We start from the raw sequence: 69,264 nt of genomic DNA, 5'->3' as shown, positions 1-69,264 counted from the left end.
CCCGGCCAGGCCAGGCGTATTCATGAGGCCCGGGACCAAATACCACAACATCACGATCTGGCACTGGAACAAGAGATGTGGACAGTCACCACTTTTACCCCTCTGCTCTTAAAAAGTACAGAGGCTGTAGACACATGTGAAATAGTTAAACCTGTTGACAGTCAAGCAGGGGAAAAGGACACTGATGTACACAAAGACGGCCCCCAAAAAGTTAAGTTAGGTGTTCAAAACGTGATATACAAAAACACACCACCCACAAGGTCTGGACGGACTATGTAATAGTATACTATTCCCGTTTTATTTAACCAAAAACACATTTTTTATGTGACTGTATATTCATGTTTTTCATAAATGTGCTTCTCGTCTTGGGCTGAAACTTAACAACTGCATACGTTCCAAATTTAAATGACAAAGAATAACAATAACATTCACTTAAATAATTAATAGAAAAATAAAAAGAAGCAGGGGCTCTTATTCGTTTAATTAAAAGCAACATGGGTATTTTTCTCTCGTTGTCTTTGCTGTTTTTAAGTGAATGGGGCTACGGTACTTGGTTGAAGATACACGTCGAAATGAAAAATAAAAGACCATGTTTGACCCAAACAAACTCACAATGCACATTTGAATTGTTTCTAAATGAGCACATTTAAATGCCACATGGCCCACCAGAAATGAAAAACGACCACGTTAATCCTAAACCCCGCTCTTCCCTGCCGTAGCAGGCAAAGCAACTTGAACCATTTAACGTCACTCAACTTGGTTATTACTCCGGTAACAACACTAGAGTTATAATTTAGCTGCACACACGTGTAACAAACGCGTATTTATAAATGCATTTACCTGGATTTAGTTACACTGCATTCAAGCCGAAGGTAGGGCTGTTTGGAAAACGCAGAAAAACAAAGTTAAGGATAGGATCCTTCCTTTCCCCGTGCTCCGGAGTGAGGGCTTTTTGATGAAGATGAAGAAAAGCAAGTTCTACAATCCACCGTCGTCTCGTCACAGTATCTTACTAACAAAATTCAACTTGCGTCCTTTACACGTTTCATGACGTTCGAGGTACCCTGTCCCTTATACTTTAATTTGTAAGCATTTCATTTTCCAAGTAGACATTACCAGCCTCCACATTGTCGGTTCCAATGGAGTATCACTCCGCGGCACAGCCTACTGGAGGACATGAACGCTAAAACATCAGCGGTGTCCAATTTCACTCAAACTCGCATAACTTTAACCTAACTCATAACTGCGTCTCTTAACAATCCACAACAGGATAGTGCCTAAATAATGTCGCGGTTAATTCGACGAAAAGAGATGTGAACTAAACAAGTTTCGCATCAATGAACCTGATGAGGACTATATCGCTTCGCGGATGTTGACGTCGGAAAGCGCTGCAGAACAGCAGAAGATGGAATGATATATTAGAGGGAGGGCCAATTGGATACGACCAAATTTTGATTGGCACTGTGGCACATGAAACGCCCTAATAGGCTTTGAGCTTGCCTGCTTTTTAATTGTAGGTGAAGTTTGAAGAAAGTCGGCTGTCTTTAGGCATAATTTAATGGGTTTATGATCGTTTATCTAGTGATGTAACCTGATCCAAAGTATGGTAACACAGTTATCAACATATCTCGACTGAAAGAGAGATGAAATGTTATGTTTTGCAAAATGTACATGTTGCCATATATAGATGGTCTAATTGCAGTTATAGGAGTGCACACTATGGAGGGGGCTATGCTCATGGGCTTTTGTAGACTTGATTGACAAACGTTTTTTGTTTGTTTGTTTGTTTGTTTAATGAGATACCTCGGTGGTTTAGTAGACGACTTAAATTCATGTCATGCATTTGTGAGACTTTCAGGAGAAAACCTCAATTGGTTTTGAGGGGAAACAACCTAAATAACATCTGTGCTGGCCTTTACGAGAAAACTCAGCCATTCACTTTGTGGTTCACAAACACTCCACACACACATGCTCGCCATCACGCACATGCATCTGCACATACACCTGTTTGTCATTAAACACATGCAGGCCAGTTATTCTTTAATGTTTTTTTGTTTTGTTTTTCACAAAACGAGACACATTCTTACCATGTGAAATACTATTCATTTATTTCATAAATACCAAGGACAAGTAACTGTCTTTAACTGAATTCATGTGACATCTTCACGTGTACAGGGATTTACAATGGGTTATATAGGCTTTTAAAATAGAACAAATGCAAGCAAAAAGCAAAACAAAACAGAATAAAATCATCAAACAAAAACTGCAGCTATTTATAGAGTGGGACTCCTTTTTCCCTAACCCCAAAGAGTTCACCCTCCACTCCACCCACTCTTTCCTGGGCTCCCTCAGTTCTACACCAGCACTGCAGCATCTTAAATGGGTTACCCCCAAACAGCCACCCACGCATCAGGTACAGTATGAAAACCTTAGGCATCCTGTTATGACTGCTGGTTTCCTGTTTCCTGCAAAAATACCCCCCTCTCACCCTCCCTCTCCCCTCATACACACATGCAAGCACCAACACACTAGAGCACTAACCACTCATCATATAACAAACACCAAGACATCAGCTGCTGTTGCCCCCATTTCAAATAAATGAAAAAGGTTTATATATATATATTTCCTCCCACAAACACCAGACTTGGGAAAGTGACGTGCCCCAGTGCAGTGTGTGGTGTAATGGCATGTCATTGGGCAAAAGATGTCAAAAGCAGCTGTTCTTCCCCATTCATCCAAATAATTAATGGTTTTTCACATATAATGTGTTGTTTTCATATGCCAGAGAGGAAGATGTACAAGTGTCGAGGGACTACTAAAAATTGCAATAACACTGGAGGGAGCTCAAGTGTAAATGGTAGCTGCATTTCCCGAAATGAAATGAAAATAACTGTGTCACACTGCACCACCTGCCAAGATACCTGCACATTCCTCTCTACAGGGGTCAGCTCCATCACTCTTAATTACCCTAAATCATCCTGGCTTCATGCCGTGGTTCTGGCTCCATTCACACTAAATGCTTACTGATAATTCCGATAGTGCCTTTACATCAAATGCACATATGTTATGAATTTCTTTTGCTTACATGTCTTTATTGTGACTACACTACACAAAGCATCTGCCAAGTGTCATCCACATTTAAGGGAATCAAAGTATTTTTTGTTGACATAAATTAATTTGTTCTCTTTCTGTATAAGGAGCTCACTCATTTGCTCACTTTAGGAGCAGAGATGGGACAATATCCTGTTCTTCTTCCAAATTTTGAGCTCCTCATCCCATCCCCCCTTTTTCTTGCAGATTGGAATTCATCAGCAATCAAAGAGCCACTGACAAACGCCCAATCTTAATTACGCCCTAATTTGCATATTTGCATATTAATGACTGCAGAGTTTGCTGTTTTTCTGCTGCAGTAGACCCCCCTCCCCATCACCCCATCACCAGCGCTCAAACTGCCACCCACATTCAGAACACTACATCTTTCTTCCCATGGTCAAGGCCGAGCACTATCAGCCTGAAGTTGACAGACATTCGTGGGAGATATTTTATTTTGGTCCAAACAGTAGAATCCCTGTGCACTTATCTAAACACAGTTGGTTTGTCTTGTCTGGTTTTCTTCAACAAATACCCCCCCTAGTGGTAAAAACAAGGAAAGGGACGAGGTGAGAGTGAATTATATAAGGTAGAATAACAAAAAGGCATTTTCAGACTGATATTTCTTGTAGTTTAAGATCACGATGTCCTTCAGACCATGTTCCTTAAAACCTTAAACTAAATAATGCTAAAGTAGGTCTACTGCTAGGGTTATTGCATGATTACAAATTGTGATGTGCTCTTTCTTTTTCAGTTATTATTTACATTTTATAAAATATTTGAGAGAATGCAATAAAAAGGTATACACTATGGTTATTCATTATTAAGAATGCAGATATTAATTTCTTAATTTCTTAAGACAGTTAATAAAGTTGGGCAGTATTTTTCAGTATAATGGAAAAAAAAATGGTTACATGCACTTGAAATAAGAGAATTCTTCTAGCTGAATGTATTAGTACATTTAGTACCTGGCAAAACATATTCTGTATGGTGTATTACGCCCCCTAGTGGAAAAGACCTGTAATCTTCTACAAATTCTTTCTGATCGGTGTCGTTTGATAGTTGTCGCTAAAAAAATCACTGCTAGATATGCAAAGAAGCTCAATAGGGTGCTCATATGTTATACTGTCTATGTAAAGTAATTGTTATTTAGGTCAACACGAATAGTTCTGCTTAAGCAACACTTGGTATAGGCCTACATATTAAGTGTGATAAACAGTTCAAAATACAATTCTGCACACACCTCATCATATACATTACAATATTAGTCCTAAACCTTTAAAAACAAGAAAAACAGTAATTACCAAGGAAATGCTGCTGTTGTTTGTCAACAGAGGGAGCTCATCCCCACTTCTTCTGTTTTCAGATTGTGACTGTATGTGGATGTACACTTCTTTGGGCAGAAAGGTCTTTAAGACAAAAAGGGAAATTAAGAAAGAATAGTATGCCTAAAAGTCACACTTGCTTCATTTGACCACAGTTATGTGAAATTAAAGCTCAGTGTTGTGATCAGACAGTATTCAAAAAGGTGTTTAATAAATCAGTTCACATCAGTGCCAGCTAATGACAGTAGCTAATGACAATACTATGAAATAAAAACATAAACAAAAGGTATAGCCTACCTACGGACTGGTTGCATCTGGTTTATTAGGTCAGGTAGTTTGATGTCTCTAGTGTCTGGCAGAAACAACGTGAATATAGAAGCCATAACACTCATGGAGCCAAAGACAATGTATGGAGTGAGCTTGTTGTACATCCCTGTAAACACAACCACATTACATTATTTATGAATATAGGCCTCCAGTGAATTACTCTAACATGATATTCATTACCTAAGAAAATTATATATGGGCACAAAATACTGCTGATTCGTCCAGATGTAGAAAAAAATCCTAGTCCTGTGTTTCTGATAACGGTGGGCATCAGCTCAATAAAAAACACATTGGTGAAAGTGTAAGCAGCTGAAATCCCCATTCTTCCACTCAGGGCTAGTGCTTGGAACACAGCGTCCATTTCTGTTAAAAAGAAAACTCTGAAGATTTCTGTTGATTTGCAGTAGATATATTCATGCACAATACACACCGTCAGGAACAAGTTGGATTATTAGAAGCAAAATACCACAAAACATCAAGGAAGCAAAGAGGAAGATAGGCCTTGACACTCTACTGACCAGGAACCAAGTCAAAACATAAGCTGCAATGTCAGTCACAGCAGAGATGAAGCAGTTTAGATATTTGTTCCCATTTAAGTTACTTGTATTCAGAGATAGGCCAGAGAAGACCAAGATACACGTAAACCTGAAAAATAAAACAGTTTGAACTCATAAATCAGGTAACATTTGGTTTTAATATAATCCTGTAAAATTTGATTGATAAAATTACACTGAATAGCTGACAAGCAAAACAATAAAAGCAGCAATTGTTACCATATGAAAGTCCCCATTAGTGTAATGATTCTGATGTTTGATGTGCGTACTAGATCCAAACATGTGTATGAATCACTTTTGTCTTTATTTGATTTCTAAAACAGAACAACAAAGTAAGTCAACAACAAAATGCCTTTCTTCTGTGCAAAAACTCATAAAATTACATTACCATCTGATCCAAATGCTCTTTAGATGTAAATATGACATCAGGGGTAGGCACTCGGTTCATTTTGGCTACTTTGCAGATTATAGATTCAGCTTTTTTAAATCTGTTTTTCTGCAAAAGCCATCGTGGAGACTCTGGTACCACCCTGAAAAGTGAGAGTGGTGTTTTTTTCTGGAACAATGGTAGCTGTTCTATAAAAAATGTAAATTCTAACTGAACTCACCACCACAATGGCATAACTAAAAAACCAGGTATGGAACAAGCTACTAGCAGCATCCTCCAGTTCCTTATGAAGTATCCGAACAGTGGTAACACGGCATAACCTAGCCCAAAACCTACACTCAGAACCAGGGTGTAGGTCATACGAACCTTGGGTCTCAGTACCTCACTCCCTGAAGACACAGACGGAAAAAGAAGTAAAGATCAGAAATTATTTGCAGTGGTTGAAGAAGTACTCAACAGTACAGATACCAGAGCAAAAAAACAAAAAAAAACCCTCAAGTATAAGTAAAAGTATCACATATATATAAGGCTTCAAATATAGAGATTTTGATACAAATTTGTGCTGAATTGAATAAATTTGTTGACCCCCCCCCCAGTAATTTCAGCAGGTCCCAAAGTATACTTTTTCTTTTATTCACTTTGACACATTTCTCTATTGAAAACAGCTCACACAGAATCCCAAACAGGGTTATGGTTTTCCTAAACAAAATTTTATCTCAGCAAAATACAGTTTTACATTCAAAAGTGCTAAATCTCTAAAAAGCACTCCCAAACTTTGATCATGTTTGTATGTGCTCGTTATACACATCTACATGATTAACTCCTGAACAGAATTCATTAAATCAATCATTTAATACAGTATCCTGCGACCCATGGTCAACAAATGAGATATAAAAATGTATTCTTTACCCAGAATAAGGGCAGTAGTGAAGCTGGATGTCAGTCCAAATCCTCTCAAACAGCTCAACGTGGTAAACATGACCCAATTGACAGATGCAGCTTGGATCAAAGTAGTAACACATTGTATAGCCATAGTAAAAAACAACACAGGCTTCCTACCAAACCTGTGAAAAAGAACATTCATCAGTAGACAGGATACAGTGCACATGTTACAACATTTTAAATTAGATAGATAAATAAATAAATGTTAAATAAATGACAAATAAAGGCTATTTTATAAAAGTATACACCCTTAATACACTAGCTCTGTGTAACAGAACCTAAATGCATGTTTACCTGTCTGCCAGGTTCCCACAGACAAAAGACCCAGTCAAAACTCCAACAAAATATAATGAGGAGGAAAAGGGCACTTTCCATGCATTGTTACACACCAGCTCCCACTGCAATGGAACATGTTCACATTGTAAAAACAGCAAAACACCGACCCAAAAATCAACCCAAAAAACAATTGAAATGTTACCTCGGACACAATAGTGGTGGTGTAGATGTCTTTACTAAACTCCCATCCATCTTCACAAACCTCCGTGTCACTGCTCAGAGATGCTTTGGTCAAGTTGAGTCTCTCTTTGTATTTGCTGCAGCCATCAGGTCCTACAGAGCTGCTGCGCTCTGTGAATGTCACATAACTACTGTTCCATGTTTCATTCACTTTACAATGAAACTCTGGAGTATCAGATACAAAAACAAACACCACACCCATATACCCAGAGGGAATAATAAATATACTCAGCAGAAGCATTAATGCAATCTGAAAAGGACCATAGCTGCCGAGGAACAAAGTCGCGTCGTCAAAGTCTTTGTCTCTTTCATCCGGCATGTTGTAGTCTGAAGAGAAATTAGACCAATAGCAGTCACCCAACTTGTTCTGTGAAGTCTATGGGAGTGAATCATGTTGAGACAGTTTGTTTGCGTATTTAAAGATGCAGCTGAAGCCAAAAATTCTTGGCATTTGCACCATTATAGGCGTAGCTACTAGAGATCAGATCATAAAAAGGGCAACACTATAGGACTATAGACAGGTTATTGAATTAACCACACAATTATCTTTAGAAAAAACATGATAGACGAGTATTTCAGCATGGCAATGACCAAACAGAATACAGGATTAAGTTTTTTGGGGGGTTTTTTGGCAGTCACAATCTGGATTTGAATCCATGTGGTTGTGAAGAAATGAACAGAGAAATGCCAAGAACGTCTCAGTGATTATCAAGGAAAGGTTGGAAATCATTTTGGTTATCTTATATAAAAAAAAACAAAAAAAACTTTCCAGCATTATATATTTGAAATGTGGTTACTATAGAAACCCCCCTCTGTGCACTGTGATGATCTCTGACCCTTAGTGAGTGACCTTAGGCTGAATGGTCATTTGAGGTCATGGGTCGGGTCTCGTGAGAAGACTGTAAAAGCACTTTGCTGATTGGCTATCATCATCTGCCCTTTGCGTATAAGTGTATCTGGCCTTTTGGCACAACCATAAGAATCTGCTTTAGAGGTGCACCTGCTCTTGGGTCATGTGGTCAGTAACCTATAGTAAATAAATAGACAATTATAAAACATAAACATGAAAGTGCATGGAGATGAATTTGAAATGCTCATATTGTTTTTTTTTTTTAGTATAAATTAGTGCTTCAACTGGTGATTTTTGACTAAGTCAGTAAGGAAGCTAATCATGTAAAAAAATAAAGCCTCGCCAAGTGCAAATATTTACACTAAACAAACACAAAGTTAGACTGGTTCTACTGAAATGTTATTTAAGTTCAAATTAACATTTAAAACAAATAAGTATTATAGATGCACTGTGTAACCTTTCTAGTGGAGGGTCAAATGCCTTTCTCCATGGAAATGTTATTGTGTTATGTGGCGTATGGAATTAAACCTTTCTATCTTCATGAAGACCAAAACAGATCCGTGGAGAGGCGACCCCCCTCACAGTCAGAATGCATGATTTTGTAGGTATTCTGATCTATAAAACCACCTGTAATAACAGGTTAAACAGCTCTACCGTACATTTATTCATAGTATGGAACATTCCAGGCAGAGCAATATCATATCCAAAGAAACAAATAGGTGACGGAGCCCCAACCATAAAGTTACATAGTGCACCTTTAAATAAAGTCTTAGTACTAGTAGACCAGGTAGTAGACCTCCTGTGTTAGCCTTCCTCCTTCTCCTCATGATGTATGCCTCTCAGGTCCATCACATGTCAATATCCTACAGTCATTTGAGAGACTGTGGATGTGGGGGCAGGGTGGCATGGACAAGAGGGGGCTCATGGAGTGCTGTGCCACAAAACAAACAAGGGCATTAGAAGGGGAGAGTCTGCCCATAAAGGAGAAAATTAACTGAACATAAGGCAGCAGAAGCAGAGTCAAAATGCCATAAAAGGAGCCATTTGTTCAGCAGTCCTCCACATCACAGGACGCACTGAAAGCCCACTTCATTTGTCCCAATGAGGAGAGAAATCAGCGCTATCAGTAATGATAATGGCTGTTTGAGAGCTAGCTCTGATGCAAGGAGAATACATCATTCTCTGTCAACAGATTGCTGTAAGAGAGTTCAGTAGATGTATGAAGAATAGAGGAGGAGGCAAAATTAAAAAACATTGACATAAAAAGGAAAGAGTGATTTCTTTGCCTGTGCTAAGTTACGCAATATCAATTAGAAATGTTGACTTCAGTGTTTTTTATAGGTCTGTGCTAGATGGATATTCTTTAGGTAGACTAGTACAGCTCTAGGTAGATATTGAGCATTACCATCTACTGAAAAACTAGTAAGAAAAATCTAATATTTCCATAGGCAGGTTTAAGAACAGGCCTCACTGATTTGGTTCCCCTTGCCTTCCTGTACAGAGTTTGTGTTTCTCCAAGTGTCTGTCTGGGTTTCATTTGGGCAGTCTGGTTCCCCCCATCAATTGATAGCATGTACAACAGGTACATCCTCCAGCTAAAATAGTCCTGACCAAGTCTACCTCAAGATCTGAACATGGGTCCCTGATAGGTTGTCTCCGCATCATTGAAGGATGGGCCAAATGCAGAGGACAAATTTTCCTACAACAAAAAAAGCTAACCTAACAAATGCCTCCCAGACTATTATATTTAAGCTGTGCACACCTCACATGTATGTTCTTTTGTTTGGGACATTTTCAAGGTTGTGACCCTCCCTCCCTTTACAATGTCCCCATTGGTGCAGATTACACAGGGGAGTGTCACACCTTGTAACACTATGACCTCTTTTGTTGGCACACACGTATCAATAAACTGAATTTGCAAAGACAAGACGGCTGCTGGAGTGTCATAGTATTTGTTAGCACCATTCGAAGTCATTTTCTCAGTGTATATTAATTTTTCTCAGTTGGAAAGAGGCCCAGGGGACTGTATGCTTAATAGCCGTGTTTGTCACCACCTCATTATTTTCACTAGCTTTGTTTGCTCTTTAATCACTGAAGACACCTTACAGTTAAGACACCATCACACATTTATCTTTTCATTGCTGCGAGAAGTTATGTACAAAGCTTTGTTGGCATCAAATTTGTCATCCGATTTAACATAACCATTGTAGAGCATTTAAAAGGGCTTTTGGGGGGAATATTGAGTGGGACTTGCTCCAGTGAATATTTCAGCCTGGAGGAACTATTTGAAGTAATGGTCTGCTAAGTAACTTCTCTGCATCTGGCTCGATATATTTCTCCACACACCTTAACCCACCAAAATGATTTCTTTTTAACTTTCTTGCAGCCTTAAGTGAAAGATTTTTCACTTTACATTTTGCAAAACAAGGTAATATTTGACTTACAAAGAAACTATGCCCAAAAAGAATTTCCACATTTTCTTCACAATCTACTGAGTTATTTGTCATCCGCAGAGTAAAGGATTTTTAAAAGTCAAGCTAGAAGCGACTCCCTCCCTATCCTTCCCTTCACCCTCCCTCACTTTCCCACTACCCCCTTGACACTCGCAATGGGAGATCGATAGGCTATTGATCAACTCTCTCTATCGCCAACCCACCAGACTAATCACCTTAACACCAGCACCACTCTTTCTCTCCCTCTGCCTCCATCCTTCTCCACTATTCCCTGTTGCTCCACCTCTGTTGCTCTACGCCCTGCACTTTCCCCACATTGGAATCGCCCTTAACGCAAATTTAAATTAAACGCTCATTGTCCTGCTCTATCCAATAACTGAGCTGAATCTATGCCAGACGTTTACAAAAGCATATTCACCATTGGTTTCTTCCATCCAGGGTTCGTTTCCTTCGCTTGCCTCCATCTTTCTCTGTCCGTCTTTGTTCCGGGGCAAAATCAATGGAGTGTATGAAAGCAGCATATTTCTCCAGCTCTCGATGAAGGAGACCTGAGGGAGAAACACAGCCGACATGCAGGCAGAAGTTTAGGTGAAACTCTGCTTTTGTTACTTAAGTAATAACAGACCACTGCAAGCTTTGGTAACACACATTTCGTTTCATTTCATTCGCTGTCTGGCAGAAACAAATTACCCTTTCTCTCAATTTTCAGGGTAAAGGATACATATTTTGCATATTATTTTGCAACAATCAGAGAGTTTAAATAGTGTTTAATAGGAGTGTTCTGGCAACTCATGACACCAGAACAAATGTGTGCCATGCTTGTATTAAAAATAAAGTCATGATAACATATCAAACTCAAGATTCTTTTATTGTCATGAAAAAACAAACAAACAATGAAACAATGAACTTACACACGCTACTTAGAACATCAATGCACACACCATTTGAAACACATCTAAAGGCCCGGAATGTATGCCAGAGAACCTAGGATTAAAGAAGACTAACTTTTGTGTTTAAGTTTTGCACAGTGAGTACAGACTTTCTGAATATATTTTTCCAGAATTTGGTTTATTTAAAAACATAAAGTACCATTTTGTGGGAGGCAAAGGAAGTAAGGGACTGTTACATTTGGAGCACTTTAAAAATTTAAAATAAAAATATATTTTTCATCCTCATTTGATGTCAGACCTGCTAATATAGAAAAACAATACTTATGCGTTACCAAATAATACTGTTATGCTCATTTTGTCTAGTGTTGAAAGTTCAAGGGGTATTTTAGTCAGCATCTCAATGAAAATATACCCAGCCTTTACTTTCCAAAAATGAGTTTATGTATAGCCATATAACAATGCAATAGGAAGACAAACAGTCCCCACATATGCACACACAGCTCACAGGAGAATTGATTGACTATTCTATCTCAATACATCTCTCCTTCTGTTACTTAGCAACCTGAGCCAGAGAGAAGTTGGACCACTCTGCATTTTCACTTGATAAAGAGATATGATGAATGGAAATGTCACCATGTGTAAAACATATGGCCCACAATGACAAGGAAAAGTAGGAACTGGGCTTAGGTCCATAGAAGACAAGTGGTCATGTAAATACTTAAGAAAGTCAGAGTACATTCTTTAAATTCACCAAAAAACACAAAAGTCAATACATCAGAATAAAGTTTGTCAACTGGGTGGTCTAATTAAAACAATAAAACATTAATTCATTTATATTATTTTATTATATCTTTATATTTCAACATTTGTGACAATAGTGATAGGCTCATATTTCTTCTTCTGAAAGTTGTAAGATCCTTTCAGGTCAAGAGAAGACGACGATGTTTATGGAAAAAAGTAAATACTACCCTTTTATAAATAGTAGTACTGCTTTTGAAGGGATGAGTTTTAATAACCTAATTTGATTTTACCTGCTATAAATGGACTTTATAGACCAACGCTGGAATTAGGTAAAATTCAAACTTTAAATAAGTATAAAATATAAATATTTCATATTCTTCAAAATACTTCGAATGCTTTGATGCAGGCCTATTTTTTTCTTTTATAGAGTTATCAGGCATTCTTTTTGGTTTAACTATCAATTAGGCTAGGCTTCATCATCATCAATGTCTCTCTCACTCTCTCTCTCTCACACACACACACAGACACAAAACAAGCTAAGATCAATATATTAAAGTCTCCCATCTGCCTTTTATTTTTACTATTTGTCAAACATGCAAAGACTTCAATGTGCGCAGTTAGCGCACGTTATTCACTCAGGCGCTAATGACGCACGCCAAGTACTTCAGCATGCCACTTTGTGCCATCTCCGCTTTGTTGCATCATTCACCACGTTTTCTCTGCAGACGTAAATCGTTGCATTATTTTAATTTAAGTTTTAAATTTGCATTCAAGTTAAAGTAAACTGAGGAGATGTCAGTTTAATAATATAATTATATATAATATATATATATATATATATATATATATATATATATATATAATATATATATATATATATATATATATATATATATATATATTTATTAAACACAGTAGGACACAGTAGGAAATCTCTTTCTTACAGACGCCTGAACCCGAGGAGACACAACATGTTTTAGTATAATTTATTATAATTAATATATGAACAAATATATTATAAAATATAAAATATTAAGAAAAGGTAAGATTATTTATGCCCATAAACGCCTCAAAAATGTAGGCCTATAGACTATTTGTTATAAAAGGGAATATCCACACACACATACTACAGGTAAACAGTCGACCCAGGCTCACAAAATGACCATGCGGGTGATCGAGGTAAGAAACACCATCGAGTCACGTGATTTAAGCAATTGGAAATCAATATATCGATCACAGATACATTTGCTGAAGACCGTTTTGCGCAAAAGATGTTCTAGATAATTAAAATAGCCTATCGGCCTACCTCTAAAGTAGGCCTACAATTCTGTCGTATCGTATTTTACACCTTTAATAAAATTTTCTAAAACGTTAATGTTTAAAAAAAGGCCCATATCAAATAAGAATAAATAGGCTACAATAAAAACGCCCGTATGTTCCAACATTTTTTTTTTCTTTCACGCTTCCTTTTAATCCCATATTACACCGCAAATGTAAATGTTAGCTGCTTAAACCATAGCGTTAGGTCTACAGGCCTAAAGCCTATATTCTATTTAATCAAGTCGGAACTTTAAAATAGATCAAATGCAGGCTTGGAGACACGATTTATCACAATTGCAAGTTGATGATTGTGTTTGTATGACACCATTTCAGTGTTCAACATCAGTGAATAAATAGGATATAGCTTTTGAAGACGATCTTAACATCCACAGTTTTAGTTATAATAATAACTTATTAATAATAATAATAATAATAATAATAATAATAATAATAATAATAATTATTATTATTATTATTATTATTATTATTATTATTATTATTATTATTATTATTATTATTATTATTATTATTATTATTATTAAGATTGATAATCATATTTTTGCCAAGAAAAAATCTCGTATGTGTAATCCAAGTTGAAATCAAGGGCACTTTGCTTTGTGAATTATGAAGTGATGTGACCATAAAACGGCAGAAGAAACAGGCTTAAGTTTGAAGGACTGTAATAATAATAAAAAAGAAAGGTCAAAATTAATCATATAAGAAACTGACAGACATACTTTCGTGAACTTTGCGCAGGTCTTGATATAAAGGGATCCTAACTTTGTGACCTGCCTCATCCCTCGCACCCAGCCCCCTCAGGCACGCGCCATGTCATTAATCTCTGTCACTCAATACTTCGATCCGGTTTATCACTAAGCGCATAAATGCAAAACCATACAGTCCGTGGGAAAACAAAGTTTAGATAAAGCACTTCACATGCAGCTCGGACCCTCATGGTTTCCACACGGTTCCAGGATTGACTTGATTTAACCGGCACACGTCAGGAGAAATAAAGCATGATAGTAACAAGGAGGCCCGCAGAGTGAAAGGGGCATCCAAAAAGCGCTTTTAGTGCAGCGTTAAAAGGCGTTATATGCTAAGACACAGGGACGTATGCGGCAGCATGGTTGTAGGGTAAATGCTCGCCAAAGCATGCCTAAAATATGTAATATAGGCTACTGTTCAGAAATGCAAACGTTGGTTTGCTCAAAAATGACAGCGCACTAAATAGCTGGCTCACGTGCATTAAAAGCTGACCAATAACAACAGTTTAAGAACAAATAGCTATTTCACGACTTTGGCTCAAATCTCAGTTTGACCCGCCCCATATGTTTAATACATGGATGCGCGCCCCCATCTCTCTGCCACGCGCTCGATCAGCTCAGAGGGGAAGCGCTACAGGAGTAGAGATGAGACCCAGCCCTGGACAGAGCACGTTCACAGGAGCGCGTAGAGCGGAGGACAAAGCGCGCTGATACAGTTTGGAGCCACAGCACTGGAGTGAATTCGGATTGATCCGGACTTCTGTGATCGATGGATTGGTGCCAAACCTGCGTGGTGGTTTTCGGCTGAATAAAAAATCGTACGAGGAGAAACCGGGGAGCGGGCTGGGAGGGCAGGCCGGGGCTAACTTGTAGATGCTCTCCACGATGGAGCTCACCATGGACAGTCTCCACCCGCAGCAAACGGGGGACCTCATGAGTTCCCCGCACTCACGCCCGTCGCCGCCTCCTCGGAGCCTGGTGTCCCACAGTGCGCGCTCTTCGGCCATGGTGTCTGGAATGGCTTCGCTGTTGGATGCTGGGGGTTCCAGCGGCGACTACAGGACTGACCCCTCCGCACTGCCCGCACACATTCACGGGCCGTCCATCAGCATGTGCGACTCGGGAATGAGCCTGAGCAACACATACACCACACTTACCCCGCTCCAGCACCTGCCCCCGATCTCCACGGTGTCCGAGAAGTTTCATCACCCGCATCACCATCATCACCAACGGCTGTCCAGCAACGTGAGCGGCAGTTTTACTCTTATGCGGGATGACCACCGAGGACTGGCTTCCATGGGCAACCTTTACAGTCACTATCCCAAAGACATGTCCGGCATGGGCCACAGCTCGCTGTCGCCTCTGTCCAGCGGCTTAGGTTCTTTGCACAATGCCCAGCAGCCTCTCTCGGCATATGGCCCGAGCACGCACCTTTCCACGGAGGCGAAGATGCTTCCTCCAAGCTTTGAGTCCCACGCGTCTTTGCTCTCTCGAAGTGACCAAGAGCATCTCGCTCGGAGTTTAGGCGGCCACAGCCACGGCATGATCTCCAACTTGAACGGCATGCACCATCACCCGCACAGCCACCTCCATTCGCAGTCTAATGGACCGGTGATGGAGAGGCACCACCACACGCACGGAGGCGGGCAGGGAACAGCCGGGTCGGGGATCCAAGCCGAAGAGATCAATACGAAGGAAGTAGCGCAGCGGATAACGGCAGAGCTGAAGAGATACTCCATCCCACAGGCCATTTTTGCCCAGAGGATCCTGAGTCGCTCACAGGGGACACTCTCCGATCTGCTGCGAAACCCCAAGCCGTGGAGTAAACTCAAGTCTGGCAGAGAGACATTTAGAAGAATGTGGAAGTGGCTACAGGAGCCCGAGTTTCAACGGATGTCTGCTCTCCGTTTAGCAGGTAAGACTTTGATAAGAATAATAATTTAAATAAATGTATAGCCTTTCGAAACTTCAACAACAATAAAACAACAATAAAATGAAAATAAAATGAAAAAGGTAGGCAAGAAAGGTTAAATAATACCTCTGTTAAACTGCATTATTTTCACTTCAAATTTTGAAGTACGGCAGTCAGAAAGGGAACAGAAAAAGGTGATAGACCTGTAGCTCGCTTATGACCCCTGCTTCAGAAAGAAGCGGAAAAAATATTATTTTTCATTTCAACAATAAACGTCTGAACTTTATTGAGAGGGCTATGCATGTATCATACAAGTATTTTCACATAAACACGAGCGCGTAAAAGCTGATAATGAACTTTACGCAGGCCTCACAGTTTCAGTACCAAGGACAGTTCTACGCACATTCTAACGGCGTGGCGGACAACGACGGATTGTCCCAAAAATATTTACTATAATTAAATATATGACATTAATATACAGCTGAACAATATACAACATACAGAAACATACAAGTATAGTTATTTTATAGCCTACAAGATTGGAAAGGATCTGAGCATTTTATTCAGTGAATAAAACGGCGGGAGTATTTTTGAGCGACACACCATAAATCGCCATTGATTTACAATAAAAACAGTTTCCTTCCGTCCTTCTGACACCTTTCTTTCTCACGATTTCCCATTATAAACAGTAGTGGCCTCGGTGCGTGCTGCTGCTGTGTGTGGGGCGGTAGACAGTTTCGCGCTGGAGAAGCGGGTGACCCCAGGCTGCCTAATCAATACGCCAGTTCCCACTCTCCCTTTTAAATGTGGCGCACGGATCGATTCTCGTATCGGGAGCTGAAAGACGCAATAACCACACGCGCACTCTGGCTTTTCATTTGGTATAGTAAAAGCTCTAAATTTAGCACTTGCACCGGTATGACTGATGAGCGCTTTTTACAGAAGACGTGCGTTTGCTGGTTTGATTTAGGCGTAAAAATGTGACCTCAAAGTGCATCATAATAATCTGAAGCACCATAGCATTGTCTACATACAGACACCTACCAGTCCAGTTTAAATGAGCTCTGGGTGCTGAGTGAACTGCTCTGATGAAATATTGATTGTAACTGGGACCTGTGGAATTAGTAATATAATGCAACTAATAAACAAGAAAAAAATGTTAATATAATAATAAGAATGAACTGAGTCCAGCAGGTAGTAGGTCATAAAGCAAGGATTAGTAGCTGAGGCTGCCAGTATCGTTAATAGTGTTCTGTCTTCCCAATGTTTGCCTGGCTTTGCACATAAAGATCAATACAACTCTTTCCTCTCCCCAACCCCCTTTGCTCCATCCTCTCCTTTCTTATTTCTTCTCTCCTTGTAAGAGTATATGGCTGTATATTTTTGGTTAACCTGGCAACAGCTTGGTCTGATTATTACAGGGAGAGAGTAGAGTGGTTTCATAAAGCCAAGCAATGCATGCAGCCATTTTCCATTCTCTTCCCTTAGCCATCTTTAAATGCCCATCAAACTTGCCTGCCCCATTAAAGATTCATACCAGTGTGCTACATCTCATATTTTCTAAAGAACATAGGCAAAATTGCCATGAACAAAACTTCAGTCGACCCTGCTTAAGTGCAAAAGCGAGAAAGCAGAACTGACACGTGGAAAAAGGAGTTGGAAGAACTGGGAGATGCCATTGATTGAGAGAGGGCAAGGCAGGTTTTGGCTTTGTGTGAACAGCCAGATAGAGGCAGTAGTGAAAGGATCAATATCTACCTTAATAATTGATAAGTCCAAGAGAGACGGAGGGAAGAGGGCCGGAGGCAGAGCAGAGCTAGCTGCTTGTAACAGCATCTCCTAGGTAAGCAAAGTCTGATCATGTGGTTAACGGCTGAGGACCACACACCGCCTCACCGCCTTAAAACAACCCACAGCGCATGGTGTGTTAGCAGTTTTGGAAGCACACTGTTTACACCCCAAACATCCAAGGAAACGTCAATAACACCCAACCAAGAGCCACAAGGAAGGTGTAGATTTTCCCACAAGCATCCAAAAACGTACATCAGAACATATAGGAGAGGTTAAAAAAGCCAGAATATTGAGAAGCAGACAGTGCAGAGAAAAAAAAAATCTAAGTTTGTTCTGAATAAATATTGAGTCCTTCAAGAATGAGCAACACAAAGAAGCTCAACATGCATAGAATTCACAGCTTCATTAATTGCTTTAATAGAAGAATACATGCATATTAAATTTTTAAAATAATTTATAGCACATCCTCAAATTATATGTGGAGGAACCACTGGCAAAATATACGTGGTATTGTGGTGAAAAAACATCTTTCACACAAAGCAGAGATCATGGCATTCTATTGAGTAGTAGTAATGAGTGGTTTCTGCCCATGTCAGCGAATCCTCAAAGCAATCCAAGGTTGTGATGTCATTTGATTTTAGAGGTTGCTATGCTTTATGGGGTTTGTAATGCATCTTTATAGAGGCGTGTGGGCATCTGCGTGCGCGTGCAGCTTCACATGCACATGTGTGTGACTGTGTTATATAGTGTGTCTGCACTATACATTGTTCAGGCTTATCTGACTTGCTCTGAATCGGTATTGATTTCCTCTCTCCTGCTCTCCTTTGCTCCCTTCTTCTCTCCTTCCTTCCTCCCCCTTTTCTCCTCCTTCGTTCACTCATGGCGTTGCATCAGCAAAGCACAGCCACTGCCTCCCAGCCTGATTTCAGCTCTGCTTCTTTCTCATTGAAACTGAACTAATTTGGCACGGTGCACTTTTGGCACAGGACTTTGAAATGTTTTGACACGGAGAGTGAATGACAATAAATATGTCATGTTTAAACTAAACCTGGGCTCTTGCAATAAACAAAACAGTGAACAGCTTTTAATAACCTTACAAAGTGCCAAATTACTTTTTATGAAATGTTGCCTGATAACCCTGACCAAGATACCTTTCAACTATAGTAAACAAAAAACAATATTGACTGTATCTTATATATGCAGTATTAGAGTGCCTACGTCAAACTGATGCTTCAACAGTAAAAATATGTGGTTCAGCAGTACTTTTAATGTTTTTGTTGTGTTTTACACAGTCAAATCTTAAGCCCATGACACATGAGGAGACAAGCAAGTTTGCATCAATAGTGGAGATTTTATGAGGAAGATAGGCCTATTCTGAAGTTGGACAGGCGTTACAGACTTTATAGACTGAAACACTATCTAATCGGTTGTAAAGCTGCCGATCACTCGTCTCAACAAGAATAAACAAGCCTAGCATTGACAATTTAACGAAAGCTTTCAAATAATCCAATGCTGATCAATGGAGAGGATTTTAAAAGGCCGGTACAGTTGCATTTGTAGCTACAGTGCTCACAGAAACAACAAGGGTTGGGAGGAGTGATTTAGTCGCTTTTTACGTCCCCCAGCAATGAATAGGCCTATAATATGATCAATACAGTCAATGACCATACATCTTGGGAGAGGTGTGACACAGAGTGATTGACACCCCTGTTTCTCGCCTGCAGTAGTTCGCCCGGGGCGCGAGAGGGCCCGTCTCACCGCACACAAAGCCCGATCTCAGCAGTCTGTCCAGGCGTCGGCTAGCAGCAGCACGGTGCGGTTAGTTCACCGTCTGCCCCTCATACACCCCCCTCCCCCCACACACACACCTCATTTCCATCCATAGTCAAAGTGTAGCAGAATGTGTACATGTTTATGTCTTCTGTCACTTTCGAACTGTTTACTGTTGCATTATCAGACTCTATGGAAAATCATCTGACTGATACTAGATGTCCTTTGAGAATATCTCATTTCAACCTCATCATGACTTTACAAAATAGTTAAAACAATAGCTAACAGTTGCTTAAAGTGAAAAATATATATATATTTAAAATTTTCTTTCTCTTTTACATTATCTGGGTTCCACTATTGCTATATTGTTACATTTCCTTTCATTTACAACATTGGAGATTGATAAATTATTGAAAGAAAGAACAAAAGGAATAGGCCATGGATGTATTGATAGTAATAATGCAACTTTTTGTTGTTGTCTGCTTATCAAACGCCAATACAACATATAGACGATAATAATAATCAATAATAATACATTAACAAGTCATAAAAGATCATTTGCCTTTTTTTCATCTCATTGGACGTCATTGGCCTAAGTAAGCACTCATTGCTATAGCGATCCACTTTGGGAGTGAGCAGAAACAATAGGCACTTAAGTGAGCAAGAGCTGCTCTAGACAAGAAACAAGTGCATCTTAACATGCCGCATGACGGGCAGGTTAATCATTACATGTGCGTAAGGTTGAAAGTGTCTGTTTCTTGGTACCTATAGCGTTGTTGAGACTGTATGAAAAGACGTACCTCAAGTGGAAAAGAGCACTTGAGACAGCTTAGCATCACAATACTTGTCTCCTCAGAAAAGCCCATTTGGTAATGAGACAACTAAAGATAGCAGCTCTGCTTTGGATTCTGTCTCAGGAGAGGGTGCTTTAATGAGCAGCCCTCCTCCCTGTGGTCCAATTCATTGCCGTGAAGGGAAGTGTTCAGGGTCCTCATTTGAAATAGACCTATTGATTATCTGAAATATGTATTGACCTGGTGCTAACTCCTGGCTTTCACTGGGTTAGGAAGGTGGCTGCGTTTGCTCACAGCCTGCCTCTACTGCATTGGTGTTGGCATTGTAAAATAGCCGGCAGCAAAACTTGTTGGGAAACAGGCATTACATATTAAATTATCACTATATTAGCACTAGCATTCAGTCATTACATTAGGGAGTATTGAGTTGGGTTTGAGGCAGCACTTAGGGAGTCGTGAGGAGATTCTGGCATGGCCGGGACTCAACCAATTGAATAAACGTTCCATGAAATGCTTCTGAAGTGTGGATCAATCAATGCAGGAGCTATCAATCTGAGGGCAAATTAAAACAATTGAGGAAAACAACAAGAGGAAAACGGTGAAGGAAGTCTAGGCTTTGGAGTGATGTGGAGAGGAAGCTGTGATGTTGTAATCAAAAAGACGCAGAGGCAGATCCATACGTTTGTAATGGAGCTTTGTTTGGTGCTTGAACAATGCATGCCCACATACAGCCCTGTATCCACATGTGCACGCACGTATGCTTATTGATCAAACCTCACAGTCAAATCTGTTTACTGCTGTTGTCTAAACCTGCTGTAATGTCATCAATCATTTGCATACACCACCTCCACACCACATTTCCTCTGAGCTGCCCATGCGCCTCCATCATCACAGAAAGAGCATTGGGTTGAATCACATCATGTCAAACTGTATGGCCCCATGTACGTGTTCTTTGCATTAATTGAAACCAGGTCCTATACAACAAGAATAGCTGAAGTGACAGGATTTGCCTTTGTAAATCATTCAACTGCTAAAATACACACCAATTTGAACATAAAAAACAAGTTGCCAGCAAGAGAAAAAAAATCTATATAGCCAGTATTTGTAATATATACAATAACAATAAAAAAGCAAATGTGTAACTGGAAATACACAAAGTACAGTAGTCCACGGTCCATTTGAGTTTGTCTCTACATTAGAACTGGGCTATTGCCATTTGTCTATCACATCCCTTTGTTCTGCCACTGATAAACAATTTCTTCTACGTCTGTCACAACGCGCGCTCCCGCTTCGCTCCCCAGTGCCACAGACACACACGCGCGTCCACACACACCTCGGTCTTGCGGATCGATGGAGATCGATATGGTGGGGAAGGGAGCCCTGATTACTGGACCACGTGTTCGAGAGAAAACCGCGGAAAATCGATCATTGCAGCTTTTTAGGGCAGCAGAACAGAACGGACTCCCTCCAGTCTCCACAGCCAGATCCTTGGCTCCTGACAGTGCATGCAGCCACGGCACAGCGCCTCTTTGTCAGCACTTCCCATCACGCTCCTCCGGTTTCAGCCAGGGCGCACGGGTTGCACACGGACACAAAGTGCAAACTGTTTACCGTGCAGAGAACAGCGCCTTTTAACAACTCGTTTCGTTAGGGTAATAACTCAAAAACGAAACACAATCTCAAGACCTCAAGTAATCACAGTGTAAGCACATCTCCCTGGAATAATACATCTTAATATTTATTGTCAAATAGGCAAATAAAAAATGAATACACAAATAAAACGAAAATTAATAAAATATACTAAATTAAAATAAATGATACAAATAAAACTGATTGGAACTATAAAATGTTTTTAGGTAGTAATACTGGCTAAAGGCAATTTCTTCATAAAAGCCAAACGATCGTCATAGTTTCCCTTTGAAGTTCTTTTGGATTAATGTAGTGTTTTTGAACCAGCTTTAATATTAGAAGAAGCCTCGTGCACAGAAACTCAATACAATAGTAATGTGTAAAAACTGGAAACGTGAGATTTATTTTATTTCCAATGTCTTCTCTTTTTTTTCATACTTTGATGTAATTTATTTAATATGTTTAAGATAAACTGGGCTGACTTAACATTTTTGAAAATGGGCATTTTGAAAGGACGTTATCACCGTATTTTGATGGAATAAATGAGCCTTTTGGAAGAGTGTGGTAAAATTGCCAGCGAGGACAAAAATAAGTAGCCTTCATGAGTCAGATGTTGCGATGCCTGATTTAAATGGTCCACTCTATAATATCATTCCGCTTTTTGTATCAGATTCTGCATAAAAAGGCCAGGCATCGGTCTCCTATGGATCTATCTGAAGCGGGCAGTTCATTGTAAAATATTTATAACTACATCTTGTACTCAGCAGGTGTGTGTGTGTAGCACTCGATTATTTTTTCTTTCTAAATTCCTTTATGCCAAGAGTTGAACTTTCAGCATAGGGCAGCGTGTACTTTCCACATTGTGTGTATTTATAGTTGGCTACTATAGGCCTATATTTAGAGTCAATTGGGCTATTGATTTCTTATTGTGCTACTTTTTAAACTTTCAGTTGCAGCAGCCAATAGGCTTATTACGAATTTAAAACGTGTATCCATTTTCATACATTATCCATAATTGTTCATGTGCAGTATGCAAACTTGTTGCCTGCATTCTTGCTAACTTGTTATTAATTATGCCACTATGGCTTTGTTCTGTGTCTGCAGCATGTAAGCGTAAAGAGGAAGACCGAGGACGCGAACGTAGCCAGGTACCCAAGAAGCAGCGGCTCGTGTTCACAGACCTGCAGCGGCGCACCCTGGTAGCTATCTTCCGAGAAAACCGGCGCCCGTCAAAGGAGATGCAGTTGACCATCTCGCAGCAGCTGGGCCTGGAGCTCTCCACCGTTTCCAACTTCTTCATGAACTCCCGCCGCCGCTGTCCCGACCGCTGGGACACAGACGAGCACGGCCACGGCGTGCACGGCCACGTACACGCGTCTCACGGGAACAGCACCTCACCAATCCAACCCGGAACCTCATCTGCGACCACCTTCTCCAAAGCTTGACTGACCACAGAGATAGGTGCTCTCCAATCATTTATTATGCTAACTTCACAGTGAGGTCTTATGAAGAGGTTACAGGGTGTGTAGCCTGCTGGGATTTAGTTTCGTTTTACTTCTGCACCAAAGATCCGGTAGCTTTAAATTGGCCTACAACATGAGGCTCTTTAATTCCAAAGATGCATCTTACTGCAACAAAATGCACTGTGTTGATAAGAGCAAATTCTCAAATGCCTTTTGTCAGACCAAAGACCCACTTAAACTGTAAATCAAGAACAATCCATTTACAGAAATCATCGCTCAGCAGCCATTGCTATAAGTGATTGAGAGGTGTGTGTCAAGTGTCTGACCTGCTAACCGCCTCTCAACCCTGAATCACCGCATGCCCGTGCAACGTGCGTGCGCGTAAAACATGTCCATGTGCGCTTCAAACCGCTCTCCAGAACATTGCTCTGCAGCAAGAACCTAATTGTGTCCGAGACGGCGCCATCTGCTGTCTGTGCATGGATATGCTCAGGGCATGTTTGGGAGCATGGTTTAGGTGTATAAAGGGGCTGTAATATGCCTTTATTCCAATCATTTTTTGTACTCTAGCCCACAGTTAACTATTGTGCAAAAGAGAGTTGAGTAGCCTCATTAGTGATCAAAACAAGATCATCCAGACTAGCAGTACCCAATGCAAAATTATTGAGTAAAATATGGGTGTATCTAGGTACTCGACATTGCTTGTAAAGGGAAAATTCAGAGTTGAGTGGCCGATCCCTCTCCAATTCATTCTATTGATCTACAAACTATATTATAAAATAAGCAATGCGTATTTAATCTCAACATGTCACCCTGGGCACATTTTAGTATTACAATAGACATAGAAATTACAATGTACTGCTCATTTGAATGTTGCTATTATAAGACAGTGTCATTGAATTGAGGGATTAATTTCAGGTTAAATAAAAGCGAACAATCAAATTGGGGAACATGATAGCTGTGTCTCCCCAGAGGTGGCAGTGTGGCGAGGGTCCTGCCCTGTTCTAGTGGCCAAACGCAGAGGTCAAATGTCACAATACAGGATCCTGAGTGCCAATGACGTTTGCCTCTTTATGATAATCAGAGAACAGGTGCAGTGTACTATCTCCCACACAGGCCCCACCCATTTGACCTTCACAGTGCAAGCACCAGGGGCACACTGCCCATACCATACCTCAGAAACACCCCGATGTTATGAACACAAGAAAATGTAAATACTGTCATTTCTCCCTTGTCTCCCCTGTCTATTTATTCCCTATTTATCTCTCCCCTTGTTGTGTCTTTCCCTTTCCTTTCTCTTAATATCGATGCGGGTAAAACTAGTACCATAGACACATGGTTTCTCTCGTGACTATTGTGCTATGTTGTGCTGAAACTATATGTAAAGAAGCACCTTGTTGACAAAATGTAAAATAATTTAAATCTAAAAAAGACAAATGAAAATGTCATAGACTGATCCTATGCACAGAGAAGGAACGGATAAGACAAACTGTGCATATTTGTGAATATTTGTGTTGGACTGTGGATGCGGAGGACCACCTGGTCTCTCATCCCTTTGACCTGGACTATCGCTGCATTCCTCTGCTGATGATGTTATGGTTACACTGAGAACCGCCTCATTCCTTTTGTCCTTCTTATTTTGGTGGTCTAAGCCACTGTTTGTGTAGCATCTTTTAGCGGGAGATAATCATATTAGAGACATCCAGCAGGCATAAGAGGAAATGGGGCTTGAGCATCAGAGGCCCAGAAGAAATCCTCTAAATGACATTCCTCCACTGAGCGGGGCCGGTCCGTATGCAGTGCACTATACACTTGGAGCTGTCATTTAGGACTTCTTCTAGAGTCCAGAACGAAAACCTTTGTAAACGTCTTGATATTCAAATCACTATTGCATTCAAATCCAAAGAATCAGTGGTGGGCACAGCTGTGTGTTTGGCTGTACATGACCATCCAAACCAAAGACACAAGCAGCTGAGACATGCACACACCAGTTAAAACAGATGCACATTTCACACACGTCACTGTTTGTTATGTGGGAAGAGTTGAGTGCCTTTTTCTTTCAACCAGGGGTTGGACTGCTCTGAACACAAACAGACACAGGACAGTGAGGGGGTACACTCCAGTGGAGGCAACACTGGAGAGGTCCTCATGATTTTAAGGGATTAAACGTGGTGTTTATAATCATATGATGACGCCACATATGATCCCTTTATACTCTTTAATCAGTTAAATCTCTTCTAGTGATAGAACGTGTCTACCACCATTCTGTTAGTTGAGGCTCTAGGTTAAAGTCTTAAGATGCACACAGTACACACACTCCACACAGACTTATTTTTGTGTAATTTGTAAAGTGGGTGGAGATGCGCTTGTGTGTACCGATTGTTTACAATGCTGTCTGATCTCACTCTCCCATTGGCGGCAGTTGAACTCACCAATCATTGAGGATGATGCCGTCCAATGAAAACACTCCAAAACCTCTTCGTTGGTCCCTCCGTCCAGGGTAGCGCCACAGACTGGGAGGCATGTGTAGACAATTCATCTTGATATACCTCAAATCTTTATTGTAAAGATTATGTAGTGAACAATAAATACAATGTTTAGCAATGACAGAACGTCACAGCAAAATGAATGTTCTTCTAGAATTACATTTATTTTCAAAGTGTATGACACAAGCCGTATTTGTGTTGACTTTGTCTGAGTTGGTTTGGTTTGTAGGTACTTACATGTCGTCCTTTGTGCACTTAAATCAAATTCATGAAGGACTAAAACAAAACAGCAGAGGTAGCTATTTATGGATGATTATACTAGAACTGCACAATATAAGAAAAAAAGTAAAAGGAATTTTAAAATTAGGACAAAATATATTGTATTGGAATTTTTATTATATTATGTATTATTATTATTTATTTATTTATCTAGTTATATGTGCTTATTTGTTAATTATTTTACTACAGTAGTACTTTATTAAAATGAACATTATTGCAATATAGTCCATTCACTTTCTTGTAATATGGATATTACTGACCACACAAAACTTTTTAAAGTTCTGTATTGTGCAGCTCTAGTTGATTCATCACCCAAGGTTCTGTTTCCCATCTTTTGGCTTTTGTCTCTTCTCTGTGTTTAAGTAGTTTTCATAATAAAAAAGAAAACCTACCAAAACACCTCAGACATTTGAGGTGGGATTCTTTTATGCATGGATAATATATAAATGTATATAAACTGCAGGATGAACTGTACCTCGACTGGTATAGAGGAGAGGGAGAGAAATGGAAGACTGATGGCTTTGGTTTCCACAGATTTCTGATTGTTGTGTCTCATATTCTTTGATTTGTTTGTTGAGATGTTGCCATATGATATCTGTCCGTGTACTGTCTAGAGTCTTGTACTCCGGCTTCTCTGTATTTAATCCTCTAAACTCAATCCCGGTGTTTGCCTGCCTTATAGACGCCGGTCGTCGCTTTGCCCCTGTGCAGCATCAAAACGGTATCATTTGCTTCCTTTCAGACAGACCTCCGGCACGACAGCCCCAGTTCTCTCCCTCTCCCTTACCGATCAATCAATCAGAACCAAGTGTCTTTGTGATGGTAGAAGACAATCAATTTCAAATAGAGCAGAGACAAAGAAAGGACGGAGAGAGCGAAGGAGGATGGCAGAAAAACGCACCGCCCTAAGATGGAGGAGGAAGGAGGGCCCTGTCAGTGCACTAGTGCCCTTTGACCTCTGCAGAGTGACCTTAGGAGGTGGGGGCGAGCTGCAGGGAAGGGGCAGAGGGGGTCTGACTTGTTAAGTGGACATCTAATCGAAGATGTTGATCAAATGCCTACACAGTAAAGCCCATATGTCCACACAAGTCCACCTGGGCATTCCACAAAGGGCCTTCCTCCTCCATCTCCCATGATGCAGTGTGTCTGTCAGTCAAATTGTTCTGCCTTTAAAATGATGGAGAGTGAATCAAGTAACTGGAACAAATAACACAAGTTTGAAAAACCAGTATGGGTAAAATGTGTGTTTTGACTTAAATAAATAAACAAACAATTGGCAAACTGTTTTTCTCTTTTATTTGTGACGCCTTCCTCTATGTTGGGTGACTCTCTGCTGCCACCTGGTGGCAGAGAATAGCCAGTGGAAAGGGAGGGTGAGGGCATGGATCTATGGGTTCGGCACCTTTAAGTAGAAAATTTATAGTAAGTCAAAGCACATTTACACCATACAGAAATCCTTATAATAAGATGATGCACAAAAAAATTAGTAATAAAAAAAATAATTAATTAATATTCAAAATATGAATACAATTCAACATCTTCATTCATTGATAAAGATACACATCTTATTCCTTAACATTATTTCACTAAGATTTTAGTTAAATATCTATTTGGTTTGAGAGAGAAAAACAGATGAAAACCAATATTTCTCGACTTACTACCATATCTTAACAAACTCTCCTCTTTGCTTTCACAAACAGCCAGTTCACTGAGGTCCCTGTGGGTCCTGGTGCAATAAATGAAACAATCATAATTCTGTTTTTCCTAGTGCACAACATAGACACAACATAGACACAAATTTAGCTCTGAGCATTCAATAATAATGCAAATCCACTGTACATATTGAATATTAAGCTATATATCTAATATCTAATATCACTATTTTTGTGAAATGCTTTGTATTTTTTGACATGTAACATAAATTAAACTTAATAAATGCAACAACATATTTTTGCTACAACATATGACATAAGACAGGACACTTGTGAGAGTCACATCATGCTTTTATGACGAAAAGGCGTTCCTTTACAGACAGACACCATATAAAACATGTATTTAAAAAAAAGTCATGTGTTTTATACAAGTACAGTATTGTCTTTCTCTGACAGCAAGCAGCCATGGGACTGACCAGGACAGAGGCTGATCCCTGGACTGAAGAAGCAGCACTTAGATCCTATATTATTCTATTACTACACTATTTACAGTTAAACAGTCATTTCCTCTGTCAGACATGGCAAAAGGTCTACACAGATTGGATGACATGATATGGCTAATAGATCTATATACATTTGTGCTCTTCACATCCAAGGATCTGTTTTCAACCATTTACTAAGTACAGTAGGCTATGTAACAGTCTCTATGGCAGTCTATTGCATTCTCCAAACTTATAACACATCTGCCCTGCACTTAGGTGGAGCCGTTTGCACTCATCCCTGGGTTTAGAAGAAGTGTTTATACGAGTTTGGTGCCAGATTGAGAGAGAGAGAGAGAGAGAGAGAGAGAGAAAGAGAGAGAGAGAGAGAGAGAGAGACAGACAGACAGAGAGAGAGAGAGAGAGACAGAGAGAGAGAGAGACAGAGACAGACAAAAAGAGTAAAAAGAAAAAGTTTAAAAAAAAGGTATATGTAATATTTTCAAAAAGGCTCCACTTAAAACAGGGCAATGTGAAACTTCTCTTCTTCTCTTTGGAGTAGGAGGAACAAACTGTGTGGTGTTATTCTCAGATTTGGAAAAAGTAAATTAACAAACTGGCACCAACTCGTTTTCAAAAGTGCAAACCCAGGAATGAGTGCCAAGTTTAGAGTACATCTGAGAGCAGTGCACACCAGTTCCTCCTTCCCCAGAGGGATTGTGGGAATGACACGTTTCATGACGGATCAATGGAAGTTTGCCATTAATAATCCTATCACCACACAGCATTGAACAGGCCCACCAACCTGCCTGGAATATCAATCACTCCACAGCGCACCAGGAGCAGATCAGCTGAGTATATATAGGGTTAGTAGTACAATCATGAGAGACAAACAATACACAACTCTGTCATTTGCAGTTGTCATGTTACACCACAAACCTTTTGGGTGCAGTCCCATGGCACCAGAGTCTGTGAATGTGAGAGTTTGGCAAGACTGGTCTGATATACGTATGAAAAGCATGCATAGATTAATCCAGCTAAGACCAGAAAAGGAGGAGCTGAGAGATCCGATGTAAACAAACGATGCAGTGGAAATAAAGAGCCAAAAATGAAGGGAGCTGCTATACTTAAAGATTAACACTATAGCAAGGTCATCCATTGTAATCAATAAATCGGAATGAAATTGAGTTGAATGTTATAGCTATTTTTCGTCATTGCCACTCAGGCCTTGACAAAATGTCAAAAAAGCTTATAGTTATCGCTGTTTGACACATATTGTTTAGTGTGTGTGTGTATGCGTATGTTTAAGATTGGGACATTTGCTATGGGATGTGATAACTATGTGCAAATTTACATAAGTATTTTAGGGGAATGATTCTGTATCAGACCAGTGCTGGACATGTGCTATGGCTCAAAGACAGTCAGCTCTACTCACTCTCCTGTGTTAGTGTTCCATTTACCGACCGTTTGTTGCTGTTACTCAATGTGACCACCGAGGGGCACTAAAGTCACATACTTAGATCCAATGACAGCCGTTTGGTCAAGGTTAAAAAGAGGCAGATGTGTTTCAACAAAGCTTGCTTTAAATACTTTCAAACTATCAGGTTAAATAAATGATAAAACAAAAGACGTCTTTCTTTCTAAACCTTTAAATTAGACTGCAATTAATTGAAAGCCTGTACAACCTGGATCTAATAGTAGGTGTATTACAAATCCTGTATGATGTGATGACAGGGCAGGGGCTTGTAGAGGAGCTCTTTGGAAATAGGTCTAATAAGCCAAATTATCACCCAATCAGGTGCGGTCACGTCCCCTCATCCCATTACAGCTGCTCTCAACTCTGATCATTCAAATCAAGGCTAATCCAATCAGACAGGCAGCTGTTGGTCTGAAGCAGAAGATGGATTCATTACAGCCTAATATGAAGTCACTTTAACTCAAAATATGAAGGCACAGTTGCAAAATTTCGAATGTTAACATGTGCTTTTCAAGTCAATCATCATATGTCCTTCAGTGCACTTTTTTCACCAAAAAATTTGTAAAATGGGGAATCTAGACTTGGCAAGGACAAGCTGTGAAAAGTATGAGATTTCTAGCCTAGTTTCTCAAGGCTCCAAGATGAATCGGATGGAGCTCCACAGAATCTATAAAGACACAGAGCCAACGTCTTGGCAGGAGCAGTGGGAGCTGGCACGGTTTTCTTGTGATGGGAGCAGCACAAGAATTGTTTGGCAGAACGTCGGTGGAAATAATTAATGTCATTCTGAAGGCCTTTGAAAGAAGAATTAAAGGTGAACACTTCAATGACAATGCTTGTTTTAACCTTGACCAACACACACAGAGCAGACATAATATTAGGACTATGTGCTGTGCCCTGAAACTAATTTAATTACATTTTTAAAATATCTGACACTGCAAAACTACACTTTGACCTATAGTGCAAACATTTCCAAACTAACCCCCTTACTATAAAATATGAATATATATATAATCTGTGTTGCTCAATCCAGCTGTCAGTTGTCCCAATGTTATGCCTAATTTATTCAAATCACTCCAGGGTGTTTTGCAAAATGTCTGGCCAGCAACACTCTGCTCCAGTTTCCAAGTTTGAGTCAGAAGAATGGTTGCAGTTGTTGGGTTTCCATAACTACAGTTTCATCCAGAAATGGTACTGAGCAGAGCTGGAATAGTCCAAGAATTAAGTGAGTAATGAAGTTAGGAATCAATGTCTTCAGGGAACCTGGGTCACCCCTTTGATATTATAAATCTCCGCTGTCCCAGCTGATGCTTGTTCATATCATATTATAACAACACGAAGCACTCATTCTACGTGTCTACTACCACACAACCATAATCCAGTCTAGTTTAGTCTACTGTGAACAGGAAAATGGAGGTAAAGAAAAGTGCAGAAGTAAGTAGCAAAATATTAATCCAAATGAAAGACACCCTCATCTAGCGCATTACATCTGTGACTGATGTTTACACGATTACACCATCGACGATCACTACAGACATTCTCACTGTCTTCTAAACCTAATACAGAAGTACAGGGATGGAGAGACAGAGGAGATCATTTAGCCAAAGTCCATGAAGCTCACGTTCTGTTCTCAGCACTATCAGAAACTGTAGATACAACCATTTTGTTTCTCTGTTAAATAGGATGTGAATGTTTAAAAGTTGATAAATATATGCAAGATTCATAAAGCCTCTTGCAATGATCTACATCTGAAATTTTATAGTGTGATTTAGTAGTTAAAAGAATGGTCTCAAAAAGTGAGTGTCTATGTGCAAAATGAAGCCCCAGTGCCCTGGAAATCAAGAATTGACCCTTCTCACACACTTCTTCATACATTAACATATGACACAACTTCTTTTCAAACACGTTCTTAGATCTACACTCTGAAATGGACTAATTCCACCATATCTCACTAATTTAATAATGCTATATTTAGTGCCACATGTATACACTTACAGAATATAGAATGTTTAGCAGCAAATATTTCCAATTTTCATGAGCAACCAATGAAAAATACCAAATGCTACAATCACCACAGTTAATCAAAAATGAATATCTGTCTGCATTTCATGTGATAAAAGTGTTAATTTGCTAAATATAGTAGTAGTTCATACATTTTTAAGCAAGTTTTTACTTTTGTTTGTAGGCATTCATAAACCAGTGTTCTACGCACATGCGCACCTGACAAGTGTTGAGAACAGATCAGTGCCACATAGAAGACAACAGCTGAATAGTTAAAAGGTAGCAGAGAACAACAACTCCAAAAAACAAAATCAAAGACAAACAAGAAGCAACAAAACACAACTCTTTAGTCGTTTTTTGATGAAAAATCACAGTACTACTCTCCACTGTACAATGCACATGGCGTGGGTAGGGTTACACGACTTCATTTACATTGAATTCTTGGTCTCCAGCCAGGGACCCCTCCCAAAGGAGGACCCAGTGGGGGCATGTGGGAATGGGGTGAGTAGGGGGATGCACTGGGCTAGGGGGGCAGAGACATTTGCACACCGACCGCCTCAGAGACAGACAGCAGACACTGTTTCAGTCTATCCAAATGTGGTAACAAACATTTGTATTTATATATAGTGTAAGAATTTGTGAGTGTATGGACCACAACTATATGTAGCCCAAAGACAGCACATGGTCTTTTAGTCTTCATGACAGATGGCAGTAGCAATAATCATTATATAACAAAATCATGCACAATCTACTTTAGAAAAAATACTTATACATACTATGGCTTTCGGTGTCACAAATAAACACATTTCTCTAGGAAATTTTGGTTTTATGGCTCTACATAGAGTATTGCTGGAATGTAGTCTACCAGAGTAACAAATAGACTCTGTGGCTAGTGACTTCACCTTTCCTGAGAAAAGGGTCTTGAATGTGTGTGGTGTACTGTGTGCTGGAATGGTTGTGTACATAAGACTGAGCACAATCACCTGTCTGCCTCTGAGCGGGCCCAACGCTCCGCACTGCTCCCCCTGGGCAGTGCTGAAGGTCAGGCATTGACCAGCACAGAGGAGGGAGGGACCGGGGCCACACTGGGGCTCTCCTGTTGATGAAAGGCCACGATCTAGGTTTGTGATTGAGGCGACTGAAAGGAGAGGTCACACTGACTTCTTTGTTCCTCTCAAACTCTTTTACATTGAACTCTCGTGTGACCACCAGACAAACCCCTCTCTCTCCTCTATTCTGGTTACTATGGTTACCATAGCAGTCCATGTCCAATGGGCGTCTCACCAAAGCCACTGGGACATGGGCAGTCATGGATGTCGGCCAGTGCACTCGTCCCAAACGCACACAGCAAATGTTGCAATGCTCGAACAAGACATGCCAAATTATGTTGCTTTTTTTACATGCAAGATGCATTTAAAAGTGACCCGGCACAACCTTCCTTACTGTTGAGCTGTGGTCAGAATAAAAAAAAGCTTGCCAGTATTCTACAATGTGTTTTATTGTGTGAATTGTACAACTTAACTACAGAGCTACATGCATATGGCTTGTAACAAGGCAGACATTGAAAGATGAGAGCTACAAGTATGAGTTATGGATGATAAACTAAGTCCTCCCACTAAGGCTTTCTTTTGGTAAAAAGAAGACTGAATGAAAGAATATATGATGAATGGCAACAACTCATGCCAATTTCTATTAAAACTCTTAATAACAGCTTTATTCTTACCAAATACACAAAATTCAAACTGCATCTACCACAGCAAGGCAGAAAGATCAGGGTCATTCTTTACAATTAAATCAATTTGAGTCATGGCTGCTTTTTGGTGACTTCCAATGACTAAACCGAGCCATGACTGCAACATTTCAGACTTGTTTTGAAGTTGTGGGCTGTGTGGGTTTGTGTGTATCAAACACGTTTATGGGACGTGCTCATGCCTCCCCCGAAGGACCCCTGGCTGCGTTGTTTCATATCATTTTCATATTAAACTTCCTGGTCCCTCCTGAGGCGCCAGAGGTGGCAGGCTCAGATTTCCTGAAAGAGTACTCCACTGTGAAGTTATTCCTTCGTTGGCCACGGCCCCGGCTCCAAACAAACAGCAGCAGAAAGCAGAAAAGCACAACTCCCAGGAAAGTGATGCAGCCCATTGCTGTGGAGACCAAGATGGTGGTCAGATCCAAGGTGAATTTGAGAAACACTCGGGTGCTGTTCATATTAGTATCATTGAAGAACTCTCCGCTGTAGATTGAGCGGTTGAGGAAAAAGGCTGAGGCGGCATCCAGCGGCTGGCCCCGGACTGTGAGTGTGGCGAAGTAGGTGTCATTGCCCCCAGCGTTGCTGGCGATGCAGATGTACGTGCCGCTGTCCGTGAGCTGGGCGTAGCGAATCTCCAGGGTGCCACTGGGGAGAACAGTGATGCGGCCTGAAGTCTTGGATGTGATTCGTCTGCGCTGAGGGGAAATCCACACTATGGCAGGCGGTGGTTCTCCTTCAGCCCGACAGAGGAAACTGACTGGCTGTCCTTCACGAGCAATGACCTGAGACAGAGCGAATAAAGAAACACAGAGGATATAAGACTTGTCTTATCTGACACATATACTGTATGTGTAGAAGCTGTACTTACAGAAGTCAATTATGATTTTTAAATCTGTACAATACAATACATGCAAAAAGTACCATTGCCTTTTCTGTTATTCTAATGATGTTTCTAAATATATACAAGCACTTGAATACCTGCTGCATTTTGCGGTTGCGTATCTTGGGCTTCTGACAGGTGAAGTGATCAAACAGAGCAGAGTCGGTGAAGGAGCTGAGGCTGACGCCCTGCACCTCCACCGGCCCCGTACAAACCGGCACCCTGTCGTCAAAGTTGAGGGTCTTGCGTCGCTGCAGGATCCACAACAGACGGCAGTCGCACTGCAGAGGGTTCCCATCCACTCGTAATGTCTCCAAGCTGTTGACCGAGTGAAAGGAGCTCTCTTCCAGAGTCTGCAGGTGATTGGACGAGAAGTTTAGGACTCGGATCTGCCGCAGACCACCCAGAGCGTGATGCTCCACTGTGGTCAGCCCAGTGTTCACCATGATCAGTTCTTTTAGCCTCAGCAGGTCTCTGAAGGCCCAGGACTCCAGAGTGGAGATGGGGTTGTATGACAGGTTTAAATGTGTCAAGTGAATCAGATTTTTGAAAGAGGCAGATGGGACAGATGTGATGTTGGTGTGAGTGATGGAGAGCCAGTGCAGATCGAGGCCCTGGAAACTCAGAGGAGAGATAAACTCGAGGTAGGGCCAGTGATTGATCTCCAGGCCACGCAGGTTGGACAGTTTGCGGAAGTTCTGGTCTTCTAAGGCGGAGATGCTGAGGTGATGAAGGCGGAGGGTCACCAGGCTGCGAAGATAGGACAGTGTCTGGCCTGCGATGGAGGTCAAGTTACAGCGTGCTATAGTGAGCTCCTCTAGCCCCACCAACCCAGCAAAGGCCTGCACATAAGGAACATATTAGTAAAGGATATGAAGTGAGTACTGTTGTGATGTTATTACAATGGTATAATTACCATTGAGACCTACCTTGTGAGAAATGTACACTAGATCATTGTCTCCTACTTCAAGATGTTTCAGACTTTTAAGGTCTTGAAAGGTGTAGTCGAGTAAAATCACCATTTTGTTCTCACTCAGATCAAGACTGGTTAGGTTGCCCAGCTTGGCAAAGGCTCCCATTGGCACTAGCTTAAGCTGGTTTCCTCTGAGCTTGAGCACTTTGAGATTGATCAGGGTGGCAAAAGCATTAGGCTCCAGTGTGGCAATAAGGTTTTCACTGAGGTCCACTTCTTCCAGTCGGGGGTAAGGGGTGAGGTCGCCTGCCTGTACCCAACGAAGCCGGTTCTTGCTGAGGTCCAGGAGTCGTGTCTCTGTGGGGATGCCCTCTGGAATGTTGGTGAGACGTCTCCGCTGGCACGACACCGACCTGAGCTGAGCCGAGCACTCGCACCGAGGAGGGCACGCCAGGCTGCTCCCAGGGAGAGTCAGGGCAACTGTGGCTGCCAGCGACACTGCCAGAACCCACTGCCACAGACGCTGCCATGGCACTAAGGCACACCCACCAGGGCCAGGGGAGCCAATCATGGCCCTGGGCTGCTGACTCCTTGCCTGTACCAGGCAGGGTCAGTACACCACCCACCTGAAAGACACAGAGAACAAGAAAACAGGCCTGTCAAGTGTTGGCATGTCACTTTATTACAATGAAAAATAATTAGATTCAACTTAACAGCTGTGCTGAGTAATTGTATTATGTTAGGCATAGTAGCTTCTGATTATGTGACAATTATTATACAAATAAAATATACATTATTTTATGAACAAAAACAGGTCAAAAATTGTTAAAAGTGCTATTTTTAACAAAGAAAGACATTCCTCCAGTCCTCCTCACAAGATGAAATGAATCCTATCCCCACAGTTAGGAAGCCAGTCACTCTCCCACACACAGTCAAAGAGCACCAGGCACCAGATCTACCACAACTTCATGTCCACTAATCAGCCAAGTGTAGTGGACTTCTTATACAGGAAGAAAAACTTTGGAAATAAGAAAGTTTACTCAAAGAAACTTCAGCTGAATTGAAGGACTGCAATTAAGAGAAAATTTAACCACCAGGGAGGGAGTATCATGTTAAAATGCACTTAGTAGTTGGCAGCAGAGTCAAACAGATTAATAATGTATGCACTGATTTGTGCCTAATGGGCACAACATGAGTCAAGAGAGAACAACACAATGACCAATCACTAAGTTTGGACTATTTTTCTGTTTCCCCATAATCATTTTTACACTGTTATTTACCACAGATCCATGCTGTCCTAAAGCCCAGGAGACCATGTACAAGAGTCTGAGGAGACTCAGACTGGTAATTAGATTTATAATATTTAAAAGCTGTTTGCTGAGCCCATATGAGATGGATCTAGTTAAAAGTGTGCCATATTTTTGCTGGAGCGTGGCACAGAGCGACGGATGTGCCCACACTGACCCAGATCTCAGCACAGCTCACTCACACTGACAAACCAGCTACTCACCACCACAAGAAAGTACACTGTCTCCACTGAACGGAGCACAGAGGAACCAGGGGAAAACGGAACTAACTACAGAAATGTGTGGACACACAAAGAATGAAAAATGGAGCACAAGCTGATAATATTCAGTAACAAAGATTAGAAAAAACACAGTTGGTACATAAACACATCACTTCATATACTTGATACTAACTGCTTTTTAATAATTAGGCCTAAAATGTTTAAAGGTCAACTATGTAACTTTTCTGGTGGAGGGACTGCTACCTTACAATGTTCCACAGTATGTATTTGGAGATAAGCAGGCAAACAAGATATCTAAGACAAAGCAATGACCTGTTCATGAAGACAAGGAGGTAGAAGACCCACCTGAAAAGATACACTGTGCACCTTTAAAAAGAAAATGTACAGTGTTCAACCTCATGATTGGTCAGCAAATGAGCTGTTAGGGTAAGCCATAGAACTGGCTGTGGAGTTTGTGCCATAGACCATACCCCTTGACCCATGTCATGTCAAAAATTGAACTGGTTCTCAGAGTTCTCACTCAATAAACGGAGGGGACATGTTTGACCCTCTTTTACAAAGATTCATGGTAGGGTTGCCAACCATCCCTTGAAAAACATAATCATCTCGTATTCAGAAACAAATTACGCGTCCTGTATTGAGCGGAAAAGGGACGCAGTTTGTCCCGTATTACTGTGAGAATCAAAAATAGTGTGTAGTCAATGGAATGGCGCTTTATAAGAAATTTTACAATAAATGTATTCTCAGCCTCTCCTGCTCTATGACCAATGAGCTGACCACACACTCACATCCCGCTGATGATCTCTCTCATTGGTCAAGGTTGCTTGTGTTGTAAAGAAGATACCAGAAAACACCAAACTTTGATCCAGCATGGACGACAGTGTTCTGTCGAAATGGGCTGCCCCGTCGAAATGAACTACCTACAGCCTAAATTAGGTATTCTGCCTCACATCTAACACTCATGTGTCCATGCTTACATGCTTCACTGGTCAAAACATACAATAAAACCAATACACTTCTAAAATGTGACTTGTTACTCCACTTCTGCCTTGGGAGCTCAAATCAACTGCATTTAAACTGGAACAGCGCTTGGCGGGTGTGTGCATGTACAGTAGCGCTGTGTAGCTCAAATCGACAGGACACCGGCCCTGCCAATGAGGTGTCCCTTATTTATTTTTCAGGGAGTTGGCAATCCTAATTCCTGGTCTACTACTCTATCACCACAACTTGGTTCGCTACATTAGCTACCAATCATGTCAGATTTTTACATAAAATTTTAGCAGGAAATCATAAAACTGTAAAACCTACACTTTTTGTTACACTTGAGCCTATCACGTATAATTCTGCAGCTGATGTCAACATTCCCTGGGGGTGTGATGCTAACTGTAGCCTTTGCTTTGTCTGAAGCTCTGTTACTCAAGTCAGACTTAATTTGACCAGAAAGAGGTGACTTAGATGGAACTACATCAGCTGAGCTAATTTGTGCTTTTAAAATGTCTCTCACAAAGAAAATTAGGGACACACGCTAGCTAGCATTAGCCAACACCTTTTCAGTTAAAGTCACTCTAAGCTTTTTGTTTAAAATCAAACACCTAAACAGGACCATGAAAGTTTGTATTGATCACAGGCTCCTGAAAATATACTGTTTATATCAATTTTCTTTCTTTTTTTTTTTTCTTTCTTTTTTATTTTATTTTATCGAGTTTTCATACGATCTGAAAACTTTTTGGTAGTTGCTAATGTGGGCATTGTGTCAGCACAGTAACTAATGAAAGTTCTGCCATAAAAATACATAATACACTCCCAGCGTCTCAATAAAATATAAAAAAGAACAGATCTGAATACTAGAGTTTTATTTGAGTTAATAATAATAATAATAATAATAATAATAATAATAATAATAAAGCATATCTCTAGTGTCACTAATGATTGTTTGCCTGCTCAGTTGTGTGATGATGGATGTCTCCTGTCTAGCACTGGCCTCTCAGCATCCCACGGTTGAGTGCAGAGTCACAGCCTGAGTCACACTGGGTCGCCTCTGCTGCACTCAAGGACGAACGAGGACCCTCAAAACACACAGTCCATCAACACCCCCCCCCCCACCCCCACTCTCCCAGAGGACAGCATCATCCAGAGAGAGGCCAAATGAAGGTACTTTCAGGGTTCATCCCAATCAGTGGTGAACCATAAGAAAGTAAAAATAAGGTACTGTACTGAAGTTTTAATAAACAAAACAAAACAGCTTTCTGCACTTTACTTAAATAGATTTTAAAGTGGATACTTTTTACTTTTATTTTTTATTATCATGTAAGACCTGCTGAAAAGGCTAAGGAAATTCAACAAAAATATACAAATAAACACAGCCAGGAAAAAAAGCGATTGATTCAATTGTTTCTGTTGGACGAAATTCAGCATAAATTACAAAATCACTACAGCTGAAGTCCTATTAGACCTAAAAATCTGCGCAGAATACTTTTACTGTTTACTCTTATACAACAGGGACTTTACTACTTTTACTTTAGTAGATTTTTCATGTGATACTTTTATTTGAGTATTTTTCAGTAACTGTATTTTTACATAAGTAACACAATTAAGCACTTCTTTCACCACTGGTCGAAATGGATCTTGGTGGTGTTGTCTTGTTGTCTTAACACAAACACAGACACTAACACACATATTCATAATGGGACTCCTGAAAGACACCTGTAAATTATTATTGACCAGATGTTATGGCAGCAACACTTGCAAATTGCTTCCAGTGGCAAAAGAGCCAAAGTTTACAGGCAAACAGATGTCCAGGGAGACATGAGGAAGTACAATAGCAAAAAATGAGTCTTGTAGCTAAAAATAACCCCATTCTATGAAGCTGACCTGATGAATAGACAGATGTTGGGCAAACAAAAATTCCCCCAAGTCCCAGACACATCATTAGCAGATTCAACATCCCTTAACACTGATGACTGTGGCCAGATGTCTGCACCACAAGTACTTTCACCCAGTTTCAAGTATGTTTCTAAATGAAAACATGCGGTTGTGGCTCTGTATGCTGTAAATAGGTCATCTATAAACACTGGGAGTCTTTATGTTTGGCCAGTAGAGCGTGGATCTCATCAGAACTAGCATCCCTTTTGAGCACAAACTGGCACAATTTAGCAGCAGTGAGGCTGTCAGCAGGTTCAGTGCACATACCGGTAATTTATATAGCCCTGTTTATGAACAAAATGCTCTCCAGAACACTGCATGAAAACTTAAAGGTGCACAGTGCAACTTTTCTGGTGGAGGGTCCGCTACCTACTTGTCTCAGTGGTGATGTTATTGCTTTCCCTCAAATGTTCCATGGTATGACATTAAACATGTCTATCAAGCATTCATTCATTACGGGATGTTTCTGTTCTCTTCTGCTCAAAAATACCACAACATTCCTTCCAAGGGCGAAGGTCCACAGATCTGAATAGTAATGTACCATAGGACTGTAACCTGGTTGTCTCCACATGATAGGTTTAATCTATATTGCGGAACATTCTAGAAAAAGCAATAGCATTTCATGGGAGACCAGCAGGTGGTAGACCGTGCACTTTCACATTTTAACCACAGTAAAAACTAGAAATAAAATATGTAACAATAAAAAAAATTTAATTTAAACCACAGTGCAAATCTGACAGGACTGTACATTTCACAGTAAGGTTGACAGTTTGTACTTGCCATTGCTAAGTACCTATGAATCCTAGATTAAATATGTGCTTAGTCACTGTAGCTTAGTGCATCCTCTCTGAGCTGCCCCAGGGAGGTTGTAGATGGGAAAGGCTAGCATCAGCAGTGAAAGATGACGTACACAACAGCAATATAGAGGTTACAATGCCTGCAGTATAGATGTCCAGTCAACTAACCTGGCATCATATTCTGTTGTATGTATTGTAATGAATGAACTGTATTTTGAGCAGAAGATGGTTGTTGCGACACTGGGTAAAAAACGTAAACAATTTTGCTCACTCCAGTAACAGTTAACATGTGGCAGAAAGGGCATCTGGTAGAACAATCTATAGCAAACATCCCTTTACCTTTTGCCTGTAGTGAATCATAACAAAGTAAAAGTAGTACAGTTCTGTACTTAAGTATACATTTTAGGTATCTCTACTTTATTTAAGTAGATTTTAAAGTGAATACTTATTACTTTTATTTCATTACTTTTAAGAGCAAATATCTGTATTTCTACTTCACTACATTTTTGAACAGCACTGAAAAGTAAAAGCATTTTTCATTATTGTGTGAGCAAAATGCTGAGGGGTTTATTTTCAACACATTTGTCGTTTGAGCAAACAAATATATAGGAATAAAAAACAGCAAAAAATATCAGAATTGTTTCTATTGAATAATAAAAATGTATAACAAAATGTATCAAAATCACTACATTTCAAACTTTATATCTTAAAATCTGTGCAAAACACTTTTACTTTTTAAGTACATTTTAAATAAGTGCTTCAATACTTTACTAAATTTTCATGTGATACTTTTACTTAAGTATTTATTTTGCTCCAGTATCTGTACTTTCACTGTAGTAACAAAACTGAATACTTCTTCCACCATATAGCAAACATAGTTTTCCCTTTACATTTTGCTTGGATCAACAATGAAAGCACACACACAGTTGGTTTTATTCAGTCCACACTAGATTCAATGTTATATGAGCAACATGTGAGGCTCCTGGGGAATCCTTTGTACATATATAATCTTTAGCTAACAGCTGAGTCACTGGAGCAGTCTGTGTGACCTGATGGACACAGACATGCTCTCTGCTCTGACCTTTAGCTGATCACAGTCCAAAGTGTGAACACTGCACTTGATGATCGCTGTCATGTCCCCTGTGACAGTGTGTTGCCACAAGAGAGAAATAATAATTTAAAAAGACAACTGCCAGTGACAAGAACACTGACTCTGAGGACACTAACTCAAACCACAGACCTCAAACACTAGTGCTGTTTTGGGACTGCTTAGGAAATATAAACTGCAGTTTCTTACAGAGCAAAACACTGACATAATATTGACCCTGTAGATAAAACAATAAAAAAATGAAATACCATATAACTACTGACACATTAGTTTGTTATGACCATAATATCTTTCAGAGGTAGGATATAATGGCAAGGACAAGTAAAGCAAATTTGATGTACAAGAAGCAAGAAATGACAAGTATAGAAATATACACTACCAGTCAGATGGCAGATGTTTGGACTCACCCTCTCATTCAACGTTTTTTCTATGTTTACAAGTTTCTACATTTGTTTTACATATAGAAGACATCAAATATGAAGTAAGATATGTGGAATTATGCCGCAAAGAAAAAAGTAAAATTAATTTTTACAACCAAATCCAAATAGCTTCCCTTTGCTTTGTCAAAAAATATTTATATATATTTTGTATAGATATTTAACATTTTTTCTTTACTAAAGAATTCAACATATTTTGTTTTCTTCTTGTTTTCTTGCTGTCTTCCATATGTATCTAAAATTCAGTAGTAAAGAAAGAAAGTAGTAAAAAAGGGAAAAAAATTAATGAGAGTGTGTCCAAACTTTTGACTGATAGTTTAAACAGCACCAATTAAAAGTTTGAAAGAATTAATGCTAACCATCAGAACAGACTGATAAAAATAATTAAACAAGCCAAATACATCTGAAATCATCCATCCAAACACCATGATAATCATATAACATTAAGCATAATGTGTAATATAGCATTTTTAAATACTATACCTGTACACTGACTGCTGTTATGAATATGAATAAAAAGTTTAAATTTGATCTGTATAACTTCCTAGGTGATCCTCAGAAGAATTGCTGATGGGTTCCTCTGCTGCACCTCTTGGGAGCAGAGATGTTTACTGAAATAAATCCAGGTGAGACTTGTAGCTCATTCTGTTTTAAGTGCTTCAAAGCAGAAGCTCAGCCTAGAGGAAAGATCCATGCAAACAGAGAGATGATGCCAACCAACCACAAAGAAACGGCAAACAAAACTAAAATGAGGTTTGAACACCCAGAGGAAAAAGAGACAGTGAGTCTTTGATTCCTCTCATCATACTCAAATTATTACATCCACACAGCACTGTTACCTCTAAAACAAACTGATGAAAGTCCATACAAATACACACACACATCTGACCATTATCAGATTTCTAGAGTTATGAGATTACTGAAAGATCATGTTAACAGTTACATCAGATTAAAGTAATTGGATTTTGTTCACATGTGTGCAGGTTTTGACAAGGAGAATTATGTTAAAAAGGGCAAACTAATATGGGAAAAGACAAGACAAAAACAAAAGGGAAATTAATGAAAAATTTATTTGTCTTCCAAATAAAACTACTCTAAAATCATTATGATTAACTGACACTATGATGACATTTCTCATGTGCAAACACACACCAAAAATCAGATCTAATTACTCTGATCATTCTAGTTGTCTGCCTATTACTTTACTTTACATTTACTTTACTTGTAAATGTTCCCACTGTATTGACACCAGATCAAAAAATGCCAAATTGTGCACTATATTACAATAGAAAAAACAAATATACGAATTGTTTTGTTTCCAGCATTGCTTTTCTATAATGTAAAAATACCAGTCTGGTCCTGTCTCAAATACGTGTGTGCAGGAGGAGACAGAGAGCACTGAGTGGATTAGAAGTGCGCATGAGCTGAAAGGTGGCTCCATTTCTGTGTGCATGTGTTCACTTTGAACAACAGTGAGCGCACGGTGAGGGGTGGCGGGCACAGCAGGGGTCTGACTGTAGACTCCCAGGGCGCAGATAGTACTGAGGTACAGTTACACCCCCAGGTTCCTACAATTTCACCATTACAGAAAGGGTAATTGAAGCAACTAAGTATAAGAGAAAACATTGTATTTTTTGTAGAAATATTAAGATAATGTAGAAGAATGACTGAAAGGTATTGCCTATTGTATGTTTACACCTTTATAGAAAAACAACAAATTTCCCCCATCATTAGCTTACTCATTGTTTCAATATTTTCACTGACTCAGGCATGTTTGAGTAATCCTGTATTGATTTGAATTTAGGCTTGATGGTTCAGAAAATGTCTGTTTTCACCCCCTATTCCCACCCACACCCTGTACTTGCAACCATACATGAAGCATTAAAAAATAATGAGTTTTTCATATGATGAAAAGCCACAATGAAGATTTGGGGCTACTCAGTTTTCAAGCCATTGCTTTAATTAACAAGTTTCAGATGAATATTGCAAATAATTATTACAATGAATAAAATATAAAATAATGATTTGCTAAAATTAATTGCTAAATTCAAGAAAAAAAGCACAATAAGTCTTCTTTAATCTCCACATACAGTAGAATCAAGGACCTTTTTGTTGACTCATTAGAAAAGAAAAAAATCTCCATCTGAATTAGTTTTTGCTTATGTTCATCCGTATTAAAACACAACGACAAGGCAGCAGACCCCCTTAATCAAGAGTTTTATCTTGTCGTGGAGACGTAGGCTGAGCTGTCATCAAACATGCAACAGAGACGTGCATACTGATGGAGGCACCATGTTCCCACTCCTTTGAAGACTGTGGTCCTTTGTAGATGCTTTCATTTTGCTTGCACTAAAGACAGCAGTTGTTATTTCTCTCTCTTTCATAATAAGCAATCGCTGTGAGCATTCCCTAGCCATCAAATATGTGACAAACTTGAATGAATATGTGTGTGTGGGCTTCTCATGGTGTAATTATTTGCTCAGTGCTGTCCACCTGTCGAAATAAAAATGTCTAACTGTCCTCTATGATAAATCAGGACAGAAATGTGCCTGAAACCAAGCTACCCAGAGTGAGCTTTAGGAGCGTCTTAATGAGAAATCCCAAGGGTATTTGAAGTACAGAATCTAGAATGTACTTTCTTCTTCTGTTGAGAGCTGAAGGGGAGAGCTCAGTTTGACAGTTTTGGTAAATACGCAACGTAGGAGGGAAGAAGGAAAAAAACTAAATAAAAATACTTGCAGTACGAAATCTCAGTTCAAAAGGCAAAACACACATTTCTTAATTTATTTATGAACTCAAAGCCACACATCTGCTGCCATTATATCCCAATACGACACTAGCGCAAGTTGCATGATATATTTTCCAAACTATGAAAGAAGACGTATAATTATTTCAAAGATTTTTTTTTAGAATATCCTTTATAAAATTGGATAAAGCAAGAGTTAAGTTGCCTCTCAGATCGTTTGTGTTGTTGTTTTGCAGATTTAAATGTAACTATGATGTAATGGACAAATGAGTCAGAGAAGTTGGGAATAAATAAGAAGTGTATTTTATTTACTTGGATGCCTGGCAGTTTTAATTAGCAGAGTAGTTTTCCGATCATTCTCATATCCAGCGGCGCTTTGACCTGTTTTTCTTTGGCTCAAAACAAAGCATGTGGAGAAGCATACCGAGAGTGTGAAGACCAAGACACATGCATACACATACAAATGGATGGATTATACAGTAAATGAGCTATACGGGTTAATATAGGTGGAGAGGGATTGATTGCTATTGTTTTTGTTTATAGGTTGTATTTCCTATATACACTAGCTGCACATTATGGCCACCTACCTGTAACAATTTGTGTGTCTAAAGCAATACTATCAGAACAAGTAATACTTTGTTCAGTGCTCAGTAATTTATATAGCAGAAGACATTTGCAAGCTGTACATGCATACAATTATTTAAAAAAATCAAAATTATATATATTTTACTTATTTTTAAAATTTTTACCTCTCTGACTCTGATGCCATAGCAATCGCATGCATAGACATTTTTAGGCTGTTCCTGTTGCTGCCATAAGCCAACAGCAAAACTGCTTGTGTCTGCTATTGAGTTATTATCTATGACTCTATGACACCAGTGGGTTATGTATGTCTGCATATCATCTATGAAGAAAATAAAATCAAAGAATAAAGTAAGTACAGACCAGTGGGCATGTGCCGATGGCAATATGGTGTCTTGAAAATATGCAATTAAAAATTGCTCAAACATGCACTAATCACTCCAAAAAAACAACTTCGAGAGGGTACATGAAAGCTATGAAAAGTCTCTAAAAGGTTTGCATAATAGGTCTGCGGAAATACTGAAAAAAATACAAAATTATTACACAAGACACGTGCATCAATTACTTAAATAGCAATAAACTAGTGATCTGTAGGCATCTGTATGTTCATGTGGCCAACTTTGGTTATTTCTGACAAATTACATCACACTTTCCCCTCTGAAAGCCAGATGAGGTCATGTGATGTTCAGAGCCTATTGTAAATCTCCAGTCTGCTGGTCATTTTAGCCCATAGGCCTCCGGCATTAGTAACATGCCAGGCTAAAAGAGGACAAGATTGGTTTACGTTCCTGCAAAAGTCATCCATCACTAAATTTAGGTCTGTTTCATAAACATAGACCATATTATGTTCAGAGTGTAGCTCACCTGAAAGTAATACACTTCATACGAACCAATCAAAAATCTGATACTACTCATTTGAACAAGTATCGATAAAAATAAAAGTTGATATTGGGTGGTATCAAAACAAGTACAAGAAAAACATAGACTAGTATACGCCCATGGATCACTATGGAATCTACCTGGACAGCTGAGGGATTACACAGTTATAAGAGCATAACATAAAACAAAGTACCACGATTTGATGTTGAAAATGGTATTCTATTGTCTAAAGAAAAAGGTTTTGTTTTGTTTTTATTATCATCATGGTATCACTATCAGCATTGGTATTGAGTACAGAGTCTATATATATTTATAAGTAATTTCCCTTGTGAATCAATAAAGTTTATCTAAGGCTAAGTCTATTCCTTGGCAGCAAAATCAAATTTGAAATTGAAACTCAAACTGGAAGTTATCTTACTGGCTGACTGGAAAAGCACTGATGATTTTTTTATGCATATTAGATTCAAACAATATGCCTATGTAAATGAGTATTATCACACTGTGGCAGGTGTCTAACACATTAGTCCTTTGTATTTACCAGTTATCTGTGTTGTACTGTTAGCCAGGCCTTATTATTGTAGAGGCTGGAGGTGCTACACAGACATTCTCCAGTGTCTAAGATATAACAAAACCATGTCTCTGGTCCCAGTTCAGCTCTGAGCCCAGTCGCTCTGATGTCTTCACACGTTTCTCCATGTGTGATGTTTTTAGGAGCTAGAGATGCTTTGGATCAGAGGTCTGGACACGCGCCAGGTGTTCTGCAAAGTGAGAGACTTACACATCATTAAGTCTGCTATGTGCACCTCTAATGCACAAATAAGCCTCTATTTACATGGGCTGTTTTAGCGCGGCAGAGAAAAGCATTTCATTTTGTTTTTCCTGGGGCGTAATTAACCAGCATGTGCAGGGATTATTACACTATTAGCAACAGCAGCAAGTTACACACGTGGATAAAAATAGAAGCAACAAAGATGTTAGCAATGAGTCCATAGGGAACAAACTCTTAACCAATGTAATATTTATGTGGCCTTACAAATATAGCATTTACTTATGACTTTCACAAATGTCTCAATTTGTTACTATAGAGACTTGTTCCAGCTAATACCAACAGATCAATTAATAACTGTAATATTGCAGCAGAATGTTTGTGGTTTAAATAAACATAAATAAATCTTTCTGTGGATTTATTGGAGTGTATCTGTTACATCTGTACTCTGCATCTATACTATGCAAGAAGTTATTTGTTTATTTATCAAATATTTTACCAGGTAAGTGAATTGAGAACACCTTCTCATTTGCAATGATGACCCGAGGAAGAAAGGCAGCATAAAACACCACGGAGAATACATTCACAAGCACACGTCAATCATAACATAAAACAGTGAATTTTACCATAAGACAGTGAAACATTTGCACATTAAAGATATAAACGTGCAAGGAGTAGAGCTAAAACTCTAACCCTATAGTTATAGTTATATGGCGCAACTCCCTAGACACAGGGAGTTGTTACACAGTTACACAGATGGTAAAAATAACATTAAAGATTTAATCAAACATGACCACTCTGGGAGGGAAAAGAAATAGTTCACAGCATTCATTTTGAGTGGCATCTAGTTTGACAAGTGAGTGACGAGTCTAGAATTAGCCGTGCCCTCCGGAGCTGTGTGTCCTTATTACTGGTGTAGCATTAGCATGACTCATTAGCCACAATTCTCACACTTACAGTTTCTCCCAGTTGCTTTGTCTGGAGCAGAAGAAACCGTATTTGGAGGTGTCTGCACTGAAAACCAGAAATTACTTCAAGGTCATGACTATTATTATGAGATGTTACAAAAAAGATGGCAAACAGCTTTAGCAGAGGTACCAAACTGTTGCCATGGCTGTTATAGACAGGGTATGGAGAGGGGTGTCAGTTCCTTGATGTTGGTTAATGAGCTTGCAGATAAGAAAATAGAGGGGCGACCCTTGGGGCAGATGGGAGCTAAAACCTGCAAACCTGCATCTACGCCTCATAAAAGCTACCAGTTTTGAGAAGAAGACCAACTCCCTAGACACAATATCTCTTATACCCTATAGACTACAGCTGAATGCATATGCTGTTTTTTTTTTTCAATTTATTTTGTATCAGTGGGAAGAAAAAGTAATTCAATTCTCTGCTTGGTTAAGTAAGTGCAAGGCAAAGAGGGGGATATCTGTAAATCTGAAAAGGAGATGAAAAGAAATAGATGGTTGAATATTGAAATGGAAAGAATAGAAGAGACTGCATAATGTGATGGGTGATGCTCCGGAGGGCCATGACGGACAGTGAGGACAGTAAAGAGCATGTGCGAGACGGAGAGAGACGGGGGAGAGGCAACACGGAGCAAAGGCACAGGGGGCAGTGTGTCTCCGTCTGTCACTAATGATCGAGGAAGGTCAAAGCCATTCCACAGTCGAGGAAATCTAATGATGCAAATTAGCCTGTATGCTAGGTTAGATGTCATAACGAAGGCTGGGGATTTCTGCTTCACTCCAAATACACATCTACATTATGGGTTTAGAAAGATCACATGTTTAAATGCCAGAATATGTAAATATAAAAAAGACTTGCATCCACAGGCCACATATTAAAACCTCCATTAGCTCATCAAATAGATGATAATACATAGATAATACATTAAATCTTGTCCAGTGTTAGGGTTTGAACTATTTGGAAAGTAAAATTCATAATAAGTATCCTGAGTTGAAGTTAGGAAAGCATGCATTAAATTCCATAAAAGAGGAAGACTGAAAAGACAGAATTCTTATTATATTATATCTCATTGCTTAAGTCAAGGTTTTAAGGTTTTCAGAAAAATAGAAAAACAAAAAAGTCAATAAGAAACTTTGCTTGTAAAGATTTTTTTACTGGACAAGGATGGAGCCAAGGACACACACAGATGCAGCAGGCTCTGGAAAGGAGTGTGAGTCTGAAATTTGTTAAAGAAATTACTTGTTATGTTATGTGACTGGCAAACCACAGCAATACAGTAAACATTAGCACCGTAATTTTGCACTGATGTAAATGCAAACAAACAAATCAGTCATGTCCACACAGAAATTGTGGATTTAGTCATGCTGAAAAGTCAGTATAATAAAATATATCCCTGTGTGCAAATATTACATGAGCCTAGTAGAATTCAGAGAAGGATTGCTATAAGTGCATTAACATAAACTTGGAAACCCGGGATCATTTGCACATGTGAAAAAGAGTGGCAGACAAGTTTGTAGTATAAAAATACACCCTTCTGTCAACAGTGAGAGGAAGAGCGGAGAGGGAGTGAGCGACTGACTTCTTCTACTGTCTTTGAAGAACAGCATGCTGCCTGATCTATATTGGTGGAAACTTTATAATTAAACTTACATTGTGTTGACTTGGATGCATAAAGTCTAACGCAAAATGCACAATCTCTCTTCGTCCTGGTTGGCTCAAAATACACCAGTGCAGGGCTCCTTTTTCAAGTCAAACTGCTGTGAATAAAACATGCGCAAAGCCTTTTTTCATGTACATAAGAGATATATAGGCACTGGGAATGGGGAGGTGTTGCAAATGCAAACATGGCTGAGAAGAAGACAGCAGAGTAACTGCACGGCTTCATGGATAATAGTGACCCTGATATCCTGTATGCTCATTGGCTAGCCCCTTTTCCCTGATTTGTCTGAAAGAGCCAATCAAAGCCACCATTTAAACTGTGTAGATGAAAGGGGGAAAGAGGGATAAAAAATGGAGAAGGTGAGAAGGAATAGTTGACACAGAGAAGAAAAGAAAGGGGGAGTTAGCAGAGGATAGGCGCTAGGATCCTTTGTAATACTGAAACAAAAGCAGTAGTCCCAAAGCGCTGATAACAATGTTGAGCATGTCGTGTCGCTCACCAATGGAGCGTGAGCACGCGTGGAGCGGGTGTTAGCGAGGACAGAAGGAGCCAAGACAAGACTTCCCAGAATCCTCTTCTCACTAGATCCTCCCAGGGGGCCAAATATACCTCGCTCCATCCACACATGTATGGCGTACACGCAAAAGCTGTGAAGTCTTAGTAAACATGCTGCAGCGAAAGCCAGAACACACACAGATCGTAGTGGGAGGAAGAAGAGGAGGTGTCACACGGGACAAGGTTTCTATAAAGGTCACCAAACAGGCAGAGCAAATATTCTTTAAGATGGAGGAGTGATGAAAAGAATAGATAAGAGTGGATAAGAGCAGATCAAAAATAGGACGAGTCAGTTGAGAGAAGTTTGTGCTGCTCTGGGCCAGTTGGGGACAGTTCAGGGTTAGTGCGATGATTGACAGGCTATGTGGTGTAATGCTGTCTACATCTGGGGTTCAGTGCTCTGTCAGTGTGTCTGCATAGTAATGAGTAAAAGAACAAAACCAGTTTAGCTCATGCTGTCTTTGCAAGAAAATAATTTGTCAAGAATAGTTATCCAAGATGCTGTGTGGTGTGCTCACTGGTGGTGTATTAACTTAGACAAAAACAAACATTATTGATCCACAATGGGACATTATATGGACACAGTAGCTCACACATCATAATATATTACAGTAACAAAGAGTAACAAGTAAACTGTGTTTTACCAGAAATTCACCTATCATCAGTTAGAGGTTGAGGCATCCACACAGTGAGGGAACAGAGTGTAAAAAGTCCTGCTGGGCACATGATCTCATTACTGACAACTGTGATATTTGTCCTGTGGTACATCCTTGACTTCAGATCTTTTCAGCATAGCTCCCAGAATGTCATTATCGTTAAGAAAAACGTAGCCAAAATCGCCTTTTACAACTGATTAAAACAATTTTTTATTCTCTTTTAATCATCTCAACCGTGAGCGAGATTTCCCAAGAGGATAAAAAGCTGAGAGATGGGCCACTACTGAGCCAGCTGTGGGACTGTGGCGGACTCCTTCCTGTGGTGCTGAGGCTACAAATTCAAACACTCATCATAACACTTTCATTACTGCACTCTGTGGCTCCGTATGTGCGTTCACAGAGTCAGGGCTGAAAAGTTTCACTGCTGCCCTGGGACAAAGAGCACTCAAGTGTGTAGATACCTCTGTAAGTGTATCCGTGCGTATGATAGACCTTATGCCCATACGTCTGCATTCAGTTGTGCGTGTGGAGATCAAATACAGTACTACATGGGGGAGGTTGATTTTATAAAGCATGAAACGTACTGTCTATTTATGTGCCATAAAATACGATATGCAAAGATGATAATAATGCTGTAGAAGCCATATTTTAAATTTTTGTTATCCAACATATATTTGATGCTATCATTTCAAATAACATAACACAAATCAACCTCAAAGTAAATGGGTACATTTTAAGTATAACCACAGTAACTTAAAGTCCTATATTACACATAATTAATTCTTGTGTGCTATAAGCCATGTTAAGATAATATTACCTCCGCCAAAACATACCTAGAATTGAGTGTTTTTCATTCACACATGCTTGAGTAACCCTTTATAATTTGTCTGCCTACATCTCCATAGCTGAAAAATGCTCTGTTGCACCTTGTGATGTAATGAAGCAGTAGTTTTCAAGTTAGCAGCTATTCTATTGAAGATCTATGGAGTTTAAAAACACAGTGGAGCATTTCCTGTGAAACAGTGTTTTCCATTTAAGAGAAGAACTCAGCCTAAATATCCAGGGTTTTTGTGTTAAACATGTGTTAGGTCTGACAACATGTGTGAATGAAACAAAACACAACCCCATGTATGTTTTTGATGAGGAAACATTATAACATCGATCAGAAAACAGAGTAATATGAGTCCTTTAAGGTGGATACGTACACCATTCACATGCATCTATCTTCTGTTACTAAAAACAACTCCTGCTTTGTGTGCACATTAAAGATTGGGCCCCAATCCAGAGGGGTACATGGGATTGGGTATAAAAATACATGGCACACGATATGAGGATGCGCAGAAGATGTGCTGTTGCTATGATATATTTGAAAAAATGTATGACAGCAGTCTTAATATACTACACACTGGTTACACTGGTTATATTGTGATTAGATAACTTTTTGCCACTAAACGTTTTACACAGACATGAAGCAGGCTGCAAGGTGATTCCACTCTGAAGAAGCGCCGAACGCAAACAAGAGTCTGATTTAACACATTCAATAACTGCCATTTAACCTAAAATGCCAACTCCAAGTCAAATGTTCCAGACTGCTCTGTAATAAGATCAGTGGAGGTCTCTGAGCGAGGGCTGACATGATCTGCCACCTGCCTCCTTCATCATCAAAGCCATCAGCTACAAAACAGCACCTTTAATCACCACTTTAAGTAAGTCTTATGTACTAAATCTGACAAACAACAAGATAGAGAGGAAATACAGCTCACACACAACTAAGACAGAAATACAATACAGGTACCACAGGGGGTATTAAACCTGTAGTGGGGAAACATTTAAATAGCAACGCAATTTCTATAATTGTTTTAGACATTTATAACGAAAAGCCAAATTTGATTAAAGGTGCAGTACGGCACCTTTCCTTATGGATAGTCCCTCACCTGATTGTCTCCATGGAGATGTTACTGTTTTCAATGTTCCACAGAAAGGAATTGAACATCTATTTAATGGCGTACTGTGGAACATACCAAGCAAATCAATAACATCTCCATGGAAACAAGCTGGTGATGGAACCGCCATCGGAAAGACTTCATATTGTACCTTTAAAGAATACAATGGAACATCACGATAATTTTGATTTATTTGATACTGACTGATTTGTCTAGAGAATCCCAACAACAAATAAAACCACAAACCATTTTTTCTTTCATCCAGTGGAAGTCCATATTTCAATTTCTATTCTTTAAATTTTCCATTTGTGGCTAACTTTGTGATATAGTGTGTAGCCCTAGTGGAGCTGCGTACACCAAATGCCCTTTCTTTCTGCTTAGCATGCAGTCTCATCAAAGCCCAGATGAGACAAAGAAGAATCTGCTCCATCGGTGTGAGATAGGAGGCAAACTGGTGCGAGGAATAATAGATCCAGACAAGTGAATGAAGAAAAGAATGGGCACAGCGGGTAAGGTGTTGACAGCTTTTCGCTCTAAAATAGCTTCAATTGTGCCGAGCTCCGAAATAATTCCTTTTTCAGAACCATCCTAATTTCAACCCCTAGTGACTGAATTATTTATTTTGAACCAATGACATGAAGTGGAGGGGACAAAGAGGCATTGCTCTATTTTGATTTCCATAATAAATTCATGACTGCCTGTTCTAAAGGGAGAAGAGGAGACAAGGAGACCGCAGGGCTATAGGGACAGATTGTGTGAGGCTGAACTCATATAAATACTAAGGTAAATGAGAGATATCAAATCATACAAAAACAGCTCCCCCACACAAGGCCAACACTGACACAGCAATTAACCTGGGCAGAGATGACAAGCCCAAGAGAGAAGAAATGAATAATATGCTAATAATATTAATTCATTTTGTGTATAAAAGGAAATGTGCCCATAGAAGCCACCGCAAGTCTTTTGAAAATAATGGAAGTTGTCACCAGAACAAAGAGAAATGAAAGTGGAAAATATCAGTGGATTATGAACACCAAGTTATTCTCCCATGCACTCTATTGAATATACAGAAATTTAAAGTTTGTCCAAAGTTTGATGTTTTTAAGCATTACATTTTTGCATACAATTGATTTTTGCAAAGCTATAAAAACATAAATTATTAAAAGAATCCTTTTGAATAAATAAAAGCATTTCTAATTCTGATAGTTACCTACATGTATTTAAACCAAATACCAATAATCATGCCAATGTTTTCAATATAGTCACAAAGGATGGGACAAGATCTCAAGCCACAAGATCTCATGAGACAAAACTGCCATGAGGTTGTGTACACACGTAAAAATTATCTTGATTTTGTTTCCATGTGTTATATCTTTCAAAATCTTTTCTTGTTCTCATGGACCTTATGTTATATCTCATCTCGTCTAATACCCCTAATAGTCACTGGCATTTCACACATGCAGTCTACTATAGTTGGAAGTCATTATCCTTTTGATTGTCCTTAATTTGTGATAGTTTTGACTAATGTTCTGTTGGGATAGTTGGGAGTGCTCCACTGTGTTATTAAAATCCATACATCTTCACTAGAATCCTTTAGATGATTTCAGCACTGGAATTGTCAATCTAAACAAAAGGTAAAAGGTTGCTGTAAACTTGAAAATCACATCACATGGTGGAACAGAGCATTATGAACTTTGGAAATGCAGACAAGTCATAATAAAGGGTTACTCAAACATGTGTGAATAAAACAAATTACACCTCCAGGTATGTTTTTGATGAGGTAACAGCAGTCTAACACAGCTTGAAGCTCACAAGAGTCATTTTGCTTAATATAGGACCTTTAAGAGAAGTTCTTAATTTAGTTTTGACTTTGTCCTTTTTAAAGCACGGCAACATATAAAGGACATACATGCATGTCTCCCCAGTGACCCCTGATACAGTAGTGAGGCTAACGCACACGTGTGGCTCTGAGAGTGCTGAGTCCCCGGGCTCAGGGCTGTTTGTGTGGCGGCCACGCAGAAGTAATGTCTGAATCTGTGCTTCCTCAAAGCCAAATGTAAGTCTGTGTGGGGGGAATGGGGGTCAACGCTCAAGGACTTTACACAAAATAGAGTCAAAAACACACCAGGCAAAAGACTAAAATATTGTTTAAAATAAGATTAGCAAATTCCAAACACATTGTAGATGTAATGGAAGAACTGCTATGCAACATGTGTTTAAACTCTGATACTTCATTGCAAATTATTTACAAAATGTAACAACAGCAGACCAGTGCAATCAGTTAGACAAGGAAAATTAGAAAAAAAGACAGTATTGTTGAAGTTTTATAAAATGTATGTTGTGTACTATTAAAATATTGTTGTGTCACTTTATTGTGAATAATAGTTTGTTCAGAGATAATATTATCTTAGCATGTTATAAATGCTCAAACTGATAAAATGCTCTTTAAGGTATTATAACTCAATTTCCATGGAAATGCCAGAGCCATGTTCACATTATAAATTCAGCTCAGGCAGGAAGCCAGAAATGATATTTGAATCATTAAAATCCAATTTGTAGGACTAGGTCAAGGCTCTCCATCAGTGGCTATAGAAATGTTAGCCCTAAACCAAACACAGATCAATAAAATAATCAATAGCAATATGGCATTTATTACCAGCACGTATAAGAAAGGCAGTGGTGAAAGCAGATGAAACAGGAGCAAAATGAGAGAAAATCAGACCAGTGAAAGTGATTGACCTTGTGTGTGAATGAGGTGTTGGACCATGCAAGTCATGTAGTTACAGTTACTGAATAATGACCCCCTACCCCAATGGTCTGTGCTGCAGATGGCATTACTGTATCACATATGAGGTTCTTATACTTTTCACTAGAACAGCTGGTAAATGAGGTTATGATTAAATTACTCTAGAGCCCAGAGTGTGGCAGAGTTTATGATAAAATATAATATTATGAAATGAAAGTCAATTGTTTCAAAAGTTCACAAAGAGAATAAACAATAAATTGAAACAACCCTGTGTTAGGCCAGTCACGATAAACAAAATTTGAAACACAATATATTGCTACAGAGAAACATCACAATAAATGATAATACTGAAACCACTTTATGCCACTGATAAATCAATATAATCCCAGTGAACCAATATTTAAATAGACAATTTCATTAAAAGGCTTGAGCTGCAATAAATAGCAGAATGAACTAATAATTTCACATAGAAGTTATTTATTCTGCCCTCTACAGCTCAAATCTTATCATTGTACAGAAACTGATTGATGATTATAGTGACAGGCCTAACCCATGTAATTTCATTGTTGTACATGTCATACTGCTTTTTTACAGCCTCAGATTGCAATTAAAATAACAAATGCTAAATAATGGTGATACAACAATAAAACATTTATGCACTATATTGCAATTTATTTTGTATTTCTGGAACATAAATTTTTATTTTTATTTTTTTTTCAAATGAATCCCAAGTCTTTTATTACTTTTGAATAATATTTTCTTTCTGGGTCACTGCAGCACTGTTGAGAATGAGGAAAAAAAATGTTGGCATTGAACAATAACCAAGCTCGTTTTAGCTCCAGAGACAAACTGCTGGACCATGCACCTGCCCAGTCTAAGTCATAGGATATACTAGACATTACCAAGGGGCTTAGGAGCAGGTGAGTGATTACAAGGGCTAGAGCTGTACATTGCGATGTGTATATGTGTGTGTGTTTGGGGGGGTGGGGGGTTTTAGCCTGATTCATCAACGGGTTTCACTTCGTAGAAACTGTTTGACCTCGCAGCATTAGAATCCATTCACTCAACAGTAGGCAGGTACTTTTTAAAATTTAACCCATCGCTGCTATTTAGTTGCGACGTCTGTAATGCGCCGCTAATGGGGCTAACTGGTATATTAAGCTTTTCTCAAATCCCGTAGGAAAAAGGGCAATAACGTCTTTCCCCTTGATAAAATTCACTAAACATTCTCTTTGTTATGGCTTTAAATCCTCGATCACAGGAATTGTTGTCAACACAGAATATATGGCTCTTCGCTGATTGGCTGGTGCCCAAACTCGCACTTCCAGGGTTTTTGTAAACTGTCTAGTGTATTCTGATTCCTGTCCTGATTCCTAGGAGGCACTAGGTGGCGCCAGCCTGGCTGGGGGTCGGGTTCCCCATCAGTGAGAGAAGTACAGGTATTTTGTCTTGGGATCACAGAGACTGATAATACATGTCTCAAATGATATAGTAGATTCACTCAAGACTGAATTGTTCTAGTTAGAGCTGGGTACCTTTTTCAGGTTCTCGAATTATTCCTGAATATGAACCATAGACTGAAAATAAGTGGACTACAGCAGTGTGACGTCACCCATAGCACTCGGCTCCAGTCAAATGAAGCTCACAAGGCTAGCTGCTATAAAAGCGAATATGGAGCCAGGTCCATACTAGGAATAGTTATGTACAAAACAAAAGGATCATGTAGAGTGGGGTAATCCCAACATTTGAAGACCAAAATGCTCACTGCAGCAGTTACAGAGAGAAGGGTGACAATTTTCCAATGTAAAGTCAAATTGTAAACATTGCAAAAAAGGAGCTAACTGCCTCCTATTTGAAGCTATGTCTATAAACTGTCTATGATGTGAACAGTACATTTCCTTGTAAGTATTAGTGCATGAATCATCATCTAGAATGACAAAACAGAACTACAGTGTTCATACATTTCATAGTATTGCTTTGGGGAAAGGCTGTTGTTTTTATTGTTAATTTATGGTGACATTGTCTGATAACTTTCTATAGAGCTCTCCCAAGACTGACTTGGCATTAGAACTTGTTTTGGTACAAGTTCTTGGTTCATTTTTTTCCCGGTACAAATCTTTTTATCACGTACTGGTATTAAACGATACTACTAGATCTACAGTAGCTATATAATATTCTAAGAACAGGATAAATGGAAAGCATCAAGGCATTTCACTTGCTAAATTTAATTAAAAACTGGGGCTTCATTATAAGGTCAAAAGAAAGATAATCTTAAATCATATAAACGTGCATATTTAAAATTTTTGTTGAATTTGCAAGCTTTATGATTTGTATATGGTAGGCCAAACTAGCTCTACAGCAGAAAGTACTTGGGTTGATGGTGGCCATTAATTGAGCACCATTATTAAAACATAAGGTGATACAGTTTAACCTGCATTAACATTCAATTAGTAACAGCAGCCAGGTATAACTGCAAACTTGAACAATCACTGCATACAGACACAAACAGACAGACACATACAAAGACACACACTCACTCTGATTGAAAAGGGTAATCTCATTGACCTGCATTAACATTTGCAAAGGGACGTGCAGGCATAGGTGAAACAGGGCCAAAAACTTCACGACCCCCATCAACATTTTATGAAGTCTGGGAGATTCAAGAGCTTAATTCAACCAGGGGCCTGTAATGAGAGGTATGCAACACAGGCAGAGTCACTGAGGCAGGTGAGAGAGAGCACTTCACATCGTTAACAGCAACACATCTGTTTAATTACTCTGTTCATTTAGATGGCTGCAATGATACAGAGCGTTTAAATAGTTCATATTCTGTATGTAAGGACAAATGTAACTGAATTCTGATTTCAAATTAGATTAAATTAATTAGATTTGGGGAACAGATTTGAGCAGTTACCCAAACTGGCCCTAAATATCTGCCTAAAAATACTGGCAGAGGTCATCAGTCATCGGTTCCTCTAGATTCTATACAATCGACATAAAAAACCCATATTGGTTCATCTCTCCTTGGAGTGAGTATATATATATATATATATATATATATATATATATATATATGTGTGTGTGTGTGTGTGTGTGTGTGTGTGTGTGTATATACATATATATGTGTGTGTGTGTGTGTATATATATATATATATATATATATATATATATATACACACACACACACACACACACACACACACACACACACATGATTTTTTTGCATTATCTTGACAATTGTATGCAGACAAAATTTTTAAAATGACTACAAATACTGATACACAAAAATACAGAAATATCTCTTAAATGTAGTTAATATGATTAACTGAGTTTCAGGAGCAGGACCAGGCCTCAGCCGCCCTCTCCTCTCACCAGCGAACCACAACTCACCTCAACCACGCCTCTAATTTCCCAGAAGCCTATATGTAGCAGCCTTTCCCATCATCCCAGCTTGTCTCGGCTAACTCAACCCCACCCTCCCAACCCCTGTTTTGTTCGTCTTTCAGTCATGAGACCCCTACAATGGGGGGTCCCGTTCCGGCTGGGCCAATTGAAGATTGAGACGGATTGAGTCTCAACCCAGCCATCTCTGCCCCGCTTCGTACATTATCAATAAACTTCTTTGCACTATGTCATTGTTGGTGTGGTCCTAGGTAGTGAAATCCTTATTAAGACTAAAACGATTACACTACTACTACTACTACTACTGTATTACACTGCTGTCTTTTTGAGGTCGTTCTTAATGATTTTAAATAAAAATTGCATGTGTCCAAAATAAAAATTGTCATATTATGTAATATTGTAATATATGTAATAATTCTCCCATCTCTTGGACTGATTCCTTGCTATCCACGAGAACAACGATCTAATATTAATCTCTTCTCACGCAGCCAATAAGAAATTAAGAAATACCTTTTTATTGAAATCCAATCCATCAATAAAGCCTTTAATTTCTTATGGAAATATTCTGATAACATTGATACACTATGTAGATGATTACATACTATTGATTAAAATGGGTGGTACAAGAGTCAATGATAAACTGACTGTATGCACCTCTGTGTTATGGCTGAGCAATAATTAGGAGAAGGCAATTGAAGCATAAACGAAAGTTGAAGGACAAAAAAAAAACATAAACAGATTTCATTAAAATCTTGATTCTTGGTTAAAATTTGTATTTTAAGAAGACTAACAAAATGAGCCAATCCATCCACACAAGCTTATTAGCAGAATTAAAGGAGATATCAGATGACTCTGAATCCACCTTCATTCCCTGCAGTCCCACAGAGAACGTGAGCTAAAGTGAAGCCGACGGCCCGGTGAAAGCAACAACAAATTGAACAGCAGAATCAGGAAGGCCCGGGGTCACTTGTGGGAGAATGCGGTGCAGAAAGTAAATTAAAGAAAGCAAAATAGGAAGTGAAAAGGGCAGGAATGAAGAGAGAGAGAGTAAATAATACATAGCAACAGAGTGTGAGATGGTAAGGAGAGAGGGAGGTCAGGGGTGACTGTACAGTGATGGAGGACTCCAGGATTGAAGAGGAAGTGGACTTAACCTGGTTCAAACCTAGCCCCAGGTACTTGCATGTGTTCATTACTGCTGAGACCCTGCCCTTTACTTTACATTGTGAGAATTCAACAAGCACCTCTGTAGACACAAATACTAAAACTATTTCTTCTGGCAGTAATACAATCAAACACTTAGTTAAAAATGACTAGGAATTACACAAATTGCTTTGAAAGATGTTTTCCTTTTGCAGTGACCTCTAAATATCACAAAATGCAATACTGGCCAATTACAGTTCAGAAAGATTTTTATCTGTTATGAAACACTGATGAATCCAACCACCAGGTTGTGCTTGAGTGTTACACAACCTGGCATCAAATGCAAATGTATGTAAAACTGCTGCATATAGGTTTAGTGCGCCTGTGTTACATTTTTTACTTTGATTGAAAGACAGGAAATACACAAAGTTTGAACTGTAATTTCCTGTGTCACAACAATGTCAAATGTGACGATTCAGCCACCTCACGATTCACTTCAAAGTTCAATATAGGTCTTCAAATTTAGTGTAATAACTGTTTACATTTTAATGTATTGAAATATGTTATGTCATATAGACTAAATGCATGATAATATTTTCTCAAAATATGATTAAAAGCTTTCATAAAAGGTCTGTTTAAAATCGGATTTCGGTGCTAAAATGTAGTTTCAAATTTGTGACACTGACATGCTGCTATGAGATTTATAGTATTTGATGCACTGCAGCACAATGCATTGTTACACCCAGTCAAATCCCTTAAATCACACCTCTTTCATATTTATTCTGAATTTCATTATACTATTGTATAATGACAAGAAAGGCTTTCTATTCTATTCTATTCCCATTACCCAATTCTACTGTATGGCCTTGTTTGCCTTGCCCTCAAGCATGCACAAGATGGATACTTGAGCAATACCGCTACAGCCTAACCATTAAATTCAGTTTGGTGATTGACCTCTGAAGCCAGGCATTGTAATTGCACACTCTAATAAAGACTAGTTTTATTGTGTTGCTGTATATCTGGGAGATGGCTCTGGGCAATTTTGTTGTGCTCTCATCCCGTTGCCCTTGTCCACTTCTGCACCTCAATCACGTTCTGCAGCAATCTAATCCTCGCCAAGCATAACGTCCTTAAGAAGAGGATTTCCCAAGGTCAAACATTGTCCTAAAAGAGACACACGCACACACAGCATAGAGATCAAAGGCTCCTCCAGCATGCCCATGCATCCTCAGTCATCTTCACAATCAAGTCCTGTGAAGATTCTGCTCCCTCTGGTTCATCTCATCTCATCTGTGTAAAACTGCTCCTTATCTACAAGAGGCCTCTGTAAGACATCATCACGAACCTGACCTAAATATTTGACTCCAAATTAATAATTTTAGAAAGCTATGATATATTGCAGGTACACATTGCTACTTCAACTGATTAGTTTCAATATGATCATTTATCGCAGCATATCTGTCTAACAATATATCGTGCTTCAAAATGTGTTATTGTGACCGGCCTACCACAGAAAATGTCCAACTTTGAGCACTGCTGTGTAAAGTATCATCCCGAAGTAAAAAGCATAAAGTAATGCCCATTATTACGAGTATCAAAATACAGAGAATTTTTGTATTTTCATGATAAAGTTATAAAAATCATAATCTTATAATACAATAGTCGACCTATACATTGTCTTGTTTTTCTATAGTTATTAAATGTGCAGTACTGTTTAATGCATTGTAAATGTATAGTTTAAGATTTGAATGTTCATAGCTAAATGAAACTCTTATACTGTTAAAAGGCACAAAGGCTCTCTCTCTGGTCTCTTTTTCTCATTCTTGCTCTCTCTTGCCCCGCTCTTTCTGTCTCTCTCTCTCTCCCCTCTTTCTCTCATTCTCTCTCTCCATCTCTCCTTTCTCCTGCAGGGCTGCCTCAGAACCACCACTTTGCTTCTTCTGTGTCCAGTCAGGGAAAAAGACATCAGCATCTGTCAACGCCAACCCATCACCTCCACTGCTCCACAGCCATTTATCTGCCCCTTAACTTTCTGTCAGTTGGACTCCCCTCTCTCTTTCATTATCACTGGACACTTCATTTTGTAAGATTATGTCAGGCTTCTTGTTTGATTCTTGTGTTTTTCACCTCACAAAAATGCAAAGTTTCTTTACTTTCGATTTGCATCAGCCACTTGTTTTCCTGAGGTCAAAAAGCTATTTAGAAACCCAAACAAAATAATGAGATGCAGGAAATAATGAGCTGATAGTGTGCATAGCAGCACTAACAACATCTATTCTATATTTACACATCTGAGGGAAAAAAGGCTTCCTCTTAAATTCCATTACTGTGATCACCAGAAGGGGGTTGTAGCTTGGCACGCTGACCACAGTGGGTAGAGTCAGGAAAAGGTAATTGCAAGAGAGATAAAACAGAAGATAGGATCTGTGTCTAAGAGGTGAGGAGAGATAGTCTAGGAACAGAAATACAGGGACAAAACACAATGAGTGGAGGAAAGATGCTGTGACATAGATTGAGACTCAGGGGTGGTATAGGGTTTAGTGCACGAGCGGTTGCTGACTGATGAAGCCCGTGCATACCTGCTGTCGCCAGCCATAAGCACCCTGCCACAACGTGACATAACACATGGCCCAACATGTCATGTTTCACCGTGGCATCCCGCAGTGCCGCGTGGGTAAGCTGAGACCCGCTAATATCCAAAACAACTCTTGGCTTTTGGGCTCAACTTATCCATTTAAATGTATTACACAAGAACGATTTATGACTCAACGCTCTGCGCACAGAAAACAACTCAAGCAAATGTAATTGCAAATGTTAGAGCAATAAAAAACAGCGTTTCATTTGTACAGCAACCTTCCACCTTGAGTACAAGCATCAATATGACAGCGTAGGCATCACTTACAAAATGGTGCGTAACGATAATGTGGCATTAGACGTTAAACACGAGCCGGCAAACTACAGACACATACAATGGCAATGCCTTAAGTGTCTGAGGGCAAGTAGGGAGACTTGTCAGAGTCAGTAGTCGTCAAGGCTGGAGATCTGCGCTGTTGCTTCTCCATTATAAAACACGACAATAAAGCGACAAACGAAAACGCATAAAAGCGTGCATACGTACCCAGAATTAAATCGCGCTCCCTGGTGCCTCCTCATCTGTCCAGCTGTTTCGGTTTGCAAAATTGTGACCCACAACTTGGTGTCCACACGTGCCTCTCCTCCGCACGTCAATCTATCTCACTCTCTGGGATCAAACCTGTCACTCATGCCCCTTTCTTTCTCCCTCTCTCTTGACGTCTCCAAAATTGTGTCCATCCATTCACAGCGGAAAGAGACGCGGCAATATTGTCCTTTCCCCCGAACAGCGCTGCTCAGAGGGTCACGGTGCCCTCCATCTCTCCCCGTCGTGAATCTCGGAGTGCGTGTCGGAGGGGAGGGAAGGGGAAGCGCGCTGTTGCTGGAGCCGTCGCCTCGCAGCCTCCGTCTTTCTGTGAGCGCCTCTCTCTCCCGCGCTTAGCATGCCTTTCATCTTACGCCTCCCTTCCCTCTGAACCCCCCTTCATCGCTTTCCCCCTCACTCCACTGTCTATCTGCTTCTGCACCGGCTGCTTAAATTCACTATTCGCCCATGGTAGGTTTACGCTTTGAGGGACACGCTCCAAATAGACATCAGGGAAACCATACACAGCAGCCAGCGAGTCACAAATGAAAATAACCTCAAGGAATTCCACTAGATTTTGAGTAAGACATTTGAACAGGTAAACAAACAATTGCTTTAGGTACAGCCAATGAAATATAGAGGTAAGTGAATAGCCTGTTGTGAACAACTCTCAGAATCTTATTTCTTTTCAGTTTCTCCTATTTAGGGTTCTCCACAGAAAATCATCTGCCTTAATTAGACACTTCCCAAAAATCAGGTTTTACACTGGACACATAAAACACACCTCAATGACTTGACAGAGCATGTTAGGCCACTTTACATTAAGCATTCATTCATTGCAATGAGTCTACTGGTGAATTTGACAATACTGAAAGCAACAAAATCAATCCTTGAAGACTGAGTTTGTGTCTGTTATCATCTTTCCATGAATTGTCATTATCAATATATAACTGTTAGTTCATTTAATAGACCTTTGTTACTCTTGAACTGCAGTCTCAAATACTTCTAAAATCCATTGAACTATGCAGAATGATATAAACATGGGTGTGTCACAACATTACAATTGAAAAAATAATTGTAATGACAACTACATTGTAAGTAGAACTATTCATATCTGGATTGATCCTGAGAATAAGTTTAACTTTGAACTTTTGTCTGTGATCATATTATTGACGTACATAATCATGGATGTCAGTGTAAGCCTGAGCTGGATACATAATTCCCTGATTCAATCAGATCACACAGAGAAATACTCACTTCCATCCTGATGATCTGCCTGAGGTCAAGTAACAACTCGTCGCAGGAGTCTGACCTTTGACCTCTGGTGCCAGGGGGTCGTGTGCGTCAAGATGCTCCGGGAGGACTGCAACCTGTTAACACACAGCACACTGCAGAGGCTGATGTTTACCAGCTAAAGCCTATGAGCAGAACAAGTTTAGCATAGGATGTCAATGTTGGACTATTTATATGCTAACCAACTTTAAGATTCTGTAATTTTAAGAAGTGAGAAGTCATTTTAGATAGACAAGCGTGATACACAAATCCCAGTATTTGTGACCTATTTTACGTGTTTCAAGAATTCAGCTAAATATGGACCTGGAATGTGGTTCTTTCCAGCATATGTTTGAGCTCCTATAGATCTGACAAGCATTAATTTCAAATCACTGTTTTGTTATGACTTGATCCAAGGGAAGTTATTTGGACACAGTAGCTCACACCTCACAATATATTACAATAACAAAGACATAAATATAAATGGTAATAATAAATTCTATATAAATTCAATTTTAAGGAAGTTTCCAGGAGCTACTGTGACCTAGTGCCATTCTCTCAGGTGCTCAGGTCTGTCTATGAGTTCTTCATGTTCTATGTCTAAACATGTCTGTTTCACTATTTGGACTCACATTTGTTACTTGCACATTTTTGGGTTAATGATATGTGTTACTGATGAGTGCAGTGCAGCCGTTGCAGGTGCACTGTTCCATATATGCTAACATGATAAAGTAACGTAATCTCTGTGAGTGTGGTGACTTAGTGTGGGTTAAAAATCAGGCAGTTGAATTTAATGTCATTGCATCTCTCTCACCTCCGTTGTGCCTTTTGGGGGACTTTGAGTCGAAGTGGCATTTAGGACAGAAAGGGATGGCATTTGAAGGGCGAGTGCTGCAGGGACCAGAATGAGTTATTATGAGAAACATTTGATCAAAGAAAAATGGTAAAGGGGTCAGAAAAGCATGTTCTAATTTGGATAAAATCAAGATATAGCAAATGTGTAAAGTGGTGACTGACAAGTATTTTATTGTTACTATTATTTGAATATTGCTGTTGTTAATAAGTTGTTATATTATCTCAAAATACAACTGAATAGCAACTGAATTTATTTCAGTTAGTACATCTCATGTGCTGCTGGTATTTAGGTCCACTCAAGTACAACATTAATTTAAAGGTGATCTATTGTGCTTGTGTCTGTTATAGAATTGTAATCTACTGTATGGCACCTGTGGATCACCATTTAATATTTTGCACATTCTAAAGCGTAATATTAACCTAAAACTTAAAAAAAAAGAAACATATCTGCTGACTTCCATGTTAGAAAAATGCAGAACCCAATGGGAGCTAACGTCCCTGTAAACAATATCACAACAAAGAGTCGCCATCTCCTATGGATACAGATCATGCTAGAAAGCAGCAGATTATTTGTTTTTTTCCAACACTGCAGAATCCTACACAGAACATTGATTAAGGAAATAAAATTGGAGAACAAAATTAGTAGAGAGCAGTGGGCGTATGCCGGTAGCTGTGAAAACAGGGATTGATTGGCAATATGATGTCTTCAAAACAAGCAACAAAGATTGCTCAAACATGCACAAATCCCTCCAAACTTCGGGTGAGTAAATGGTGAGGGGAAACAACTATAACCTGACTGAAAGCTCTAAAAAGTCAATTTTGCTTTAAAGCAATAGTATTGTTTACTTGAAAATCTTTTTGCGAGTACTTCTACCACCTCACAGTATGACAAAGCATGATGTAACTGTGGCCACTATCTTGATTAATTGTTTTTGTTTTGTTCCGGACAGTCAGCCGTGCCATCACACTAATCACAGCCTTGTTTGTTCCTGTTTTTGGCAGCTTTCTCGCATTTTGGCCAATTTAAAAGAGTCACTGGAGCCAAGCAGAATTACCTCTGTGAACACACTCACTCATGGAAAATGCCAGCCATGACTCATATGACCACTGCAGTTCCTCTTCCAGTAACTCTAAACGGGGAATGCAGGATCCTCATATAGAACATACATAAAGCTGGCAGACACAAGAGGGGAATACTCTCAAATTAAGGGTCACAGTTTTCTATGGGGCAAATGTAAACTTGAGTGACCAATGAGTGAACAGCTAAGGAGTTCTCTGTGACAGACTGTGTGTCCTCATGTTGCACAATGTAATTCTAGTTTCATCTTTGGCAAAAATGATGAAACTAAATGAAAGACTGAAAGGGCTGGTTAAAGGGCCTGTCCTCTGATTGGTTTCACATAATTTTCTGACTGTGACTTGAACCAAATGAAAAGGACAATAAGTGTAGCTTTTCCTCTGACTAAATCTGAACAGAAGTTAAGTTCACAGGCAGTGGCTGAAGGCATGTGGAAAAATAGTGCAGAGGAGTATGCAACAGAAATCCAATTTTTTTTTTCTATTTCAATGTAAAAAAGGACTATGGACGACAGAGATTCAGATGTTTTCATTAAGAATGTATGTAACCCAAATATAGACTGATTGGGGTCAGTTTTATAAAGTTCTAGCTATGATGATGAACATGCTATGAATCCCAAACAAATTTGACTAATTCTGACAGCTTACATTTCTTCGTATTTTTTTATTTGCAAATTTTCTCTATTGAAAACATTGTACTTTTCCATGAAATATATAAAAGGTAATAAATGCTGAACCTGATCAGTTCTATTAGTGACTGGACCCAAAAACTCACTGTATTACAATAGAAATCTGCATTTGAAGAATATTGTTTGTTTAAAACATCATTGAACTACAGAATGTTGTGATGTAATATGAAACCACCCATAGCATATATATGGAATTCAGACTTTCTATTTCAGCAAGATAAGGCAAATAATCTGCACCCCTCTCCACCTGAGCTGGCATGACAGGTAATAGTTCTGTTTTCATTTCTCTCCCAAACAAAATGGATTTTGAGAAACCAGACAACAAAATTCACCCTCCCCCACATCCCTGTCGTTATTCTTCCAGCCACCACAGGTTTAAACTCACATAATTTCTAGATTGACAACTACTTTATTAGAAATTATATTGGAGTGAGAAAGCGGTTAGCTGTGATGTTAACTATCACCGTCATTATCTTTTTTTTCTGCTCCTGTGTAAGTGAGCACCTTATCAGTGGAAACAGACCTGGACGTGCACAGGGTAGTGAGTAGGAGGGAGGGGAGATGAGGCAGAGGTTTGAAGGAACAGTAAAATAGAAGGATAAGGAAAGAAATGTGACAGTGACAGCACAAAGTGGTGAAAGGATATCAAAGAACTATAGAGCATCGTAAGTGCAGAAAGCAGAAGATCAAAGGCTAAAAAAGAAAGTGGGAGAAAAAGTATATATTTACAAAAGAAAAGTAGGACACAGACATGAAAAATAATTAAATTGTCTTGAAACATAACAACAACTATTAGCAGGTGATTCACACTATCTTGTTGTGTCTGTCAGGAAATTTGAGATTTTTTGGTTTGTTTTTTGTTTATAAGTGCCTTTTTTGGGGTAATTTTCTTTTGTGTAACCTCAACTGAAAATGTGTATCATTAATAACTGTTAAAGAGACAACAGGCAGAATAGACATTGGTGGTGCTTTGATACACATCCATTTAGTTATTTATTCAGTGATTATTGGCAAGGGAACACAGCACACAATATTTCATTATTTTATAAGATAACCCAATGTTACTGTATATTGTTCATTAAAGGCATTACTCCTATCTATTTTGCATTAATTTAATTACAGGTATTTTTATTGCTCAAAAATACCTTGAAAAACATGCTTTCTTTCTGTTAGGTTGTCTCTCCACAGATCTGATCTGTAACTTAACCTGATGGCTTTGCCTGCTTGTCTCCATGGAGATGAATAATGCCATATATTCTGGGCATAGCAATAACATCTCCATGAAGACAAAACAGATGACAGATGTATTTCTAGCCCATACTGATGATGGGTTAAATAAATGTAACATTTTCAACATCTGCAAGGCTGTTCAGCTGAGATTCCTGTTTCACCTCAGGCTTAGAGCCCTACAAGCTTCAAGCTGCTTTCTTAAGTTCTGTTGTAATGGATTTAGGCAGAAAAAAGACAAAAGATATGACACACCCAACCCTCCTGCTCACTTTATATTAAAAAATGTATCGGCATCAAATCTTCTGCAATTCATTTGACTTTGATCCAGTTATTTACCGTACACTGTTCTCTTTATCGACTGAATGACCTCTCTTCAAAATAAAGTCGAACGTATTGCAGTGTTGTGCAGCACATTCAACAGGGTAATGATTTTATGTTCACCTGCCCAGGGTCTGGACGTGTTTCTTCCTCTGAGGCAGCTCACTGTAGTAGGTGGTTTGTGTCCAGACAAAAAATGTAGCAATAAAAGCTACAAAAACACTGTTTCACAAGTTTAACAAGGCTCACTGCTCAAAAGTCTGAATCAAACATCCAAAAGATACACATGGTGTCTATCTAGGCCAAATGGATTTTATTTTATTTGGTATGGATGACTGTGTGGATGATGCAAAAATAATAAGCTATGAAAAACATTTGATATCAGATACACACA

General features: G+C 39.3%; 3 protein-coding genes across 3 annotated transcripts; 1 reads left to right on the top strand and 2 right to left on the bottom strand.

Annotated features, from left to right (window-relative positions):
* Nucleotides 1-4,417: 4,417 nt before the first annotated feature.
* Nucleotides 4,418-7,461, bottom strand: LOC110159083 (solute carrier family 22 member 4-like). Its single transcript, XM_055151927.1, has 10 exons — nucleotides 7,105-7,461; nucleotides 6,921-7,024; nucleotides 6,594-6,748; nucleotides 5,905-6,073; nucleotides 5,685-5,826; nucleotides 5,516-5,610; nucleotides 5,173-5,387; nucleotides 4,923-5,105; nucleotides 4,713-4,848; nucleotides 4,418-4,499 (listed from the first exon to the last, which is right to left on the bottom strand). Exons 1-10 carry the CDS (start codon nucleotides 7,459-7,461, stop codon nucleotides 4,418-4,420), a joined length of 1,638 nt encoding a protein of 545 aa, XP_055007902.1.
* A 7,584-nt stretch (nucleotides 7,462-15,045) lies between these two features.
* Nucleotides 15,046-23,501, top strand: onecut3b (one cut homeobox 3b). Its single transcript, XM_020924396.2, has 2 exons — nucleotides 15,046-16,075; nucleotides 23,161-23,501. The coding sequence occupies exons 1-2, from the start codon at nucleotides 15,046-15,048 to the stop codon at nucleotides 23,499-23,501; spliced, it is 1,371 nt and encodes a 456-aa protein (XP_020780055.2).
* A 10,354-nt stretch (nucleotides 23,502-33,855) lies between these two features.
* LOC110159703 (leucine-rich repeat and immunoglobulin-like domain-containing nogo receptor-interacting protein 3) lies at nucleotides 33,856-36,007 on the bottom strand. The gene is made up of 3 exons (XM_020924309.2): nucleotides 35,453-36,007; nucleotides 34,622-35,365; nucleotides 33,856-34,425 (listed from the first exon to the last, which is right to left on the bottom strand). The coding sequence occupies exons 1-3, from the start codon at nucleotides 36,005-36,007 to the stop codon at nucleotides 33,856-33,858; spliced, it is 1,869 nt and encodes a 622-aa protein (XP_020779968.1).
* Between the last annotated feature and the right edge of the window lie 33,257 nt (nucleotides 36,008-69,264).

Source organism: Boleophthalmus pectinirostris, unplaced genomic scaffold (genome assembly GCF_026225935.1).
Source record: "Boleophthalmus pectinirostris isolate CB_2022bp ecotype Guang Dong unplaced genomic scaffold, ASM2622593v1 HiC_scaffold_16, whole genome shotgun sequence".
Taxonomy (NCBI): domain Eukaryota; kingdom Metazoa; phylum Chordata; class Actinopteri; order Gobiiformes; family Gobiidae; genus Boleophthalmus; species Boleophthalmus pectinirostris.
The sequence above is the reverse complement of the archived record's forward strand: the minus strand, read 5'-3'. Positions and strand labels throughout refer to the sequence as shown.

Bases quoted from the DNA above. Each gene is read 5' to 3' on its own strand.
- onecut3b (XM_020924396.2), top strand. From the start codon at position 15,046: ATGGAGCTCACCATGGACAGTCTCCACCCGCAGCAAACGGGGGACCTC. The intron at 16,076-23,160 runs GTAAGACTTTGA...CTGTGTCTGCAG, and splicing joins GTCTGCTCTCCGTTTAGCAG to CATGTAAGCGTAAAGAGGAA.
- LOC110159703 (XM_020924309.2), bottom strand. From the start codon at position 36,007: ATGATTGGCTCCCCTGGCCCTGGTGGGTGTGCCTTAGTGCCATGGCAG. The intron at 35,366-35,452 runs GTAGGTCTCAAT...CCTTATGTGCAG, and splicing joins TAGTGTACATTTCTCACAAG to GCCTTTGCTGGGTTGGTGGG. The intron at 34,426-34,621 runs GTATTCAAGTGC...GCTCTGTCTCAG, and splicing joins GCAACCGCAAAATGCAGCAG to GTCATTGCTCGTGAAGGACA.
- LOC110159083 (XM_055151927.1), bottom strand. From the start codon at position 7,461: ATGCCGGATGAAAGAGACAAAGACTTTGACGACGCGACTTTGTTCCTC. The intron at 5,827-5,904 runs GTGAGTTCAGTT...CTCACTTTTCAG, and splicing joins TTAGTTATGCCATTGTGGTG to GGTGGTACCAGAGTCTCCAC. The intron at 5,106-5,172 runs GTGTGTATTGTG...TCTTTTTAACAG, and splicing joins AATCCAACTTGTTCCTGACG to AAATGGACGCTGTGTTCCAA.